Below are 71,362 nucleotides of genomic sequence, written 5' to 3' on the forward strand. Positions count from 1 at the left end.
TCCTCATTAAGTCCAAGATAGATCTTGACAACCCAATCTCCTTAAAATAAGAAATTTGATTGCTTGATCTGATTCAAGCCAATCTTTAATATATGTTTCTCTATATCAATTGATCTTCAAAGATAGACCAACATTTATCCAAAATATCAACAAAGGTCACGGTCCAAATGTTTTGGTCCAAAAGATTACCAACTTCAAATAAGACAAATATATTTGACTTGCATAGTGCGAATTGTAGTTGGCATTTCTCATGACATTGCTCATGAATTGCCTTAAAAATATTATCCTTTTGTTTATGCTCGAAAATTAACTATATGTTTCAAGTTCTAATTAAAAAGTTGCATTAGGGACACTGCAGTAGCTTATGCGCATTCAAGAATATATGGTGAAATGCTCACATTACGTTGAGAGACTGGTTATTGAAAGAATTCTTTGACGTTATCATGACTCTACAACATTTGGATGGACATAATGCCTATTAGACTGATCCACCCATGATCATAAATGTAAGTTTCTTTTAACCAAATTGACTTATGTTTATTGCCAACATGTTGATAATATGTCACACACAATAGGATAAACTTGTTGGATTAAGCTTGGGATTTGATTAAGTCAAAACTTATTTGAATGATAGGTAAAATACAAAGGTAAATATTGAAAACTTTAATTTCGAAAAGGTTAGGATAAGTTTTGCATAAACCCCAATTTGGGTTGAGCAAAAAATTGAGAAATCGAAAATCATTCTAAACTATAGTGTTTGATTGATTTTTGGATCACAAGTTAAAAAATTATAGTTACTCAAATTGAAATGAATTTTATTTTTATTTAATTATAATTATTTTAATTTTTATGATGTAAATATGTTATATTTAAAATAGTTAAAATAATTTTAAAATTATTTATAAAAATATTTTTCAAAAAGACAATATAGTAGTTATTATTTTTATTTTCTAAAAAATAATTTATTTTATAAATATTTATGAAATGTTTTGAAACTTTATTCAACCATGTTCAAAAGTAATAAAATAAAAATTATTTAATCAAAATAAAGCCTATACTCAAAATTAATATAGAAATATCGAGAATTAAATTAGTTATTACAAATAAATTGAAATTTTCAAAAATATGACTCAACCCTAAGTCCAACTATGTCTTACATTGAATAAGTGGTTAGTGATGTAGGATAAGATCATGTTTTAATTAACACATAAATAAGATTCAAACATAATTAAAATAATATCTTGATATTCTCTCTTGAAATCACATTAGTAACTCAACTTTAATTTTGGTCACAATTTTTTCTCACTTTAATAATAATATTAAATTTTAATGATATGATATTTTAAAATTATATTATGTCACACTTGATAAATAAAATTTTATATAAAATTCCAATTTTTCATTTTTTTATTTCTAAAATTAATAAAATTTTACCAAAATGTTACTAAGACCAAAAAAAAAAAAAAAACCTTTCTTTACTTTTTTATGAATGAAAAATATCTTAACTCTCTAAACAACTCTATGGTCGCCACAGCCACCATTGTTTCGGGATTGCTGAAGTGGTGTTATTTCCCTCATTCGGAGCGAATCTTGAAACAGCCCCTAATCCTATATATTTAAACCCCAAAATTTGATTCTAAAGCGTTTCAAACCGACCATCTAACTCTGACAGCGACTACTTCTTGCTAATCTCTTTCAACTCATCCTACGAATCATAAAAAAAAAAAAAAAAAACCCTTCCAAGTCTTCACTTCTCTTTTTGTTCTTTAATGGGCTTAATTTTGTCTTTAGTGGAGGTTAAAATAGTGTTTATTAAAATATCAAAACTTGATTTGGATTATTTAAAGAAACTTTATGGGTTCTTATAAGTCCTTCCATTGTTTTTATCTCAAATATGTGTGTTCGCATTTCTAGGTCCCCAATGTAAATACATTGGATTCTTTCAATTTTTCAAAAACAGTTTTTTAATTAGGTCATTTATCTATTTATTAGACTTTATCATTAATTTTAAATAAATTTAAAAATATTTTTATAAATTTATATTAAATTAAATAAAATTAAGAAAAATAAATTTGAATAATCAAATATTTAAAATAATCTATTTAAATATTAAAACTTGACTTAATTTTACATAAGCATTTTTTAATTTAGAAAATATTAAAACTTTTCCATAATTTGAATAATTTATTTTAAAATAAGTTTGATGAAATTTTAGATCAGCATTTTAAATTTATAAAAATAGGACAAATATCGTAATTATACATGAATTTTGATACAATTTGCAATGTTATATATCAACTTTAATTTAGTACATTTGTTTACATCAAACATTAATTGTGGTTCAATTTTCACATTTCACCAACCCCATTACTTTTGTGGCATAATTTTCCAATAAGTTGTCTGTAAATTGCTGACATGTCATATTATTAGCTTAAAACAAATAAATAAATTGAAATTATTTCAGCTAGATTAAAAAAACAGATTTCTTGGAGGAAATAAGAAATCCTTTTTTCCAAGTGTGTTTATCTTTTTAATCTAGGTGGAAGTAATTTAAATTTATTTATGTTTAACTTATTAAACTGTCATGTCAACACTTTACACATGACTTAACAGAAAATTATGTCACATAAACAATAGTGTTAGTGAAATGTGAAAATCAAACAAAATTAAAGTTTGGTGTATACAAATGCACCAAATTAAAGTTGATGTATAACATTGCAAATTGCATCAAAGTTCATATATAATATTAAAGTTTATAAAATTAAAACTTCCCCATAATTTTAGATTTTCAAATATTAAAATTTCCCTAATTTTAGATTAAAAAGTTCTCATAATTCACATTTTCACCCTAAAAATATTGCAATACATGAGCATAAACACGATGATCTAGGATTTTTTTTTTGTCAATGAAAAAAATAAAAAAAAATTACATCATAGTATTTTAGAAATAATTCTCTCTGTAACCTCCCCAACTCAGCCTGGACATTAAAATGACCTGTAATGATTACATTGACCATTAAAATGACCTAGCAAAAACAGTTGTTTAAAATATTTGCTTTAATTTTGGAAGATGATTGATCTGTAATGATTATTTTGTAAAGGTTGGATTCTAGAATTATATATATGTGTGTGTGTGTGTATTTATGTATTTTTCAAACCTCATTTACATGATCATGCAGCGAAAAAGTGATATCTAACATATTTTTAATGAAAACCAAATTTCATGCATAAATAATTAAAATCTGTATTTCAACATCCTAAAGTCAAATTAAATGTCATGTCTTCTATATAACCCAAAACCTAAGTCTCATGTCATACTTCAAAAATAAAACAATACAATCTCTAAATAATAGAAATTTCATATAATAAATCTAAAATACTTTTAAAAAAAATGATTCCAAGTCGAGACCCTCCAGATGTCGTGTCCACACCCTAATGGCATATTTGTAAAGATGGAAATAAATGGGAGTGAACTTAAGAAACTTAGTGTGAGTCCTATCACAAGTTAATCAATGCAAACATTAGATGACTCATGCAAAATAGCAATTCTCATAACAATCATACTTATATTGCGATTCGGAGTATCAAATCTTTATATTAACACATCAATATCATAATATTTCAAAATTCTCAGTTTATGTATGCACATGCTCATAAATGATGATGCAGTTTCAATTTATAAGAATAGATCCTACCTAACTCTGCTACACACCACAGTAGGAGTTCGCCAGATCTCCTCCACCTTTACATCAAGTTGTGGATGAACCACTAATCGTTGCAAATGAACTGCTAATTATAAAAATATAGGTGGATAACCACCCATCGGTGCAAATAAAAGTTGCTAGTATGTTGTGGATGAACCACTGCTCGTTGCAGATAAATTGTCGACTAAAATTCATTGTGGTTAAACCACTGGTCATTGTAGATCTGCCGACTGAAATATTTATGGATGAATCACTAGTCATTGCAAATAAGCTGCTAACTCTTCCTCCACTCATAACATCTCACCTTATGCAATAGAACATAACATGCTTATAATAAATCAATACAGTAGTAATAACATACTTATAATAAGTCGATATAGTAGTAATTATCATGCTTATAATAGATCAATATGGTAGCAATAAACATGATTTCTAACAGGGTTGATACAGTAGCAATAAACTTGCTTAACATGTATTTGGTTTAATGGTAGCAATAAGCATGTATTGTTCTCATGTCATGCATATAACAATAATAATTCAGTCACTTAAATCATAATTTCCAATGTACATATTATCAGGGATTCAATTGAGAGAAATAAAACTCTAAAAATAGTTTGCGACTGTGCAGGGACTAAACCGAATAATTCATAAATTTCTGGGTAAAACTGTAAAACAGAGATCACATGATCTTGTGGTCAGGCTGTGTGAGATACGAATAGGCCGTGTGGAGGGGCTACATGGTCGTGTAACAAACTGTGGTCATGTGGTAAACGTTAAAATTACTCTATAAGAGAGACACGATCGTGTGGAAGAGTTGTGATTGTGTGATTCACGAACTAGCCTAGGGTTTACAGAATCACATGGCCGTATAGTGGCTGTGTGGTTTACACACCTGTGTGGGAGATTGTGTGTCCCTAACCCTACAAACGATCACTACCGATTCACTTGGGAAAGAACACACACCTTTCATCGAAAGTTTGATTGACATTCCTCATGCCTAATTTTGGTCCATTTCACCTAAATCTGGTCATTCAAACAAAATTTACACGCAAATTAATAGTTGATTTCAAGATTCGATAATATTAACATAAGATTTGGTAAGAACCATAAAAAAATTGTTTAATCGGACGTAAGATTAGCATCAGATAGAAATACTATGAAAATTTAGGATCTAAACTTCAGAATGAGGTGTACTTACCATTTCTTGGCAAAAGATTAGAATGCTATTGATTGCAATTATGAAACCTATAGAAAAATGATTGAATGGAGGATGTTTTAATCTAAGAAAGTAAAATAATCGATAGCAAAAAGAAGAAAATATGATCCAAATAAGAAGAAAAAAAAGAAAAAATATAAGAAATAGAGAGAAAAAGGTAAAATTCTAATAAGAATTGAAAAAAAAATAAGATACCAAGTCTAATTGGGAAAAATTGAACTAAATACTTAGGGTTTGAAAACCCTAGGAGACGACATAGTAATTTACCCATTCCTACCGAAAATAAAATAATTGCTTTGGGGAAGCAATGACTTAAACCTAAGAACACAAGGGGGAAGTTTAGCTCTTAACCATTAGGCCTGAAGCCTATTTCTTGTTTAGTTTTTATTCTTAACGATATATATTTTAGTTTGGCTTTATCCTAGGTTGCTAAAAATTAAAGGAAAAGAAATGGGAGGAATGAAACTCGAACCTAAGACTTCTAGAATAAGGGAGTAACACTTAACCATCAACCCTAAGGCTCATTTCTTATCTATTTATTACAATTAACCTCCTACATTTTGAGGCGTGACAATTCTTCCCTCATTCAAGAAATTTCATCTTCGAAATTTACTTGGTTCAAATAGATGTGGATACTATTAACAGATTGAGTCTTCTAGTTCTCATGTGGCCTCCTCGGTGCCATGGCTCACCATAGAACCTTAACAAATGGGATGTGTTTTCTTCTTAGAACTTTTATTTCATGATCTAAAATTTGTATGGTTTCCTCCTCAAAGGACAAATCCAATCTCACCTCAATCTCTTTGATTGGAATGATAAGGGAAGAGTCGGAGTAGTATCGTCTCAACATGGAGATGTGGAATACATCATGAAGATGGTCTAGTTCTAGAGGAAATTCTAATTAGTATGTCACCAGACCGACTCTCTTAAGAATTTTGTAAGGTTCAATAAACCTAGAACTTAACTTGCCATTTTATCCGAACCTCAACACTTTTGCCATAGAGACACTTTCAAGAAGACTTGATCTCCGATATTGTATTCAATGCCTTTCCTTTTTAGGTCCGCATACGACTTCTTTCTATCCCAAATTGCTTTAAGTCTTTCCTGGATCAATCCAGTTTTCCCCTCGGACTCTTGTACCACTTTGGGACCAAAATTTTTCTTTCTCCCAATTCAGTCAAACAAAATGGTGTTCGACACTTACAATCATACAAGGCCTCATAAGGTGTTATTTGTATGCTTGATTAAAAACTATTATTATAGGCAAATTTAGCTAAAGGTAAATTTTCTTTTCAACTACCTTGGAATTCAATCATACAACCCTTTAGCATATCTTTTAAGATTTGAATGACCCGCTCGGATTGTTCATCATTTTGTGGATGAAAGGTAGTACTAAAATCCAAACGAGTACCCAATGCCTCATGTAACTTTTTCCAAAATGAGATGCAAAACGAAGATCTCAATTTGAAATAATTTACACGTGTAACCTTACAATCTCTTATATTTATAACCTAGCCAGTTTTTGTAAAGAATAATCTATGTGGATAGGTAAGAAATGAGCTAACTTAGTTAATCAATCTACTATCACCCAAATTGAATCTTTCTTAATGGATGTTAAGGATAACTCACTAACAAAGTTCATTCTTATAAGCTCCTAATTCCACTGAGGCATTTTAATCAGTTGTAACAATCCAAAAGGCAACTGGTATTTAACTTTCACTTATTAACACATTAGGCATTTAGCTACGAGATCTGTCACGTCTCGTTTTAGTTTAGGCCACTAGTACAATTCCCTTAAATCCCGATACATCTTATTTCCTCCAAGATACATGGTATAAGAGCTACTATGCACTTCCCGAAGTATGTTCTATTTTAGGTCATTATGGTTTGACACCCAATACCTCCCTCGAAAGCACAAAATACCATCGTCATTAAACCTATAATCCTTAGTTTGTCATATTTCACCTACTTAATCAATGGCAACAAGGATACATCTAATTTTTGTTTAGCCTTAATCTCATTAGCCAATGTGGGTTTCACTTGTAGTTCAACTAGTAAGCTTCCATCATCCATTAGACTTAACCTAACAAACATTGCTCTTATAACGGTCATCTGTTTTCTACTTAGAGCATATGTCATTACATTAGTTTTTTCAAAGCGGTACTCAATCACACAGTCATAGTCTTTTAATAATTTTATTCACCTCCATTGCCTCAAGTTCAACACTTTTTAGGTGATAATATACTTAAAACTCTTATGATCCTTATAAATATAGCACTCCTCACCATATAGGTAATGCCTCTAAATTTTTAGTACGAATACCACTACTGCCAACTCCAAATCATGAGTTGGATAGTTGCACTCATGCTATTTCAACTGCCTCGACGCATAAGCAACTAGTTTTCCTCTTTGCATCAACACACAACCAAGACCAGTGTAGGATGCGTCGCTATACACCACATACTGTTTTCCTAACTTAGGCTGAATTAATACGAGAGCTTGAGTTAACACAACTTTTAGCTTTTCAAAGCTAGCTTGTTGATCATCTGTCCTTTTACACGAAACATTCTTCCTCAACAACTACGTTAGAAGAGCAGTGATTAGATAAAACCCTTCAAAAATTCTTCTATAATATTCGACTAAACCAAGAAAACTACATATCTTAGAAACGTTTTTGGGTTTTTTCCATTCCAGAATAACCTCTATCTTTTTCAAATCTACACGGACACCCTCTACAGATACCACATAACCCAGAAACATGACTTCCTTAAGCCAGACACTTACTCAATTCACATAGAGTTTCTTTTTGCAGAGTATTTGTAAAACTTTCCTAAGGTATTCATCATGTTCAGTTTTGGTTTTTCAATAAACTAAGATGTCGATGAACACAACAACGAACTGATCAAGAAAGGGTTAGATGACCACCCATCGATGTAGATAAAAGTTGCTAGTAAGTTGTGTATGAACCACTGGTAGTTGCAGATAAACTGCTGACTCTTCCTTCATTTATAACGTCTCCCCCCATACAATGCAACATGACATGCTTATAACAGATCAATACGGAAGTAATAACATGCTTATAATAAGTCAATATAATAGGAATTATCATGCCTATAATAGATCAATAGGGAGCAATAAACATGCTTATAACAAGTCGATAAAGTAGCAATTAACATGCATTATAACATATCATTACAGTAGCAATAAACTTGCTTAACATGCATTTGGTTTAACGGTAGCAGTAGGCATGTATTGTTCCCATATTATGTATATAACAGTAATTATTCAATCACTTAGATCATGGATTCCAATACACGTATTATCAGGATTCAATTGAGAGAAATAAAACTATAAAAATAGTTTGGGGACTGTGTAGGCACTAAACAGAACAATTCACAAAATTTTAGATAAAACTATAAAAACAGGAGTTACACAACTGTGTGGTCAAGCCGTATGATATGCTACAGGCCGTATGGAGAGGTTACACAATAGTGTGGCCAAGCCGTGTAAAAGACTATTGCCGTGAGGTAAACATTAAAATTACCCTACAAGAGAGACACGACCGTGTGAAAGAGCTGTGGCCATGTGATTCATGAACTAACTTAGGGTTTATAGAGGTTCATGGTCGTGTGGTGGTCATGTAACCCTAACCCTACACACAATCACTACCAATTCACTTGGGAAGAACACACACATTTCACCGAGAGTCTAACCGACGTTCCTCACACCTTATTTTGATTCGCTTCTCCTAAATGCAGTCCTTCAAGCGACATTAACACCAGAATTAACAATTCATTTCAAGATCTGAAAAGATTAACAAAATATTTGGCAAGAACTGTAAAAGATTGTTTAATCGGACATAAGATTAGCGTCAGATAGAAATACTACAAAAATTCAGGATCTAAACTTCGTAACAAGGTGTACTTACTGTTTCTTGGCAAAGATCAGGATGTTATTGATGACAATTACGAAATCGGTAGAAAAACGATTGAATGGAAGATGCTTTAATCTAGAAAAAACAAAATAATCCAAAGCAAAAAGATGAAAAATATGATGCAAAAAAGAGGAAAGAAAAGAAAAACGTGAAGAAATAGATAGAAGAAGGCAAATTTTTAATAGGAATTGAGAACAAAACAAAATGACAAGTCTAATCGTGAAAAAATGAACTAAATACCTAAGGTTTGAAAATCTTAAGGGGCGGCACAACAATTTACCTATTGCTGTTGAAAATAAAATGACTGCTTTAAGAAAAGAGTGGCTTGAACCTAATAACACAAAGGAAAAGCTTAGCTCTTAACCATTAAGCTTGAAGCCTATTTCTTGTTTAATTTTTATTCCTAACATTATATATTTTAGTGTAGCATTTTAATTTCTTCATTTTAAACATATATTTTTCTTTGTGTCATCAATTCTTTTAAATTATTTAATATTAAATTAAAAATAAATTATATTTTAATTAATATATACAATTAACCTGTGTAATCATAGAAAAAATTTATTAGAAAGCTTTACTTTTAAAGATCTGGCAGCAACTTGTTGGATTCATTTTATAATTATAAACATTTTGTCAACAATACCTTGAGTATAATTGAATCACAAAAAATGCATAGGAATTTGGATGGTAAAATTATTATAAAGGTCCTTATATTAGTTGGATTGCATTTTGTTCTCTTTACTCAAAAAATTATAAGTAATTTAGTTTCTGTATGTTAGATCAAAGAGCAAACATGCTCTTCTATTAAAAATTTCATTCATTTCCACTGTTAAAGACTGATCCTCATACATCATCATGAGATAAACGTGACACGCCACATGTTACTGCCTGGTTATTCCGTCAACTACACTAATTTTTAACAGAACAAATGAATAATTTTTTTAACAAAAAGGATCAATTTGCTCTTTAATCTAACTTACAGGGATTAATTTACCTATGTTTTTAGTAAAGAGAACAAAATGCAATATGACTTCTAGTACAGAGACCTCTATAGTAATTTTACTGAATTTAGACTCTTTTTCGGTGCAAAAGATTTCCATTCGATCAAAGTTTATTTTAGTAAAAATAATTTATATTATATATCATATAAAACCTCGTAGGAGGTAAAGTAACAAGGGATAAGACAACTAATACCCACCTTAAATAAAACAACAACCTCTCAAAATAAACATATTCAACCTTACAATTGAAAACCAACATTGTACTCACAAGCCAAAGAAAATGAATCATGATAACCCACCCACATAACACAAATAAAACTCTATAAATATGATATTGTTGAGAAAGTTTTAGTTGAATACCACCTCCAGTCCGAACATGATTAGACTCAGAATAAAAAACGGATTAGAAGTGAGGATACCTATAATTATACCAAAAAATATTAATTTTTTTGAAAAAAAGAATTTATTTATATATTTTGAATTTTTTAAAAAATTTCAAATTGGTAAAAAATGGGAGAAGAAAAGTTGAAGTAGGGTGTAAGTGAAATAGAGAAACAAAAAGATGGATACGCATTTTTAAAAAAACTGCGCGGAAGGAACAATAAACAATTAAAGAAAGAGAAAGTGAGTAGCGAAAGAAAACAAAAGAAAGAGGCGGTAGTGATGAGGAGTGGTCACGGGTTTCTCTTGACCGAACCATACTCTACCAATTATTACCATTCACTTATTTTCCTTTCACTGCCTGCTCTTCCTTTATTTAATATTCCTCAATCCATTTAAATTTTACATTTTTAAAATCTCTTGTTGATATCATAGTTAAAACCCTCGCATCAATCCTCATTTTATTTCAAATCCTGCTGCTATTTTTAACCACTTGTTCATATAATCTTTTTTTTCTTTTTCTTTCACTTCGAACACAACTTGCGTTGACCTTTTAAGTTATAGTGGTCCAAATTTTTATACAAATGTGACCATTTTTGAAGAATAATTCCATTTTATCGATTTTTCAAACTTTTTCAGTAAAAATAATAGAACATTTCAAAATTTATAAAGTATTTCAGGACAAAATTCTCTTTTCAAATTCTACTTAAAAATATTGGTTTTTTTCAAAATTCCACATTATAAAATAGAATAAAAATTAAAAGATATTTATATTATTTATATTTGAATCATATTGAATTCATCATTTTTGAATTCCGGTAATTGATTTTGTGGATCTATGGTCAAAGGATGTTCACCCATAAAATCTATTCGGATTCGAACTTTCAGGAAACAAATGATAAACTTTTATTTGAGTAACTCATTTTGAACTTAATGGATTTGTGTATAAAAAAATCATATATTTTATATAATTACATAAATTCATTAATGTATACTCAAACTCAATACTCACTTACCAACTAGATGCAAAGATACATTAAAATGGTATTAAGGATGAAAGTGGGAGTATGATTTATCATCTCACAGCATGAACTGAATCAAGCATGTGAGAATGTTTTGATTCAACTTTATTAGTTTGCTGAAATGTAAATTACTAAAAACATTATTCATTGAGGAGAATGGTATATAGTATGTGGATGTTAGGAAGACATGCAAAGTGTACAATAAAATCATTCAATTAGGAAACACTTGAAGGTAACAAAACAGAGAAAAGGAAGAGAGTTAGACAAGACTAAGGTAATTGGAACCTTTGACTCAAAAGGGAAATTTTGTTGAGTTTAATATGTTCAACTCTTACATTGGGTAACTAGGCTAAGCCAAATGGATCTATAAATAGAAACCTTAACATTTGGAATTTGCCTCTATACTTACACAATGTGCACATGATTTCTTTTTTGGATGATGTGTAATAATGTTGGAAGGTTAGGGAATAAAGCTATGTTAAATTTTGCAGTCTTAATTGTTTTCTTCTTCTTCTTTTAATTTATTTCTTCTCGAGTACGCATGGTTAATAATTTTTTTTAAATTTCACCTGCTTCAAGAAACATATTTAAAAATTCCAACAAGTACACATGGTGGAAATACAACTAGTAATTGAATTTAGATGTAATTGCTTGAAATTGTTCATTGTTTGGGTAACCATTATAATTAACTAATGGGTCTCACTGAATTGTAGTCTACAATTCTTAAGAGGGTGAGAATTTGAAGCAATTACAATCAAATTCAATTATCTTATGATTTTCAAACATGCTTGTACATTATGTAAGTTTAAAAGGTTTTTTATACAATAATAATAACATTTTAATTTTAGGTATGTACATATATTATTTTTTCAAATATAATTATATATTATTTTACTAATCTTGTTTAAATAATCTAAATTTTTTATTGAGGAGAGAATTTTTTATACATTTTGACCTACTAATGAACTCTTGGCCTAATAGCAAGAGGACTATGTTGTAGTTATGAGAGCTTGAGTTCGATCTCAAGTAACTCCATTCTCCTCCTCAATTATAAAAAAAAAAACTAAATTATATGGTATTTATTCTAAATTTTTATACTAAATTTATTATTAATTATACTTGGTTAAGGACCGATTGATAATAACAAAGAGTATATGTTTAATGCTTTGCTTTTCGTTTGTAATTTTATTAATAATCATATTGTCGAATACTTTCTTAAGCTAAAGTATTATATATGATGATTTGATTTTAGGTTTTATTATAATTTTTGTTAAGTATTATTTATAATTTTATAATAATTAATATTTTAAAATTATGAAATCACAATTTATTTTAACATTCTATCCATGAATTATGTTTAAAGAATGAAAATTCGAGATTTAATTATTATTATTATTATTCTCAATGAATTACTGAATGGAGTTGAAATGCACATCAAATAATAACCTTAAATCTAATTATTTAATTTTATAACGAGAGAAAAGGGAAAATAGAAACTCTATGGTTGAAAGGAAGAAAGGTCCAAGGGCACCGCTCTCTGCTACTTGGTGTGGCCACCCTGTCGTCTATTTGACATGTCACTTTCCCATCTTAAACACCTTTAGGCGTACCGTTTCCCATGTAGTGTAGGGCCTGAAAGCTATGTAGATCTTTTTAACACGCCCCTCCACATTTTCTCTCTCTCTTTCTTTTCTTTTCTTTTTTAATTTTCTCAGTCTTCTCCTCACCTTCAATATAAAAGAGTGAGGAAATTTAACCTACCACCACTTACCTTACATTACTCGATTTGTTCAAATACAAAGCTCTCAGTGTCTAAACTAAGAGGGTAGGAGCTCGGAGCTGACATAGTTTCTGGTTAGTTAGTTTATGGCAATACCACCGGCAGCCATCATGAGCAACGACCCCAACGATAATACCAACATTAACGTCGTCGACGACCGCAACAACAACAACATGAGCAGCAGCAGCAACAGCAAAGATGAACACGAACACGACATGGTCATGCCTGGTTTTCGATTCCATCCTACGGAGGAAGAACTTGTAGAGTTTTACCTTCGCCGTAAGGTTGAGGGCAAGCGCTTCAACGTGGAGCTCATTACTTTTCTTGATCTATATCGCTATGACCCTTGGGAGCTTCCCGGTAAAACTACAAATCCTTAGTTTCCCTCTTGAGTCTTGATCTCTTTCCTTGTGTTTTTTTTTTCTTCATCAATCTTCAAATGTGTGGGCTTCCATCTTATGGTATAAAACGATTTTCCTAAATCACACACACACACACACACACACACACACACACACATACATACATACATACATACATACATACATACATACATACATATTTGTAATATTAATAGCTGTTTCGGCTAGATAGGACAATCACAGTGATTCATCTTTGGTGTTGTGTGTGTATATATGTGAATTCTCCGGGCGGCCAATCTCAGCCTTGGCAGCAATAGGAGAGAAAGAATGGTTCTTCTATGTGCCTAGAGACCGAAAGTACAGAAACGGGGATCGCCCTAATCGTGTTACGACATCCGGCTACTGGAAGGCAACGGGAGCTGACCGCATGATTCGAGGTGAGAACTCTCGATCAATTGGTCTCAAGAAAACCCTAGTCTTCTACTCCGGAAAAGCTCCCAAAGGTATCCGAACCAGTTGGATTATGAACGAGTATCGCTTGCCTCACCACGAAACTGAACGCTACCAAAAGGTACACGCCTCTCTCTTTACCATCAATATTGCTATATATACAGATGCACTACAGAAAAACCTTTTGGTTTACACAATCCACGTCTTTGTTCTCCTTTCCCTAAACCCTAATTTCTCTTTTAGAAAATTCAAAGTCTAAAAATGGTGCTCAGTGTTCCAGAAGTTTCAGTTTTAGTACTCAGTTGGATCCGTCAGGAAATGAATAATTACAAGGTTGTGCTGCTTTTGGGGCAAGACAAAAAAGATAAGATAGTACTAATATAACTGACAGATGGATTTCCAGTTTTGTTGTTATTAATTGATTTGTTTATTAAAAATTTGTTTCTATCAAAAGAGAGATAGGAAGCTGCATGAACTTTAGATTGAATGACTCCCAAATGACCTTAATTACATGTATTGAATACTACTATTACTGCTTCCGAGTCACAACTGTAACCGATGCTCAATGTCGAATAATATTTAGTTGAGGCTCCTTATCTTCCATGGAAAAAAGTTTCGTCCTTCTCTTCACCAGCACCCTATAATATGATTTTCAGGCTGAAATATCACTTTGCCGTGTGTACAAGAGACCTGGAGTGGAAGATCACCCATCACTCCCCCGTTGCCTACCAACTAGGCGGTCAGCAGAGTCATCGAGAGGACAACAGTCAGAGAAGAAATACCCCCAAGAGGCAGCTCAACAAGCCATGGAAAGATTTCAAGCTTTTGGAGGAGGACAACCACAACAAATGGAGATTGAAAAGTTAACTGAAACTGATGGAAGCAGCAGTACTAGTACTTCTGATGTCACAACAGCTCTCGGACTTTCCAAGCAGAACCTGTACCGTCCAATGCCTCCTATTAGCACAACACTTGGGTTGCCATCTGGAATGGAAGGGGAAGGAATGTTCTTAAATCAGTCAAAGCAAGGCTGCTGCTCTTTACTCCCCAATTCGACTACTCTCTTCCCAGTAGGTTCTTCTTCTGTTCCATCCAATGTTGTCGACGACCTCCACAGACTAGTAAGCTACCAACAAGTTGCATTGAACCAGCAGCAATACTACAATACAAATCATCCCCATCCCCATCAACAACAACATCAACCACAATCGGAGTTTTCTACGTTGCCCCCACAATCACAGGCACAACCGCAACAGCTTTCCCTCAACGTACTACCCAGCGCAATTCCAAGTCCAACGGCCTTCTCGGACCGGCTGTGGGAGTGGAACCCAATCCCAGAACCAAATAGGGAGTATAACAATCCTTTCAAGTAGGCGCCGCAGTATTGCTTATATTATATCTACTATATGTTGCTACTAATTTGTATTTATTTCTCTACTGGGATTTAGGGCATTAATTATGAGGTTGTTTGATTCCTTGAGTGATTAATTCTTGCTGCTGTTTAGCTAGCTAGATAGATAGGGTATGTAGCTGCAATTTAACTGAAGGAAGGATAAGGAATAGATTTTGTTATCACTTTAGCTCTCATATATTGTTAGATTTTGAAGGAAAAAAAATATTATGCTTTCCGGAATCCAGATTGCAACCGAAGCTTGATAGTTTTTTCAAAAAAATGAAAATTCTTTAATCTTCAATTCAGTAGGGTCTGGGGGGATAAAATGGAGTTTTGTGGACGCTGAGTTAATACTGTAGAGAAAAGAATGATGATGGCATGATTGAATATCGAGAAAGATTGTTAGGAGAGTATTGCAGAAGCGCGGTACGCTTGGGTTGGTTGGACCCATCGTCATCCACAAACTGGCATGCGAACCTCCCCAATGAAGATATCGACCACACATTGTCGTACGTACTTCCATGCTGTTGCTGGTGAATGGTCAGTTGTTCTGTCTTTTATTATGAGAGTGCATTTACTAACAAACCACGATAAAAAATAACTTATATCCAAATCTTAAAAATAATATTATTGGTGGGATTATTATGAATTTCAAGAAAATTAATTTTATTTATTCTAAAATAAATATAAATAATTTTTTTATTTTGAAAAATATAAATGCATTTAGATAGTAGATGAGATTATAGTTATTATATGATAAGTAAAAGAAAAAAAATAGGGGTAGAAAGAGAGAGAGAGGGGATGATGTATAGGGCATAGGCGTTTTATAGAGTGAAATGCCGTCAAACATAATTGCTGAATGCAGGAAGAACCGCATATTCACACATTTTTGAGGTGGGCGTGCAATGCATGCTTCATTGCGCTCGCAACTTTGTGGCTGCCGCCTCTTATTTTACAACTGCAAGTAGAGTGGTCTATTTAGATTGGATTTTTTTTATTTCAATTTCAATTAGTAATTAGCCTCTAATTGCTTAGTTATAAAGTTTTTCTTATACTATTAAAGGTAAAAGATGGAGTAATACGATTCGAATTCGTGCTAAATAGGTATCTGATAAAAACTTCTTCATTTAAGATAATTATAAAGTTATTTAGTCTAATTAAAATTGACTTTGATTATTATTACACTCCAAATCTTTTATTATTTTAATTTCATCGATTTAGAAAAAAAGATTGGAAGTAATTCATAGGATATATTGAAATATTTAGCTACAAACTAGTAGCTCATAAGCTATTCATTAAAATCGGGAGTATGAAGTTGCACATCTAATTGCCAACCATCTCTCAATTCTAATAACTCTTGTAGTTAGCAACTATTCTTCAAGTATAATTACTCAATAAGAAACAATACTTTCTCAACTTTGTAAATATTCTAAATCATTTCTTCATTATAATTATTCCATAATTAAACTTAATCATTCAACAAATATGCTTAACGAAATCTCTAATAATCAAAAATATATAAGAAGAGCAAGAAAAAAGAAAGAAAGAGAACAATGTGATTGGTTATCGTCACATATTCTTGCTTGTGATCACATATAAATTTATTATACATCCATACTTATGAATACATATTTATAACAAGTTCAATTTTAGATTTTTTTTTTTTTGAGTTATGCCTAGTTTCACCCTAATGACAAAGTTGATATTCATAAAGCAACCTCATAGAGGTTAAGTAAATGTCAGCATGTTCAACCTATTTTTTCATCCCCAATAATAGGTAGATTAAAGGAGCATTGGACTAGGACCATTTTTACCATTGTGACAAGGTTTATTCATAAAGTAACTACGAAAAGATTTAAATACTTCATTGCATTTATCCACAATGACATGGTATAGAATGTAGCCCTCGGATTCAAAACTAGCCACCATTCGAATCCAATTTACATATAAGATTTACTAATAATTAAGTATATTCTCTAAAAGATTAGCATAAAGATAAAGTTAGCACCTGACCTTTACCCATTTTGTCGGTTCTATTTTTTTTTTTCATCATTTCGGCTCTCAATATTCCAAATTTAATTAAATTACTTTCTTTTGAATGAAAAAATTGACTGAATTGTAAAAAATATAATAGCACTGCGTGGTAACCCATATGGTAGTCTATACATGTACTTTACTACTGACATGGATAGTTTCTCTAAAAACATTTATGAACTTTTTGAATTATTATTTTTTGAACAAGTAAATGTGAAACTGCTATACAAGTTGTCATGTTACTGTCGCTAAAATTTTAATCATCTAGTGTTAACTTTTTCATTTAAGAAAAACATTTTTGATTAAATTTTAAAGGTTGAGAGCTAAAGTAGTCTGATAAAAAATTGAATTAAGGTCAAAGTGACCAAGAGAGTAAATGTTAGGAGTTAATTTATCATTATGCCAAATCTAAATTAATCTCCAAACATTAAAACATTCTAATTGAGCCATTAATGTATCAACCAAGTCTGTGCATTAGCTAACATTTAACATCCAAGCTTACATTAGGATTTACAATAATGACACTCTAAGGTTTCAATTAAAATGTTTGAAGTTTAGGGATTATTGTGTTCGGTAGATCATATTTATCAAAAGAGGGTGAATTGGTACTTAAAAATTATTTTCTACAAGATAAGTGAAGGAAATTATTGACACACTTGATTTATAGAGATTCGGAATCACTTGCTTACTTCATCTACGAAGTTTTGATTTATTAGTTTTTAAGGATAATTTAAGAATTTTTTATGCTCATATCGAATAAGATAGAATCATTCTAACTCTTGTCAAAACCTCATTTACTTACGGACTTCCATGGCCTATGTTTGAGGGATCGGTTACCTCTTGTACAAAAATGTCTAAAATGAGTTTATAATATTTTTCAAATTATTTTAACTAAACTAAACAAAATATTAGATATAAATCAAAACATTTTAAACAAATGTTTTTAGTTTTTTGGACTAAAAATATTTTATGGTATTTTTAATAATATTTCATACTTAAAATGAATATGCAAAATTAATTATATCAATATTTAATAAAATCAAAGCTACCAATCACACACATATACAATATATAAAAGTACGAGTTTGAAAAAACTTTTGAACTTATGAGTATACCCTTATTTCCCATCATATTACTAAATTAACTTTAATTGTGCTAATTTTAAAATAGAGTTCTTACTTGTATAGATATCTCGAGCATAAACTATAGAATAACAATTGTAATAATTATAATTTAATTTAAAATTATTAGCTAAAATATTTTACATATAAAAATTGTGTTAATTTTATTGATGTAAAATAGAGTAATTACTTGAATAAAATTCTAAGCATTTAATTATTATTTAATTAATATTAGTATTATATACCAATTAAATTTTAAGTTAGTTTTATAAATAGCATTTAGTAGTTAAGCGTATTCAATCAAGTAGTATCTAATAAAATTACGGAAAAAATAAAGATTTTAACATTAATAAGTTAAAATTATATAATAATAAAAAGAATGAAAAATTAAAGCAATGATTCTTCAAGAGGCAATATCGAATCAAATTTGAATAACAATGGTGCTAGAGAGTGATCGAAGATTATTTTAATTGATTATGAAATAATATAATATTATGATATTATTTTTTAAAATTTTTCTATAAGATTATACTGTGTGAAGCAAGTACTTTTAAAACCATTTCTTTTTCAATCATTATTATTAAATGTGTTTATTAATTTCATTTAAATATTTTTCCTATCTTGAACTATTATTATAATTGCTGTTGTTTTGCTTATTGTAATACCTCGGAATTTGGAGTTAGAAGTTTTGAGGTTGTGGTTAGGGTCATTGAATAGGTCGAACACTTGAGTGGGTTTTCGCGTTTTAATGTCAGAATGAGCCTGCTGGTTTGGTGGTGGTGAGTGTGTTAGTTTACCTTTGGGTTCCAAGTTTGAGTCCTCATGTGTGTTTTGAGGAATTAATTTATTTTGGTTTTGCTTTTTAATTTTTAAAGATTTACTTTTAAAATTTGAAAGAGGAGGTTTTTCAGTTTCACGTTCTTTTCCATTTCCTTTTCCCTATTTTTTCTGTTCCCTCTGTTATTTTTTGGTTCTTTCCCCAAATTTCAATTCTTTTGATTTCTTGTTTCTTCCGTTTTACACTCACGTTACGTGTTGTCTGTCAAGACTTATCGTCCTCGTGTGTTTCGTTTTATCGGAGGTGAAGTGGGTAGGTTTTGTTCATGAGGGTTTATGATAGAATTGCTTCTGTTTCTATTATTTGTTAATTGAAGTTCTTATAGTTTAAGTTTATGTGTGAAATTGAGGTTTCCGAACAGTTTGGTGAGAGTGAATCGGTTGATCCTTGGTGCTTGATATCGCGTTCTAAGGTGTGTGTTCTGAAACGGTTTAACTTCAGTATCGAATTGAGGTGGAATTCGATAATGTCTTGTGTGTTTCTGAAATTGGTTATTTGAAGTATCGTATTGTTACTGAATTGCATGAAATTCTGTATGTTTTGGCATAATTCTGGGTTACCAAGTGTTGGGGATCGTTTCGACCTCAAAGGCATGATTTTCAAGCTGTTTCGGTGTGGTTTCGTGACCACACGGGTGGCCACACGGGCGTGATACGACCCCGCCCCAGACATGTCCTTGGTTCAGCTCACCTAATTTTAATTCAGCTCACATGAGCTTAATTTAGCTCGTTTGAGCTCAGTTTAATTTCTTTTCAGCTCATTAATTTTATTTGCTGGAATAAATTATTTGAGTTAGTTAAATTAGTTAATTCAGCTCGATAATTGTTAGTGTTTAATTTGTTTAAATCTGGACAAAATTAATTATTTATGTTAAATGTGTCCATGCATGTTTTAATATGTTTTAGTTATTACATAGCATAAATGTGTCTATCTCATTACATCTAATTAATGTGTCTTATTGTTGATTTAATATGTCTGAATTCAGCCGAATTTATGAGCAGGTTTATTGTCTAAGTTGCAGCTGAATTTAATTTGTCTTAACTTGATTAATTGGCTGAATTTAATTGCCGCAGGTACATGCATGAAACAACATTGATGGAGCTGATGATTCCTCTTTTTCATATGACTATTCGTGGAGCTCAATGGACAATGAGCTTAATTAAAACTCCAGCTGCTATGTTGAGCTTCTCCAAATGGCTATTCGAAGAATTCAATGGACAAGGTTGTTCAAATGGAGTCCATTCAGCTGGTGGCTGATCAATTTCGTCCTTTCACACTTAGAGGCTATTGGAGTTCATCCATTCACATTATTTGGGCTGTTCGTGCTCCAAAACTCCCATTAAAATGATGTTGCACGTTCAGCTCCTCAATTAATTTTGGCTGAACATAGACATGGCCAATCAGCTCCCAATGTCTTTCAATTACTTTTGGCACCTCCTAGGCATCTAGAAGCTATCCTTAGACGTCCTCAAGAAAGCCAATCAGTTCCCACGCATCCCAATTAATTCCAGCTTCATTTAGACACTCTAGAAGCTTTCCAAAGACGTTTTCATTGCTGGAGAAGTTTCCTAGAATTTTCTTGAATTTTTCTGGAAATTTCAGCTCATTAAAAGCTGAAATTAGATGACTATTCGACTAGCCCTTGTTTTGGCTATAAATAGTTGTTTATTTTCATTGTAAAAGGACTTTTGAACCTTTGATTAATGTTTATACATTTTGTGAGTTTTTCAACTCTCTTATTTCATTTTAGACTCAAGTAGACTTATCTAGCTTGCTAGTGGCGTCTTCCTTGTTTCTTCGAAATTATCACTCAATCCCGAGTGTGGCGTTCAACCATTTGATATATTTGGTTCCTAACTCTTATAGTTAGTGAGTCAAGGTCCTTTCCACCACCTTTAACTGTTTTTATAAGAATCGGGTTGGTACTCTATTGTAGTACTGGTTCCTTTTTTACCTTAAAGCCATTCGAGCCATCCGCAAATTCATCTTCAAATAACCTTTAGCCTTTTCACTTAACCGAATCCATTACATACCTTACTTAGCCATCTTGATCCTATTTTGGAAACTAAATACCACACTTAGCCGAATTTAACCCTTTTATTTTAAATCAAGTGATACTTCTCATTTTAACGATCAGACACATTAACAACTCGACTCACATCACCGAGCTGGATCGTATCAGGGCGTATGCCGCACACGGGCGATCCACACGGCCTTGTGCAATTGGGAATTTAGGGTTTTCGATGATTTTTGGTACCACACGACCTGGCCACACGGGCATGTGTCCTCGCATGGGCGTGTGAGATCTCCACACGACCGTGTCTCCTCTGCTATTTATTTTTGGTACTTTTGGACAGTAAGTTACATGGGCTACTCACACGGCCGTGTAACTTGGTCACACGGGCATGTGTCTTCACATAGGCGTGTAGGCCTCCACACGGTAGGGGCACACGGCCATGTGGCCTTATTTTGCAGAATTTTTATTTTAAGTCATAAATTGTCTGTTTTATGTTTCTATGTAATCTGACCCTCGTTCAAGCCTCGGTAAGTGTGTTTGGGACTCGATTTAGTTTGGTTCGTGTATATATGTGTGTTTATTGGCATTAATTTTATTGCTCGTTTCTATGATGAATAAGTATGAGTTTATTATTGTTGTTGTAACTGAATATTAGAATACAAGTGTAATCAAATCTGAATCTGTTCAAACTAGAAATGTTAATGTCTGTTTCTGTATGTTGTCGGCGTAATATGCATTGTTGCATAGCATGAAAATGTTGGGATTTGGTTATGAAGAGAAAGAAGACAGACTTAGCAGTTTTAACTGCGATACATTTGTATAACAGTTTACCACACTATCCTATACGTATATCAGCTCAGCTATATACAGTTACGCAAGTGGCATAGTTCCACGTTGTGGTGTGTAGGGTGGATGAACCTATTATGGTTCTATGTAGTGTGCAGGGTGGACAGGCCTACCATAGCCCTTATGTGGTGTGCTGGATGGACGAAGTGGTGTTTAGTTGGTGGGGTGTGATTTTTGACTTATGCATCTGTTCGCATCTGAATATAAGTCTATTTGTCAGAATATTTTGTCAGTTTGTGTGAACATTTGGTATTGACAATATAGTTAATGTCATGTAATATATTCTAATTATTGCGTATGATTGGAACATTATTTCTGTGGTTTGATATTTGTATTTGACATACCGATTGAAATTTTCGTAAGTGATATTTTTATACATATACTTGTCTGAAGTATTTATTGTGTCACATCGTCTTTTGCCATCTATTTATGTTTTAGACACACACTGAGCTCGCGTAGCTCATCTCTATAGTGTTTTTCCTTTCAGGTACATTCTGTGTTTTGGAGTTGGACTCGGCATAGTGGAGGTCTCAGAGTTCTTTGATTGGTTTGATTTCAAATAATGTTATGATAAACTATTCGAATTATGCACCTTTGTTTTTGCACGTAAGTCTATGTGTACTGTGGTACAGGGATTTCTAAGTTACTTTGAAATTGTTCAAAAACACTGATTTGATTTAATCTAACGGTTCTTAAACGTCTGTTATAGGTTGTTTCCAAAAACAACTACGTATCATTTAATATACTAAAATTACGAAGCATAAGGATTTAGCGAAGAATTTTCTATGGTTATAAATGAGTTTTATCTCCACCACTTTGGTTGGCCAATGTAACTCCCAGAATTTAGTCTAACTTCTAGGCCAGGTTTTGGGGTGTTACATTTATTTTTTTTTCAAATTAACATTATAATTTAATTTCTTATAATAGTTTCAAATTTATATTATTTAAAAATTAACAAGAACTAAAAATATGTTATTTAAAAATAATTAAAAATTAAATGCAACGCATGTAATATTAGAAACTAATATATATGTGTATATATATATATATCGCGATAACAAACTGATGTAGAAATGCAGCAGGAGGTTAATTGTTGGTAGATTGCAACAGTAACAAGCCAACAATTCAACTAACTCATCGGTATATTTTTGGGTGTGCGTATTTTAGTAAAAAAAAGTCCATATAGGTTATTATCTACACAAAATGCAAACATTTTACAAAAAAAAAAAAAAACATAATCGCCACCTTACCCAAAACAGCACAGAGTTGGAGAAAGTTTTGTGCAATAAGATTTAGAAAATGATATAAGGAATTGGTGACCGGACACCGTGTAGTTGTTTGTGGAAGATGGAATTACAAGTCATTTGATAAGAATTTTAATATTGTATGTAAGTGAAGATTATTGGTTAGTTTAACAAAATTTTGTTTCGGAAATCCATAAGTTGAGACATATATATGAATATGCATATATTCCACTCACTTCTTTTACTCCAACTACCTCTATTACAACCCAAGTGTCCCCATATCTTTAAGTATTTTAACTTTACCACTACTAGTTGTGCATATGGATATTAATCCTCTTTATATAAGTTTTGGTAGTTAAATTCTAAAGATAATCCTTTTACTGATTTATTTGCTAAAATTTGTTTTAAATTCCTCATTTTCAGTTTCTACTTTTTGAATCATTCATTTTCAGTCATTTCCTTAACTTTTCTATTAACGTAATCATAAATTTAGTCCTCAGTTTTTATAGTTTTGGTTTTATTGATAAATTGAGCCATAACTATACCTAAATAAAATGAAACAAAATTGATAATTAAAGTATCACTTTGGACAAAATAAAAATAAAAAATTAAAAGGGCAAGGCCAATTTACGAATAGAACCTACAACATTTGTCAATTTGGGCTGGTAGTTTGGTCTGGTAGCACTGCGGCCATCCACTCATAAACTTAATGAAAAAAGACTTTGTATATCAACAAATAAGTTAGGCTTCTGTCCTGTGTATTTAAGAATAAGGCTAATCTCGAATATATATATATATATAAACAAGGCAAACATGAGCGAGCATTTTACTCAATAGTGCAGATGATATATATGTGTTGTTCTTGTTGTAGCTGCTTTTCATGGTTCGAAGGACGAGCGGAGATTCTAAATGAAATGAACTACAGTTAAATGACATTCTGCAAACAGGGATAAGAATATGGAGATCGAGAAAACCACCAAATTCGGATAAACATGGCATATATATCTATATATATATATATATCATATGTCTTTCATTAACTTCTGGTTCTGGACTACATAATCCTTATTATCATTGATCATACCCGGGAGGAACCAAGAGCCCTTGTTGAAGATTACCAGCCACCAAACAGATGGACAGGTCAGCAGTAGATATGTACCTCATCCATCCACCATCTTAACGAGTGCCCTATGCTGAAGGAGCATCCGGCTGATTCTCTGGCTTAGCATTTTGGAATTCTGGTAGCTCACTATATGCCTCATTTAACCTAGATAACAGTGGGAATTTAGCCTACAAAATAATAGAAAAAAGGAAGCCATGTTAGTGAGAAAACCTGTTGTACGTCAAGCATAAAAGAGATATCCCCTTCTTGAGGACTTCAAACGTTCAAACCATGGAAAACTTTATCAAAAATTGAATCCTAGCATAAAATGCCAAAGATTTCTAATGGTGATGTATGAAGCAATATTTCTCCCTCTAACTCACAAAAATTTCAGAAGCATAAGAGCAAATAGAAAAGCCAAGAATGCATGCCTGCGTTTGAGTGTGCGGAGAGGAATGGCAACTTCAAATGAGTTAAAAGTGAACAAATATCAATTAGATGCAGAAACTAGTAGTTAATGGAAAAAGCAGATTACCATGTCAACATTGAATCGTTCAATCCCAGCCAGAATCTGTGGTGCTAGAAACAGATCTGCCTGCAAACAAAGTCAACAGGCCATATTTATGTATGTATTCAGAACATTTCAAAATAAATAGTTTCAGATATTTCTTATTCTAAAGTACATTAGGAGTGAACTTCTAAAAGGGTTTCATAACAAGCAACAGAAGATGATATTAGCTAAGTCAAATAGAACTTAGATCTATGGCTAACTCATTTCATCTGAAATCCAAAGGCATATATAGATCAGGGGCAGAATGGCATCTAGATGATGCCTGATTTACATTTTCTTAATCACATATTGCTGCAGGAAGCACCCCCCAAAAAAATAAAAAAAAATAAAATCAAACCACATTAATTCAAAGGCATGTATAAACAGGAGAGAATGAAACTAACCATGGAAACTTCATCTCCAGTCGCATATTTTCCAGCATGATCTTTTAACAGCTTCTCAAGCGCTGAAACAAAGAAGCATTAATCAAATCGATATGCTAGATCTATTAGAGGAAACAATAATCCTGATGGCATTTAATCTTAGGAGGATGGTTATTTGGATGATGCCTTACTCATCACTTACCTTCAAAGCCTTTCTCAATATGAAATTTTGTCCAAGGAATTTTCTCATCTGGACTTACTTTCTCCTCAATGTACTTCTGAAAAGGGAAAAGCAGCAAATCAAACGCAATTCCTATACAGATATCAATAATACCAAAAAAGAATATCTTCGGCTTTCAGAAACGAAATGAATGCATAAAAGAGGGAAATTCAGTCAGAGACAAACCAGTACAGCTAGATTCTGAAGAGGCTGAATGCTAGAGGAAACAATATTTGCAGCCTATAGAATGATGTGAGTACTCATTAGTGTAGCAAAACTTAGTAAAACATGATTAATTAATCATACAAAGCTAAGTCGGACAAGGAAAAAAAGGGTAAAGAAGGAGTGATTCAAATAAGGAAAGCAGAGACCTGGAAATTGAGTGCCTTCTTTGCAAGATCAGATGGCAATAAAGGGTGTTGAGGGTATTTCTCCTCCAGATACTGTTAGATCAAAATTCTGATTTATTAAAAAAAACAATTCAAGCTAAATACTGAATAGAATAAATGAAAAGAAAAGGGTGGAAACAGAAAAACGACCATGAAAATCGCAAAAGAGTCTGAAATGATCATGTCACCGTCCACCAGCACCGGTACATACCCAATAGGGTTCAGCTTTTGGAATTCTACCCATTTTCCAAGTTTCCACAATGTTTTAATTACAATAATTAATGGATTAGAAACAAGTTAGTGAATCCAGCAAAGAGAAGAAAAAAAAATTCTGACCAGGACTGAATTGCTCCCCCTTAAGCAAGTTCACGGGTATGTACTGGTATTCCAGACCTGCAAAACGAAAAGAACCCAGTAACTAAAAGTTGTTAGTAATAGACTAAAATGGAGAAAAAAAGCCCTAAGAAAGAAAAGGGAAGCTACCTTTGAGGTTAAGGGCAATTCTGATACGGAAGGAGCAGGAGCTCCTCCAGTAAGAATAGAGCTTGAGTTTGTTCTCCCCCTCTGCCTGTGTATGTACCAGTTTTACTGTTAAATCATTACTATCATACCAATGTAACAAAGATAATCAGAGAAGATTGTACCATATCTGCAGCGACTACCAATTTCAATAGTCAGCACTCAGTATCTTGTTTTTCTTTCTCTAGGATATAAGGACGGTCAACTGCTAAACTCTACCACGGCTCTATATATAAGGGTGAGCAAAATTCGATTCGACTCGAAAAAATAAAAAAAATCGAATTTCGAGTTAAACGAATCGAGTTATTCGAGTTAATCGAATCAACTCGAATTTTTTTTTTGAATTTCGAGTTCGAATCGAGTTAAATTTTCGAATTCAAATAACTCGAATAATTCGAATATCAAACTATAATATTTTACATTTTTACCTTAAACTCCCAAACCTTTTTACTTTTCCCTCAAAACTTTTACTCCTTTCCACTTTCTCCCCAAAACTTTTACTCCCCTCCCCTCCCCTCCCCTCCCAACCCCCCAATCTACCAAAAATCTATTTCCCACCAAAATTTTACTCTCCTATTTATTTTTTCTCAAAATTTTATTCCCCAAAACCCTCTAAGTCTTTTATTTTCCCCCAAAATTTTTACTCCCTCTCACTTTTCCCCCAAAACTTTTATTCACTTCTCATCCCACCTCCCATCTATCCCAAACCCTCCCCCCTCCAATTTTTTTTTTAATATTTTCCCTCTAAAATTGTACTCCCCCTATTTACTTTCCCTCAAACTTTTATTTCCCAAAACTTTTTATTTTTCCCCTAAACTTTTACTTCTCACCATTTACTCTCAAATAAAAAATCAAAATTATCCAAAAAAAATCACTAAACATAAATAGTAATAATTTTATTTATATCTACTATTTATATTATTAAATTAAATTTCACATTTTATATTATTTATATTATTGTATTGTTTAGTCATATTAAATATTTATATTAAAATTGAATTATTAATTATGCCATAAAATATTCGTGTTAAAATTTTATATTGGTATCAATTTTACATTTTATTTTTAAAATAACTTTTATTAAAAATTATATTTTTACATTTAATATATTTTTAATTCTAAAATACATAGTGACAAGAATCAAGATAATTGAAACAACTAAGCAAGCAAAGAAGCTAACCAAGATATAAAAATTAATAAATAAATTATGAAGTGATGAAAGTTAATAAAATTTTGATTAATGTGGACAAATTTTATTACGATGGGTGACAATGGTTACAAAGACCCAAAATTATTTTTTAAAATTTAACTCGAACAAATATATTCGATTCGATTCGATTCGAATTCCATCTCACTCGACTCGATTCGAGAAAACTTCAAATAAAGTTAGGATGATAAAATGAGATTCGAAAACTCGATTAACTCAAAAATTTTTTATTCGATTCGATTCGATCGAATGCTCACCCCTAGCTCTATATTTGTACCAGATTCTAAGAACTTGTGTGGTAAAATTCGGATGGGACAAATTTAAACGGTAAACTACCCAATTAGATCACCAAACTTTTAGGATTCTTTCATTTTGGTCACTAAAATAATATTATTGCAATTTCCTCACCATTTTTTAGGTTACTTTTATTTTAGTCAACCAAGTGTTAAATTTTTAATGGCGGATAACTGTACACACCAAATCATGTTTGTACTTTTATTTTGGTCACCAAAAAGGATATTTTATGTTTAAGTATTAGTCTAGCTAAAAAGACATTAAGGATTAAACTGGAACAATAGTAGAAATTAAAATAAGGTAAATTATACCAGCAGTCATTCAACTTTGAGGTAGCTGACAAAACAGTCAGGTGCGTTTGGATGGGCGATGCTTTTACCTGCGGTTAGTGTAAAAATAGCGGTGGCGGTGAGATTAGATACTGTAGTGATACTGTTGCGTGAGACAAAAAGTAAGCTAAACGCACTGCACCGCACCCAATCGCTCATCCAAACCCACCCTCAGTCTGGTTTCAATTCAATCACTTAATTTTCAAAAAATAACAAAACAGCCATTTTAACCATTTTTCGTTACAAACGTCACATAAAAGTGACATGGCAATTAACTGACCACCACGCTATTTTCAACCCAAAAAATATATAAGGGTAAATGATAAAATAGTCACTCAACTTTCAAAAAACAACAAATCAGTCCTACTAACTTTCAAAAAAACCAGACACCCAAAACGAGGAACAAATAAAACCCTTGAATGAATTCTTCTTGTTCAAGAACAAAACAGAGAACCATGGCTTCCTCATTGTCATTAACCTCAAATTCCATTTTCGATATCCTTTCTAGATTACCCCTTAGGTCCGTGACTCGAGTCAAATCCCTTTTCAATGATTGGGCTTGCCTCACCTCGACACCAACTTTTGTTATCGACCATCTTCGTCGCTCTTCTTCTAATCTATCTCTCATCCTCTTTTGCTACAATACTCAATTCAATTTTGACTGTGGGATCTTGCTAATCACCGACCCGACCCAGAATTTCAATTGTCGGTATTCGGTTGTCCCTTTGGAGGAATCGTTTCATTTGTTCCTGAAAATCATAAGTTCAATCGATTGTTTGGTTTGTCTAGATATTCCCCTTGTTTTGCTTCTGATTTTGTTTTATGCAACTTGATAATGTTGGCATGAAGTTAGTGTTATTTAGCTTAATCAACGACCCTTTTGTTTATATCATCATATCCCATGAAGATCTCGACAAATCCAAGTCGTTTTGGTTCTTGAATTGCTTGAATGTTGCTTTAGAGGATTTTCTCCTCACCGGTTTGGTTGTGGGCACTGATAGTTTGACCCCAAATTGTCTTCAATCCCATTTCGATCTGGTTTTTTTAGAGTTAATGACTTTAGGCAATAGAAAAAGACAATCGGATCCTAACCATGATGGCTCCTCTATTGGGGGGTTGAAAAAGAAAAAAAAAAGAAGATAAGGTGGTGGTTTGGAGGTCAACGATGGTGACGCCAAAGAAGAAGAAGTATAAATATATTAGGTCAATTACGCAAAAATTAAAAATATTGGACCATTTATTAAAAAAAGGAAAAGGAAAGACGAAAAAAAAACAATCGCTCAACTTTGCCTCGTCTAATGTGGCAAGTTAACTAGCTACATCAGCTAATTTACTGACCACGTCACCTTTCTCATTAGGCTTGTAACGGGAAATGTTAATGAGTGACTGATTTGTCACTTTTCGATAACGTTAGTGGCTAATTTGTTATTTTTTGAAAGTTGAGTGACTGAATTGAAACTTTGCCTCGTCCAACGTGGCAAGTTAACTGGCCACGTCACCTATCCCGTTCGGTGTATAACGGAAAATGTTAATGGGTGACTGATTTGTCACTTTTCGATAATGTTAGTGATTGTTTTGTTATTTTTCGAAAGTTGAGTGACTGAATAGAAACCAAAGTAATTGTTTTGTCAGCTACTTCAAAATTGAGTGACTATTGGTGTAATTTACCCATTAATGCATTAGAAATGGTTAAATTGTACTTGTTTATCCCATTGAAGAAAATTCTAATTTTTTTTCAATATTGAAATTTTAAATTTCAAAACATCTAAACCATTTAAATAAATTGTTAAAAAAATTTATCCCATGATAATATCAACTAATTTGTTACTATAATATTGAAAATAATTAAATTAATCTCCTTCTAAATTTTAAAAGGCATAATGATTTTTTTGGCCCTGAAACTTTACAAAAAAATTTATTTTAGCCCTCAATTTATTTTTTTGCCTCTTTTAGCCCTTCAACTTGCATTTTTTTGTCAAATCACCCCAAAACGGATGAAAAAGCTAACATTTGTTTAACTTTGCTGACGTGGCATACACGTGAAATGCCATGAGGAGGACATGTCAAAATTTAAAACATATTTAAAAATACAATTTTTTAAATTTTTAATGATTTTTTTAATTTTTAAAATTTTTAAAAATTAATTAAATGCTAATGTGTCATCCACGTGGCAATCCATGTGTATGCCACATCAACAAAGTTAAAAAAATGTTTATTTTTCCATTCATTTTAGGGTGATTTGATAAAAAAAATGCAAGTTCAATGGCTAAAAGAGGAGACAAATAAATGGAGGGCTAAAATGATTTTTTGTAAAGTTGGAGGCTAAATAAATCATTATGCCATTTTAAAATTTTATTTTATGTTTCCAGATCTGAATGGAATCAACTCAATTAACTCATATTTAATAATTTGTTATGAAACTTAAATTTCTTTTAATTATATGATATTGAATCTTCCATGCTAAGTTAAAACAAATAAAAATCATTGGAATTAATTTAATTAATTGATTGTTCTTCGTTTGGGTAAAGAAGTAATGAAAAGAATTCTAAGTTTTGTTTGGGATGGAAGATAAATTAATTAGTTTAACTAATTGTAAAGATTTTGCTTTGATTTTAGCTTAACAAGAAAAATTCAAGATCACTTAATAAAACAAATGGGTTGCATAAGCAATTATTAATGTGAGTTATTTGAGTTTAACTATTTATTAATGTATTATTTTAGTTTCTACCACTTTTTCACGATAACCTTTCGTATTCAATACTTAAAAAATGATATATATTTTAGTGATCAAGATTAAAGCGACTTAAAAGTTGGGTGGCCAAAATGAATGAGTGAACATGGTCCTGCGTGAAGCCAAGCGTCTTACTATAATGAAACCTTAAAATTAAGTGATGAAATTGTAAGGGTTTCATTTTGGATAACCAAAATTAAACCGTTGTAGAAATTATGTGACCACTATTGACAAAAAGTAAGAAAGAAAACTCAACCTATTGAACCCCAATTTTATTGAAAATCCAAAATGTGTAAGCCATGATGAAGTCAAATGAACATTACAAACTTATCCGGTATCCATTACTACCATTTATTAAACTCAAAAGCATGGAAAGAAGAAAACAAAAAGTGGAAAAATTTGGAAATGAAGTCACTTTCATTACGATTACACCACGAAGCTTTTGTTATTTATATTCTTAATTTCTATGAATTTTTGGATATGATGTCTTTGGATTTTGTTTAAGTCGGCACAAATCTGAAAAGGTTAGAAATGTGGATCCCTAAAATATATTTTTGGGCAGAAGAGAAATAATGAGATTGTTTTTTTGGTGAATTATAATAATAGGATAAAGTTTGAACAACTAATGTGACTAGTACAACTCGAATATTCTTGATAATCATGTCATCATATGGAGTCTAAATAATGAGACCTTTTACATCTTAATATATTTTATTTTTATTTTCAATAAAAGTAATATATCTAGGAGTGATGTTAGTATTAGATTTTATCTTTTATCTCTATTTTAGATTTAGATTTTATTTATTACGTAAATAAGAATGAGATGCACATATTATGAATACGGTATATGTTAGAAAAGAATAAAAATATGATTTGTTAAATTAAAAAAATTAAAAATTTTAAATTCATTAATGATACATTTTTAAATAATTTACTTAAAATCTTAAAGAAATTGATAAGGTTGAGGATGTTAGAAATTTGCAGCCACTTTTTGGGTTTGGCAACTTTTATTAAAAGTAAATCTAATTATCTTTTCAGTGTTTGGTCCCAGGGTAGTGGAATTCATCACCATCATTTCGCTTCTCTCATCCCTTCCTTATTAAAACTATACTTTATTGCCATCATCGTTTCTATGAGTAACTAAATTTTGATTTTGGTTGAGTCAATAATTAATTTGGGCGAAAATTTTGAGGTTTGATAAATTGACGTAAGTAATCATTTGAATGAGTTGCTAGATTTTTTAATAAACTTAATGATTAAGTTTAAACGACTCGCAAATTTGAGATTGTTGATTTGAGTTGAATTCTTCTAGTATATAAGGTTATTGAGGAAATATATCGTGCAAACTTATTTGAAGGTTGTTCGCTTGATAAAGGTTAATTGTCGGGTTGTTTTCATAGTTAATTTACATACGAATGAGTTGGTGGTCTGAGGTTGTTCCTCGATCACTATAGCTGACTTATGATTATAAGAGAAAATAGATTGTTTGAGGTTAGTTTAAAGTTGAAGCCAAAATCATGCCTAAAGCTAAAGCATCGCCTTATCTATTTATTAAATTTTGAATTCGTTCTGCATATTCTACTACATATTTATTATTATTTGTTATTTAATTATTGTCAGATTTAATCCCCTATTTTTATTTCTCCTACAAGTCAACACAAGTTGTAGGCACGAAAGCTGCCTAACCATAAGTCCTAGTTAAAACAAACATCAAATTTAGATACTTCAGTCCTTTTGAGATCGACTCTACTCCTTATACTACTATTTTACATTTTATTTAGGTGTAGGAATTTATATTTTGTGGATTTTGTACCCATCAAATTTTGGTGTCGTTGCCGAGGGCTGGCACTATCTAAATTTCTTTTCCTTTACGACCAGGTCAGATTCAAAAGATCCACTTGTGTTTGACCTAGAGATCAAAAAAACTACTCATGTAAGATAAAGAAAGGCAATAAAACGAGGCAAATGACTAAAAGAGCCAGATGTCTCACATTCTGACATGACGATGAAACAGGAGAAGGAAGCAGAGTAACTACTGAAAATGACAAAGAATTGCCTCTTGAAAGAGACATTATGGATCCCAATCAAACTATTAGACAACTTGCTACAACATTAGATGATCAACAACCACCATGTATCACCTACCTGACTATGGAGGCACCGTTCGAACTAAAATCGAGCCTAATACATTTATTCCCTACCTTTATGGCCTAAAAAACGAGAACTCTCACAAACATCTCAAGGAATTTCATATGGTTTGCTTAAGCATGAAACCACAAGGAGTCACTGAGGAACAAATAAAACTTCGCGCTTTTTCTTTTTCATTAGTTGACTCAACTAAAGAGTGGTTGTTTTATAAGGAGAGATAGAAGAATCTTGATTGAATAAGTATAACAAAAATAATATTTATTTAATAGAAAAATAGTCTTCTAATCTAGCTAGAAGAGGGGGCCAACACATCATTTCAATTCCTTTAGAGTTGCCACCCCTCGCATGTTTATGTAAGGCAGATTGAGCCTCTCATGTATTGAATCCAATCATAGTTGTTTTCTAAACTTTTTACCCAATGTAATAACCCATTTTGCCCGGCCCAATAAATACCAGAAAATAAACTAAATTAAAATATCCACTATTAACAGCCTAGTTTTTATAAATATTAAAATCAAACCAAAAACCCAAAAACTAAATAAATGTTCATTTACAGATTCAAAGCCCAATTCAGTCTTTAACCCAAATACTAAACCTAAACCCAATAACCCAATTAGCCTAAAGCTAAGCCCAATACCCTGGCCCGACTAACCCAACTAGAAGTCAGAAACCCTAGCAGTTGTTGCGCCGCAACCGAACCAGATCCCCGCGCGTGCTGCGCCTCCACGCCAAGTCCACGCGCGCCTTCTCCAGGCCGTACCTGCACACAACAAACGCCACACCTGCAACAGAAACAAACGAGCAACGCAACAGAAGCAACAAAAAAAAAAGAAGAAATATAAAAATAGAAAAGACAGAGAAAATAGGGGGATTTTTCATCTTCATTTTATTTTCATTTCTTTTTCCGATTCGGCTATATAAAGCCAAATACTACAATGTAAAGGAGGGGGATACTGTATCAAAGAACAAATTCAATACAAAATGTTTTCTTTTCCTTTTTCCCATTCGGTTTTCAATTTCCTTTTTTTCTTTTTTGTTTACCATTAAAAATATATGAGCATATGTATAAAATAAAAGAAAGGAGAGGAGAGGGGGACTAACCTGGTGACGGGATCCTGGCCCTCTCCGTCGTCATTGGAGCATGGGCTAGGTTCAGAAACCATTCAAATGCCCTCCGTACAAAGCGGCGCATAGTCATCCTGTAGCCTTTTAGGTTTTTAGAAAAGAAATGAGTAAGTTTTTTAGGTTTTCGCCTTTAAACGCAGGGATAGAACGCCGTCGTTCAAAGCCAATACAATGGTTTTGAAACGGCGTCGTTTTGAGGACCCGATCCAAGCGGTGACCTGATTCGGGTAGGATCCGCGCATCATGGATCGATTGGTCTATTTATTCAACAGGTCCCTCTTTATTTCAAATAGTTTCAATCTGATTTCCTTTATCTTTTAAAATTTGTATTGCATATTTGATTTTGTTTTCACTTTGACCCAAACCTGAACGGTGCCGTTTTTACTTTATATTTTGATTATTCTAAATTTTTGCGTTAAATTGCTATAATGGTCCCTGTTATTTTCAGTGATTTTTAATGCGGACGTTTGCCCATTTATTTCAAATTAGCCCTTAGAATTTTGTTTGAATTCAAAATAGATCCACTTTCATTAAATTAATTGATTTATTATCATTAATTTCATTTGTTGTTATTATATTTAATAGTATGTTTATATATATATATATATTACTTAACCTAATTTTTATATAAATTCTTTTATTATATATAATATTATTTTATGTATTCATTACTTAATTTTATATTTTTTATATATGCTTTTAGATATTATCTTAATATAATTTATACATACTTTTTGTTTTTGTTCATGTACGTATATATATAATTAACTTCAAGTTTTTTAAAACAATAATACTTTTTATTTATATATATATTCACATATAATATGATTTTTTTCTTTATTATACGTATGTATATATAATAATATATTATTAGTTTCAAATGATATTTTCTTATGCATAAAACCTTATTCCTCTTAAATTTGTTATTTTATTTTATTTAACTTTTATATATTATTACTATGTCTATACTATTATTTTTACTAGGTTTTATTTATATAAATTAGAGTGTAGATATTAATTTTAAGTTATTCACTTTTATTTTACTTCATTTTTATTTTTTAAATCTTTCATTAAAATTTTTCGAACCTTTTATTTTTTTTATTCCCTTACCAAATTGTATCAAATATTTGCATTATTTATTGTTATTACTTTTTTTCTTTTACTCATTGTCTCGATTTTTTATTGATTATGAATTTATGGGTTGCTTAATTTTTAATGTGGATGTTTGTATAATATGATTAAAGGCAATATTGGATATTTAGGAATTTTTATAAAATCGAGCCCTAACTTACTGGGTTTAGATTTTCTCATTTGACCCAAATAATCAAATATCCTTCTCAAAATGCATGAATTTTTTTAAAATTTAAAAAAGGACAAACCTAATTTCTAAGATTGAACTGTCGCACTCTAACTTACTAAGTGTGGCAATTTATCTCCTCGAAATAAGTGAGTCTTATCATCCAATTCATTCTATTCGAATTTTCTTTTTAAAGGATCGTATTTTAAAATCTTTTCAAAATTTCGACATTAAGACATTAAACAATCAATTTGGTACCAATTTTGGGCGTTACGAGGGTGCTAACCCTTCCTCGTGCGTAATCGACTCCCGAACCTATTTTCTCAAAATTCATAGACCTAAAATTATTTTCAAGGTGATCCGACCACACCTCTTTAAAAGGTCGCTGGCGACTCCCAATTTTCATTTTTTTGTCGACAACAAACTTTTTTTGTTTTTTTTTCAAAAAAGTGGTTTCGACAGCTTGGCGACTCCACTAGGGATACCAAGAGAGTCAAGCCATAAAATTTATTGCTTTCTGTCTTATTGTCGAAAATAGAAAATTCGATTTGAAAAATTAGGATCCTCTCTTTGTACTTGTTTGTATGATTACTGTAAATTGAGTTTTATATCTTGGCATCATATTGCATAAAGACTGTTTAGTCTTACCCTTTTAAGTGGAAGTGAGAAACTACTCCTTCGTGAGGTTTTCACCTCCGTGCAGGATAGTGGATCACTTTTGGAATACATCCGTACTTATGTCTTCGTGAGATTTTCATCTCCGTGCAGCCATAGGGAAATGTATTCCCCTGAACCAAACTCGGTCTGTATGAACCTATAATAGGTGAGGATCGAGGAATCTACTGGTTCGGGTACCTTGACTTTAGAACCAAACTGCATATAGAAGACCTTAGGAGCCCATCCTAGGTAGAGCCACTCCAAACCCCTAGTGGTCACCCGACTAGTTACTTTTGTTTTCCTTGTTTGCTTCTATTTTGTACTAACCCCTCTTGCTGTGTTATGACTGCATTGCATTCGCATCTTAGGAAAGAGATATTGATCCAAATCCAATTACTAAATTAGAAAACTTGTCATGGAATACAGATTCCTTGATAAAGTGGAAAATGATACGGTTGCCTAAATATATTCTGAGAAACACAGGAATGGTGATGAAAGAGTTCGTGACTTCATTTCGTGGCCCGAAGATTCAAGATGACTGTCCAAGAGCCATCGATGTTTCAACTCCCTTAAAAAAGCTGACGAGCCTTATGAAGACTGGTAGATGGTGGATCGCGACCAAGATCAAGAAAATGATCTATCAGTGGCATCTATTGGCGAGATTACCTCAAACATGCGGATAAAGAAAAAGATCGATGTTGTCTCTTGGAATATAAGGGCAAAGCTGTACATGCATCTGCTTTATGTAAAGGAATTTGCCTTCTGGTAAAGTTTTCTAAATGTAATTTAATTAGAATCAATGTCTCTTTAGGCATTCATTTCATGCATTTGCATTACATGCATTAAAGTCCATTGAAAGAGTCTAATTGAGTAAATTTATTTCAGCTAATCTGGAAAACCAACCAACCAAACATCCTTACGGTACTCGTCGCAAAACTAAGGAAATATGTCAAAGATTAGAGAAATTGGAGCAAATGCAAAAGGATATGCAAGAACGGTTACAAGTACAAATGCAAGAGCGGCTAGATAAAATTCAAGAAGACACGATGGAAAATTTGATCAAGACTCAAAAAGATGCGAGGGCTGAATTGACCCATCTACTGACTAAAGCTGTAAATAAGGGGAAAAGTCCTATGGTAAATGATGAAGAAGAAGACAAGGATGGACCTCTATATCCTCCAAGCTTTACGCCTCCGCATGTGCAAACTCAAGCTGAGGTGCATCCGTGCAGATCCTCTTTTTCAATTAGGCCTCAGCAGTTTCAAACTGATGTTTCAATGCCGATAAACTTTCAGACTGGATCAAGTTCTAATCCTAGAGATAACCCAGTGAATCTTGTTATTCCTGATTTTGATGAAATGGCTGAAAAAGAGAAGGCAAACGTCGAATTGTCAAAACAATGGGAGGATAGGTGTAAATGGTTGGAGGAAAAATTCAAAGCCCTGGAAAGCTCCGATAGTCACCATGGAATCGATGCAAAAGATCTGAGCTTGGTCCCAGACTTAGTACTCCCTCACAAGTTCAAGATGTCTGAATTTGAGAAATAAAGTGGGACCAGTTGTCCTGAAGCCCATATCACCATGTTTTGTAGGAGAATGACTGGGTATATTAACAATGATCAGCTATTAATACATTGTTTTCAGGATAGCCTCATCGGAGCAGCGTCGAAATGGTACAATCAGTTGAGTCGTACTGAGATTGGTTCATGGAGGGACCTAGCACAGGCATTCATGAAACAATACAGTCATGTGACAAATATGGTTCCCGATAGAATCACATTACAAAACTTGGAAAAGAAATCGAATGAAAGTTTTAGGTAGTATGCACAGAGGTGGAGGGAGGTTAAAGTCCAGGTTCAGCCACTCCTCTTAGAGAAAGAGACGACAATGCTCTTCATCAATACACTGAAGGCCTCGTTCATCACGCATATGTTAGGAAGTGCAACAAAAAGCTTTTCTGACATAGTGATGAATGGTGAAATGATTGAGAATGCTATAAGGACCGAAAAAATTGAGGCGGAAGAGAGTAATAAGAGATCAGTCTCAAGGAGAAAATTTATTGGGAGCAAAGATCTAATTGGAAAGAATAATCAAAATTGTAGACATTGCTAAAACATAAACCGAGTAAAATGAATTTAGGTGCCCTAGATATCGCAGCATGAGCTTCTTCGTATAGATTTTTTAAAGACCATTTTGAGCCTGATATGTGTCTAGGGGATCTAGAGTACTTCGTTGATGCTTCAATATGCAAAGTTTCTCCTCCTTGTTACTTCTAAGGGGACAAGACTACCACATGCCCCATCTTTGATCAAAATTTGGGCCGTCCTTTTTGGGTTTTCAACTCAAAAATCCTTTGGTCTCAAGACACCCTTTACGGGTTTTCGCCTTGGCCTCTCCTTCCCCTTTTTATTTATTTATTTTTTAGGTGAAGTATTTCTTGACTGAATCTGAATTCTTGGGATTGGGCAGGTTTTTGCCATCCATTTCGGTGAGAATCAATGCTTATCCAAAAAAAGCTTTCTTTACTACATAAGGTTCTTCCCAATTTGGCATCCATTTTCCTCTGAAGTCTTTTCGTATGGGCAAGATCTTTTTCAATACCAGGTCTCCCTCATGGAATTCTCTCAGGTGAACATTTTTGTCATAAGCTCACATATTCTATTTTTGGTACATCTAACCATGACGGATAGCTTTGAGCCTCTTCTCTTCGATCAAGTTCAACTGATCATATTGAGATTGGATTCATTCTGCTTCATCTAGTTTCAACTCTGAAAGAACTCAGAGAGAAGGAATCTTGACTTCGATGGGCAAAACCATCTCCATTTCATAAACCAATGAGAAAGCGTTACTCCGGTGGAGATTTTGACAGACGTTCAATAATCATAAAGGGCAAATGGTAACTTCTCATGCCAACCTTTATAAGTCTCTGTCATTTTCCCACGATCTTCTTAATGTTCTTATTGGCTGCCTCCGCTGCACCATTCATTTTTGGGTGATATGGTGATGAGGTTTGTTGTCGTGTTGTTGTTCAAATCCAATGCATTGTCAGATATGATCCTTTCTGGCATTCCATACCGATATATGATCTTTTTTTCAAGAATTTACTGACTGTCGACTTCGTGACATTGGAATAGGAAGTGGCCTCTACCCACTTGATGAAGTAATCGGTGACCACAAAGATGAATCGATACCCATTGGAAGCTTTTGGCGAGATCGGCCTAATGACGTCCATGCCCCACATGGAGAAAGGCCATAGAGAATGAATTTTATCTCCATAAATTTGACATTTATGACACTTCTTGGCATAATTCATACAATCCCCTTCCATGGTAAACCAATAATATCTGAATCTCATGATTTGTCTGGCCATTGTAAAACCATTAGCATGTGTTCCACAAATACCCTCATGGACTTCTTCCAAGATTTTCTTGGCCTCAACGATATCCACACATCTTAGTAGCACTTGATCCTTTCTTCTTTTGTATAGGGTCTCTCTATCTAGGATATACTTGTTGGTTAGCCTTCTTACCGTCCTTTTATCATTCTTCGTTGTCTGCTCAGGGTATTCACAGTTCTTTACATAGTGCAATATGTCATAGTATAAAGGATGATTATCTTTTTCTTTTTCCTTAAAATTGTAACAATGGGTCGGAGCCTCATAATACTCATCTGGATAGGTTTTACATCTTCTTGTTTCTCTACTTTAACCATGGAAGCTAAAGTAGCCAAGGTGTCGACCATCTAATTATCATCTCGCGGGAGGTAGCAGAAGGTGATGTCATCAAACTCCTTAATTAACCCAATGACCAACATTCGATAATCGATCAACTTGGGATCTCTCGTGTCCCATTCACCTTTGATTTGATAGATCACTAGCGCAGAATCCCCATATACCTCTAGTACCTTGATCTTGCATTTTATGGCTGCACGAATACCCATGATGCATGCTTCGTATTCTGCCATGTTATTTATGCAATCAAAATCAAGTTTACTAGTAAAAGGATAATGATCTCCATCGGGGATACCAAGACTACCCTCATTCTATTACCCATAGCATTTGAGACCCCATCAAAATTGAGTTTCCAAGGATGTTCTTCTTGAGCACCTTCTTCAGTGGTCGCAACATACATCAGATCCTCGTTTGGGAAATTAAAGTTTAAAGGCTCGTAATATTTTAGAGCTCTGCTAGCTAGGAATTCTGCTATTGTACTCCTTTTTATTGCCTTTTGGTTCATATAGATTATATCAAATTCAGATAGCAAAATTTTCCATCAATCCATTCTTCCATTTAACGTGGTCAACTCCATCATGTACTTTAAAGGATTCATTTTCGAGATGAGCTAAGTGGTATGGTACATCATGTATTGTCTCAGTCTTTGGGTTGTCCAGATTAAAGTGCAACACAATTTCTCATATTCAGTAAACTTTTTACTAAGGTAATATATCGCTCTTTCTTTCCTCCCCTACTAATCATGTTGGCCAAGCACGCATCCCATAGAATTCTCAAATATTGCCAAGTACAGTATTAGTGGCTTATCTTTGCTAGGTGGCATCAACACTAGGATATTGGACAAGTAATGTTTAACCCTGTCAAAGGTCTTCTGGTATTCCTCATCCCATACACCTGGATTATATTTCTTAAGGAGACAGACTATGGGGTCACATTTCTCGGTTAGTTGTGAAATGAATCGAGTGATGTAATTTAATCTCCTTAAGAAACCCCGGACCTCCTTTTGAGAGCGCGACAGAAGCAACTTCTGTATAGCCTTGACTTTATCTGGGTCGATCTCGATCCCCTTCTCACTGAATATAAATCCTACAATTTTCCCAACGTGGCCCCGAAGGTACATTTTGTTGGATTCAATTTTGGTTAGAATTTTCTCAACCTTAAAACCAACCTCCTCAAGACTTTCACATGCTTTTTTTCTGTTTGGGATTTTTCAATCATATTATCGATATAAACCTCGATTTCTTTTTGCATCATATCATGAAACAAAGTTCCCATGGCTCTTTGATATGTTGCTCCCGCATTTTTAGTCCGAATGGCATCGCTCTATAGCAAAAGGTTCCCTACATTGTTACAAATGTGGTCTTTTCCATGTCTTCAGGATGCATCTTTATCTAGTTGTATTTGGAGAAGCCATCCATGAAAGAGAACAGTGAATAACCTGTCATGTTGTCCACTAAGGTATCGATGTGAGGCAACGGGAAATTTTCCTTCGGGGCCGACTTTGTTTAAATCCTTGTAGTCTTCACACATTCGTACTTCCCCATCTTTCTTAGGGACAGGGACTATATTGGCTACCCACTCTTAGTATTTAACCACCTATAGGAAACCAGCTTCGAATTATTTCTTGACCTCTTCTTTTATTTTCAATAAGACGTCGGGCATCATCTTTCAAAGTTTCTATTCTTCCTTTGTGGGAAGCCGGTGTACCACGATATAAGTACTTAAGCCAGGCATGTCTTGATACGACTATGCAAAGACATCTTTGAATTCTTGGAGTAACTCAATGGGGTCTCGCTTTGTCTCTGCAATGATGCAAGCTCCGATCTTCACATCTTTCTTTTCATGTTTATCTCCTAAGCTCACAATTTCCACTAACTCTTTGTGAGGTAGAATTTGATTCTCATCTTGTTTTACCATCCTTAACAAATTAGGAGATAAGTTACAATCTCGATTATCTTCAAAGTTCTGAAGTTCCTCTAGACACATATCCTACTCAAAAGGAGACTCTGAGTTAGCAGCAGCATCGCTTGTATCATTAATATTCGGAGACCTGTTATAGGAATAAAAGAAGACCCAAAGAACAAATGAATCTAAGAATAATTATTTGTGTGGTATAAGTATAATGAAATGAAAAAATAGAATAATATTTTCCAAATGAGACACAAGGATGCATTATTTTATTGAAATAAAAATAGTGGACATATGTCTTTTTCACAAAAGGATTCCTATTGCTCCCAGGCTTAGAGCAATAAGTGTGTTTTTAACATTACTCTAAATTAGTTCTAAAAATTACAGAATCTCTTCCGCGGTCTAATTGTTTAGAATACTTCCCGAGATATAAAGAAAAATGCCCGATGGGTTTTCTTCTCCAATTCCTTCTTTGGATATGGCATTGATGCTTAAGTTTCTCTGGAATTTTTTTATATTTTTGTTCAAGATAAATGATTTCTCCTAACACGAATATTTTAGATATATGGGGAAATATTATCGGTTCCTATTTGACCTCTCCCCCGCTTAGTTGTGCTCTTCTTCCTTCTTGCTTCTTTTCCAACTCATTCTTCTTTTGTCTCGCATCTGTCTTGTACCCTAAGCCAAAGCAGTCTTGTTTGTCCATCAGCATTGGTGTTTTAACTCTTCTTTAAAGGTATTTTTCGAGTCCTCTTCCAAGCAAGGCTCATTTCCTAGCCATCAATTGCAGACTCATCCTCGTGGTTTTTTATATTTTTGGCGGGATCTTGTTTCCTTTAACAATGAAAGTTGCATTAACAAATTCCAGTGATTGAAAGGAACATTCTATTGCCTCTTCATTCACCCCTATGTATGGTGCGTCACTAGTTACGGATGCAATGATGTCCTCTTCAGCGTTTGTCGTTACCAGTCGACCTTCTGTTACTAATTTCAGTTTTTGCTGCAATGACGACGGCACTGCCCCAGCCGAATGAATCTAAGGCCTACCCAGCAAGCAGTGATAGGAGGATTTGATATCCATTACCAAAATGTCCACCTCATATGTGTTCGGGCCAATTAAGAATGGTATTTCAATCCTCCCCATCACCTTCCTTTCTATACCATTGAATGCTCTCACTATATTATGGCACACCTTCATGTGAAAGTTATCCATTGGCAACTTATTCAGCATGGATAGAGGCAAGACGTTCAGTACGGATCTATTGTCAATTAACTCACCTAGAAATGTATATCCTTTGTAGCGGGTAATGATGTGTAAAGCCTTCGTGGATCCAATGCCCCCTAAAGGTATTTCATCATCATTGAAGAAGATGAAATTGTCGGCACTCAGATTCTTAACCAAACGATCTAGCTTTTTTACAAAGATATTATCAGTGACATAAGTTTCATTTAACACCTTCTTCAATGCATTACGATGTGTTTCTAAGCTCAAGAGCAAGGCTTCTACTGATATGCGAGCTGGTTGTTTGTGTAGCTATTCTACAACACTATACTCGCTATGTTTCAAGAACTTCAAGAATTTCTTAGCCTCGTTCTCAGTTACTGGCTCATTAACAAGTGATTCAAGTCTAGTAGTTTTTTCTTTCTTATGCTCAACTGCCAGGGTTTTTTCCTTAAGAGGTTCGATTCTTGAAGTTGTAGGGTTATAGCGCCTCTCACTGCGCGTGAAGAAACCAATATCCTGGCCCCCTTCTGAAGTGCCAATTGAGTTCTCCTCTCCCAGGATCATTGATTAAATGCTAAAGTTACATATTTTATGCAATTAAATTGGTTCATTTATGAGAGTGCACCATTAATTTTTCCATGTTTATATTGAATTTTGTGCAGGGGTGCAATTTGGGGCTAAATAGAAGAAAAAGAAAACAATTGGGCTAGATTGAAGAAAGGAGAAAAGAAGGCGAGCCAAAGCAAAATTTTTCCAAGATTACTTAGATGATATTTTATGTTGACTTAGTGGGAGATTATGTAGGGATTTTTATATCATGGAATATTTTATTTCCTTGGTTAGTGGCTCTTAATTTAGCAAAGCCACTAATATAAATAAGGGGCTACTTTGTTCATTTGATCATCAAGTCTTGAATCAAGTCATAAATCAAGTTTTCATCTTTGAATGCAATCTCTTCTTCATTCTCACGAAGCTATTTGTTGGTTTTGGTTTCTTTTTCTTTCAATTTATTAATTTCTAGTTTGTCACCAACTTAAATCATTTAAAATTTCTTTTTCAAACTTCATTTTCATTTCCAGTAGCTAAACCATCCCACTCTAATACACTACCAAAATTCCAGCCCCATATTTAATCACGCCACCCATTCTTTTTACCCATTTTAACCTTATTTAATTTATCCAACTCTAATATTCCCCAAACCTTAGTTAACTAAATCCATTTTCAACTTTAGGTCAGAATTAGCCTCGTCAAGACCCGTTAGTTACGAACTCGAGCAATTAAACTCCTAAATTTCAGTACTTATTATTTCTCCGGATTAAGAGTATGATTTTGTCAACTCACAAAGTCAAATCAACACTAAGTCAGAAAAGACGTCATTTGAGTTAGTGTGGTTAGACGTACAGTTGGAATTCTGAAAGGATCGATTGTCTAATCGGTTTTTCGTGAACACATCGGTGTGCCAAGTGGGGATTACTGTTTGGTTCCGTTAAGGGAAGTAGGAACCGGATTTAACTGTCCCACGCAATTAAGGGCATTGGTTCGAGCTAGGCTCTTCTAGAACGCAAAGCCGCCGGAGTTCTAAATCACGAACGTTTCATAGGTTGTTCGATCGGTAAGGGTTAGTTATTGGACGTTCAATAACTAATCTACACAAGGAATAGTTGGTGTCCGAGGCATCCTTGGTAGCTATAACTAGCTTATTAGAAAAGAGGAGTTCATCTAATTTCAAGGATCGGTTAAAAGACGAGGAAAAACCCGTGCCTAAGCTGAGCTTAGTTTAATTAAATTTTCTTCAGATTTTTTTAACTATTTTTATTATTTTATTTCCAGCTTTTACTTTTCACGCATTTTTTCCCTATTTATTTCAGGTTCCAGGTTTTCAATTTTTACCCTCCCCCCAAATTTCTTGGGCACGACAACTGCCCAGACACGAATCTGGTCGAGAAAGAGCAATAATTTTACGTGAGCCCAGTCTCTGAGGGATCGACCTTACTCCCTATACTGCTTAAATTAAGTGTAGGTTTATATTGGTGGACTCGACACCCACCAATCATCATGTTGCAATCATAATTCCATGGAACCCTTTTACTATCCTTGTAGGGAAAAGCCACGGGTTTTTGAATTATGACTCTTGGCGTAGCTTGTGCTCCCACTTCATTACTTCTCGGTCATGAAATAATCACCACTAGGTGGTTGACCTTGTTGACTTTCTCCATTGATCATTCCTCTAAGGCACAAACATCTCCTCCTTCCAAGCGCTTAACATCTTCGAAGAATTCCAATTATTTGTTATCCATCAACATTTGCACTAGAGCTCTGAATCTAGTGCACTCCTGGATCTCATGACCTTATTTAGAATGGAACTCGCAGTAGCTCCTCACTCATTTGGGCATCTCCTCTGAATCTTAAATGATTAATCCCACGTCTATCCTTTTTTACCAAACCCATTTTAGTGGGGATTTCACCTCCGCAACATCAGTTTTGGTCCTCTTGCCTCCACACTCGATTATCGTATTTACCCATTGGTCAGAATGACTGGGTAACAGATTTCCTACCACATTAGGTCCTGAGGGATCATCGAACCTTACAATCCTCATTTTGTAAACCTCTCGATCAACTTCTTGAATGCAGTGCAGTTTTCAATCGAGTGTCCTGTTACTCCTGCGTGGTACTCGCATTGAGCATTCGTATCATACCATTTTGGGAATGAAAGTTACATGGGTTTTAAGTAAAACAAGGATACTACATGTGCGTTGAAAAAATTCTATTATAACTCTCCATATGTCATCGAGATAGGTGTGAATTGGATTTTTTTCGTGTTTTGCCTTGAGTTAGATTTTTACCTCGAAAGGCCTTGATGGCTGGTTGTCATAGTCCTTGCTTGGCCTACAGTGACCGATTTTGAATAGCTCTTATTATACACACTCGCGATGTTTACTTCATTTTCTTTCTTTCTCGAGGCAGACCATTTAGCATTTTCCCCAGTGTCTATTTTCCCACTCCTTACCTCATTCTCAATCATTTCTCTAGACATTACTATGTCTGAGAAGCTCTTGGTAGCACTACCCAGCATATGGTTAATGAACGGGGCTTTCAAAGTGTTTATGAAGCATTGTCGTCTCCTTTTCCAGAAGGGGTGGCTGAACTTGTGTTGCCACCTCTCTCCATCTTTGAGCATATTGCCTAAAGCTTTCACTTTGCTTCTTTTCCATGTTTTGTAGCATAATTCTATCGCATGTCATGTCAGTTACATGACTATATTTTTTCATGAAAGCCTATGCCAAGTCTTTCCATTATTTGATTTTGGCATGACTTAGTTGATTGTACCATTTGGCAGTCGACCCGATCAAACTATCCTAGAAGCAATGGATTACCAATTGGTCGTTATTGATGTATCATGTCATTCTTCGGCAAAACATTGTGATATGGGCTTCAGGAAAACTAGTCCAAATGTATTTTTCAAATTCTAGAGTTCTGAATTTTAGTGGGAGCACTAGATCTGGGACTAAACTCAATTTTTTGGCACTGACCCCACAAAGGTAGTCAGCAGTATCCATAGCTCTGAATTTCTCCTTCAACCACTTGCACCAATCTTCTAACTGTTCTGGCAATTCTACTCTTGCTCTATCTATTTTCGTTATGTCATCTAAATTTGGAACACGAGGTTGGTCGGATTATCTCCGGGATTTGAACCTGAGCCCGTTGGGTAATTTGTAGGTCCTGAGGTGCCGGCCTGGTATTGTTGTGGTCTTATGGTAACGGGTACCCTTCGTGGGTATGTATTCGGTTAGGCTTGGACATTCACTGGGGTAAAGCCCGAGGGGTATGTAGGGTCTTCATTATCATCCCAGAGTTAATCACAATACTCTTCCCTTTTTCAATCCCTCCGGCCAGTAATTGGGTCAACTGACTTATTATGCTTCGTTGGGACTCTTGTATTTGCTCATTCATGTCTTGCTGTACCTTAGTTAATTGGTCCTGCAGCTGCGCTTGCAGCTGATCTTGCATTTCTTTCTGAACTTGTTCTAGTCTTTCTAACCCTTGATCTATGGCTTTGGTTTTACCGTGGGTACTGTACCGATATTCGATTGGCAGATTCTTGTTGGTTTCCAGGGTAATTGTCATAATTTCAATTAATTAGGGTCTTTTTATTAAATTTAATGCATGTGATGAAATGTAATGCTGATGAATGAAAAATGAATGCAAAAAGAGGCATTGATTCTGATTCAATTCTATTAGAAACTTTTTACTAGAAAACAAATTTCTTTACATAAAACGGATGCATTTGACATATATGGTATTGCCCTAATACTCAAAGCCTTGACTTTCCTAAGAAGCCAAGCTAATTCTCAATCCCGATTTGATTCTTATTCGTATCTCAAGCTTAGCATGTTAGCTTGAACCGCTAGGGTTTGCAAATGGTCGGCTACTTCCCGTACTTGAGTCAAAGTTTCACCCATGATGTGATCTCTATCCCTGATCAGACCTTGGGAGTGTTGGAGTTGCTCTTCCCAATGTTCATTGTTCGAATCAAGAAGCTCACTCGAAGTTCACAATTTTGCAGTGCGGCCTTGAGCTCTTCTCTCTTTCCCTTCAACTCTTCAATCTTAGTCAGGTTTGCTTTCAACTCAATCACAAAGTTACGACTACGATGTTGATGTAGTGACCTTTCTAATTCCGCTACCCAGACTCTCAATCCAACCTTTTCATTTTGACTTTCTAACAAATCCCTTTTTAGAGTATTTTCTCGGACTCGAGCATCTTGGAATTTCTTTCCCACTAGTCAGCTCTAATCTTTTCTTCTTGGATTTCTTACCACCATTGTTCTGATGTTTTGTCCAACCCGACAGTCTTTATCGACAAAAGCAATTTCTTATTATCCATTTTTAAGCTGTCCAAGTCTTCCTCAGCCTTGTTCTTTCCTTTTCTCATTTTCTCAGCTTCTAACTTCTAGATGTCAACGTCTGATCCTAGCTGAACATTTTCCTCTTCCAAATTTTCTATCCTTTTCCCCAGCTCCAAACACTTCTTTTTGAAGTCTTGCCTTATGATATATAATTCAGATGGGATCACTTGCAAGTGTTATTCTATCGGTCGGGTACTTTCTTAGCTTGCCGAAGAGACATTGTCATTTATCCTTTTACCCCACCACCAATCATATTTTGGGGTTGTCATGGTTCATGAAAAATCTCTTCATTTTGTGAGTTTAGTTTCACCCGTTTGAAATTTCACAAACTTTCTTTTTGTAATTATCACATTTGTACGCAAACTCACATTAAGCCAACCCTTGCATTACCGGTATAAACTACCTCGACCTATATTGTCTCAACATAAGTAGAAGGGCATATCCAACAGCTCCCTATATCCCGAATAAAGGGACACATTCAAAGTCTCCATATCGGTACAAAATTTCATTAAGGACCATCCAATGGGCCCTCTATTCAACGTCTTTGTCTTGGAGACTCTGGAGAATTGACATCAACTTTTTTTGAGAAATATTGTCTCGTTTTAAGATAGCCACGAATTCTTTCAACGGAGAGTAGTCCTCAAAGAACATTCGATAAGGGACTTTTTCTACCTTCCAAAAGTAGCTATGGAACCTAGCTAGCAAGAGTTGTGCACATCCAATAAATCTTCCTTCACCCACTCTCCAGTATGCACTTAAATATCTGAAAGTTTCAGCCAAAATTGTCGATACAGGCGTGACCCTTTTGTCAAGCGGGTTAAATAGATCTGAAACTGCATCATCAACGTGCCCTGGTGCTTTACGGAAGATGACTAACCCATAAATACTCAAGGCGAAAATGTCGACTCTTTTCCTCGCATCTGGATGTACCAAGATCCAGTCTCGCAGACTTTTCCAAAGGATGCATTACTATCCCTTTTTTGTTTAATCCGAGCCGCAACCGATTGCTCGCTCATCCCAGTTATGTTCATTAGTTTCTTTAAGAAAGTCAAGACGATTGCGGCTCTAGAATAAGCTTTGTTGATTTGAATCATCGAGCAATGGATTAGAGTTGTTTACTCTTCTATGGTGGGCACCAAATCTACCTTCCCAAAAGTGAAGCAGTTATAGGCGGGATTCCAATACCGGGCAAAAGCTCAGATTATGTGCTTATCCACTTTAACATCAAGTAAATAAGGTAAATTACCATATTCACGGTAGAACAACTACTTGATTTCGTCATCCCATTAGTCTCATATTTCTTTCATCTCTTAAAGATTATTCTGAGTCGCACTAATGCGGGTGAAATCCCATAATTCCGATATATACCCCTCTATCAAGCCGTCACCCTTCTCTTGTGATTTCTCAGACCATATTCGTATGGCCATATTGTCTTCCACTTTATCAAGAAATCCATTTTCCATGACAAGCTCCCTATTTAGTAACTAAACACGAATCAACACCCTTTTCTATGATGAAAATGCAATGCAATCGCAACTAAAACAAAACAAAACAAGTCAGTACATTTCATACAAAGCTAGAATACAAAACAAGAAATAGTAAATAGAACATCTATTCCGGTGACTGCTAAGGGTTTGATATGGTTCTACCTAGGGTGGGTCCTTTAGGGCTCGTTTTATGTGGTTCGGTTCTAAAGTAAGGGTACCTGAACCAACAGATTCCTCAATCCTTACCCATTATAAGCTCATATGGATCGAGTTCAGTTCAGGGGAATACATTTCCCTATGGCTGTATGGAGGTGAAGATCTTACGAAGAAATAGGTACGGATGTATCCCGAAAATGATCCACTATCCTATACGGAGGTGAAGACCTCACGAAGGAATAGCTTCCCACTCCCACTTAAAAAGGGTACAATAGAACGAATATGCCATGCAATGTGTGAAAATATACCAAGAGAAACTCGAACCAATAAAGCAGACATACTAAATCATTGTGTAACCCGGGATAACAAAGACATTATTTACCACTAAAATAAAACATGAAGGATGAAAGGCGAGGAAGGGATCGTCAATTTAAAATGAATTATCAATTTTCGACAAAAAGACCAAAAAGTAATCAACTCGCAGCTTGACCCTCTTATTTGTCCCCAGTGGAGTCGCCAAGCTGTCGAATCCTATTTGGAAATCAACTTTTTATTTTTTTTAAAAATGGAGTTGCCACCAATCCTTTTTCTTTTAGATATGATTGGATCACCACAAAACTCGGTCATTTTAATAAAATGTTAGACTTACTAAAACGGTAATATTCGGTCTTACAAATCTGGAAAATGGGTTTGGGAGTCGATTACGTATGAGGAAGGGTTAGCACCCTCATAACGCCCAAAATTGGTACCTAGTTGATTACTTGATGTTTTGATGTTGGAAGTGGAAAATTCGAAGAGAAATTAAAATACAATCCCTCTTTGCATGAGGTTATTTTTAATCAAAATCACTTGACTAAATTAAATTTTACAAAAAGGCCTTATTTCGAGTTTGTCGAGAAGAATAGATCATACCCCGTAAGTTAGGACACGATACTTTGAATCCTCGAAAACAAGAATAATCACCATTTCATCCTTACTTAAATCTAATTTTTTATTTTTCAAATAGAATATTCGATTACTTCGGTTTTAAGAAAAAGCCATACTCCGTAAGTTAGGAGCACGACTCCTAGAATCCCAAAAATAATGAATATTACCTTGGTTTTAAATATTTCCTATCCATTAGGTAGAACGAATGTAACCTTTTAAAACGATATGCTTTTTTAATTTTTCTAAGCCTAATAATAAAATTGATAAATATATTTTAACACGATATACGGCATGGATATTAGCAAAATGAAGTAACATAGTAGCGGGTAAAAATGAAATAATGATATTAAAATGATAGATAAATAAATAAAATGATAAAATAAAAATTTCTATGCTAGTGAGTAACAATAATGCAACTATAATGATAGTAAAAACATCAATTTATAGTAATAATAGCAATAATCATGACATGATTACTATCATAAAATTAATGTGAATAATAAAATAAAAATAATAACAAGGGTAAAAATGCACGATAAAAGGAATTATAAATAACATAAATTTTAAGTATTTAAAAATAGGTAAAGAAATAATAATAAAAATATAAAAATAGTTCATAAAGAGGTAAAATTAAATAAATAAAGGATTGAATGAAATTTAAATGAAATTAAAAGCATAAATTATATATATAAATAAACGAACAAATAAATAAATAAAGGACTAAAATAAAAAATGTGAAAATAAACAGGGAACAAATGGGTAATTATTCCAAACTCCATGACACGCATAATTCCCCAGAAGGTCAGCAAAATAAGGACTAAATTGAAAGCGAGTTAGAATTAAATGGTATAATCTAAAAAAGAAAAAAAAAGGGAATTAGGACCACATTAAAAAGGTATCAAAGGCAGAAGGACTAAGGCAGAAAATAGACCATTCCCACGAAAACACGCGAATCCCAGGGGATCTGGATCGGGTCGATGGGTCAGGCTTGAAACGACGCTGTTTGGTAATGCCTATTTAAGCCTTTTTTTTTTTTGAAAATTTCATTTCAGCTAGACTTTAAAAAAAAATTTAAGCCTTCTTTTTTCTCTCAATCCTCCCTTCAGCCTGGCTATTGAGCCTTCGCAAGTTCACCATGGCCACCGATCATTTGCGACGGCGGCCATAACCTCCAGTGGCCGGAGTTGCAAAAAATATGCCCTTTTTAGCCCTTTTTAACCCCTTGGGACCCTGATTTGAAGTAAAATGACGAAACCCTAAGAGATTTTTAAGAAACCTTTCGGGTTTCTTGATTTCTTAAAAGGTCGCTTTTATTTTCTCATTTGACGAGACTGCTTTTCATCGAAGACAGTGGCTTCAGCCTCGCACGGCGAAGAACGAAGCGGCATAGGTGAGAAATAATAATTTTTTATTTTTATTTTCGCAAAAATAAAATAGATAAAACAAACTACCTTTTTTTAACTTCTTGTTGTTGTTTTTTTTTTTTGTATTTGTATATCCTCCTTTTGAATCTTACAAAAGTTTGGCTTTTATAGCCATTTTAATTACAATATTTCACTTTTCTTTTTCCTTTTTTTGTTTTTGCTTTTCTTTCTGTTTCTGTGTTGTTTATGCTCTTTCGTTCTTTCTTTGCAGGTATCCATGGCAAGGTCAACGGCGTTGGGGAGCTGCGCCTTGCCATTTCGGTGAAAGGGCAGACAAGGCATCAAACCTTGGGCGACGAACTCGTTGACGAGCTGGAGGGTGCGGCGCAAATAGCATTAGGGAACTAGGGTTTCTGTCATTTTCTATTTTGGGCCTTTTAGGGTTTGATATTGGTTTGGGCTTGAGTAGACTTGAGTTAGGTTTGGGCTTGTAATTTGGGTCAGTATATTTTTTGTAAATGGAATTTATTTATTTTTTTGTTTTTGTTTGGGCCGGACAGATTTGGGCCCTTACAATTCATATTTGTTAAAGCTAGTGAAATATACTATAAGATTAGTTTAGGAAAATCTAGACTAGTTCAGTCAAGCTTGCTAGCACGACTCAAATGATGAGTGGCATAGTGGATAAAATAGCTTAATTTTATCGGGATAAATTTGTGAAGGCACAATGGTAGATTTAGCCAATCATTCAAGAAAATGAAATAGTGACATGCCATCATGAAGCACACATGAGACAATCACACAAGTTTTTAAACATGACATCATGTTTAACAAACCACTTGTACTTCATTCCATTCTTATTTTTATAAACTTTTTATTTTTTAAATATTCTTATAATTTTTTAATTATTTATTGACATGACATATAAGATAAAATAGTGACATGCCATCATGGAGTACACATGAGACAATCGCACAAGTTGCCACGCCAACATCATTGAATAATTAATGTTTTAATCAATTTTTTTGTTAAAAAATAATTTGACTCTTTTTTAAAGGTTAATGACTAAATTTAGCTCACAAAAAGAATAGTAATCAAATTGACAAAAAGAAGTAAAATTGAGAGCTAAATTTATCATTATACCATTTATGGGTGTTCCTAGTCTAAGGTGGTTAGAAAATTTTATGCTAATTTGAATTCGGCCTGTAATGAGGTTATTGTACGAGAAAGAAAAGTGGCTTTTGATGCAAGAACTATTAACATAGTTTTTGACACCCTTGGCATTGTATAGATTATTAAGTTGATTATGATTTGAATGAGATAATTAAATCATTGACATAGGGTTGGGATACATGGCAGTTTAGTTAGAGTGAAGGATAACACTTATTTTAAGTCGTGATTTCCACTTGTAAACTTCAAGTTTTTCTTCATGTTCATATGTTCTATACGGCTACCAACTAACAATACAAATAGTTGTATGCGTAATGCTCGATACTTGTACATTACTTTTGGCAGGGAAACCCATCAATGTGAGGAAGATCATCAATTCCATGATTAAACTGTCGGCACGTTCTAATGATAGCTTAATCTCGTTGCAGTGTGAGAAACCATGAGTAGTATGGTCCAAGTAAAAGAGAAATTGGTGGATGCCAACATGTAGCTAAGATTTAACATGGAAGCACAAGACCAAAGGCAATTAGAACACCTACAGATATAATTAACCAAAGGACATCGTGAAAAGCATCAGATTGAGCTGATAGAGAACGGCAAAAGCCATATTTATGATCTTCATGAGAATGAAGAGGAGAGGATGGAAGATTTAGCAAATTTGTCCTCATTTGAGGGGCTTGAACTCAATTCTATTTTTATTTTTGGATTTTGTAATAATTATTTTGTTACTTTAGGATTTTTGTGGCTTTGTAGGCTCACCTTAAAGATTGTTTGATTTGATTGTGGAGAGGCGACTGCCCTTAGTTGTAGATTCAAGCCTAAATAGAGAAAGTTTGTCTTTTCTTTATGCTTTTAAACATGGAGGGCAATGCTTAATTTAAGTGGGGCTTTACAATATTTTCTATTTTTAGTAAATTACGTTAATTTTTTTAAAAAATCGAATCTAGGTTTGCGAGTATTTAGCAAAATTATTCGATGGTTGCAAAGTAAATAGCATACGAATTCTTGTGATGAAATATTATTTGAAAAACATGCTATGGATTGTTTTACATGGTTAGATTATAAGTGAAGTTTGGAGCTTTCATTGGTATATTACCTTGTCTGTCTCATAGGAGGTGCATAGATTTATAATAAATTGTAAACGAATGATGACCTCTCTTGAATATTTTTAAGCATGATGTCTAGAATTCATTATTCTATTTTCTTTCAAAATAAGTAGTTCCAAATGCACATTAAATTATCTGTCTTTCCAATTATGTGAGACTTTCGAACTAGCCTAATATTATTTCTGCAAACAAAGACGTTAATATGGAGATCGAGAAAACCACCAAATTCGGATATATATATATATATATATATATATATATATAGCATGTCTTTAACTTCTAGTTCTGGACTGCATAATCCTTATTATCATTGATAATATTCGGAAGGAACAACAAAGAGCCCTTGTTCAAGATTTCCAGCCACCAAACAAATGGACCATTCAACAGTAGATATGTCCCATCCACCATCATAATGAGTGCCTTATGTTGAACGAGCATCCGGCTGATTCTCAGGCATACCATTTTGGAATTCTGGTAGCTCACTATATGCCTCATTTAATCCAGATAAAAGTGGGAATTTTGCCTACAAAATAATAGAAAAAAGAGAAGTCACGTTAGCAAGAAAATCTATTGGAGCTGAAGCATAAAAGAGATATCGACTTCAAAAGTTCAAACCATGGAAAACTTTTATCAATAATGGAATTCTAGCATAAAATGCCAAAGATTTTAAATGTGAAGCAATATTTCTCCCTCTAACTCACAAAAAATTTTGAAACCTAAGAGCAAATAGAAAAGCCAGAGATGCATACATTTTGTGTGTGAGGAGAAGAGTGGAAACTTCAAATGAGTTAAAAGTGAACAAATATCAATTAGATGGAGAAAATAGTAGTTAATTGAATAAACAAATTACCAGGTCAACATTGAATAGATTAATCCCAATATGAAGCTGTGGTGCTAGAAACAAATCTACCTGCAAATAAAGTAGAGGTGATTATGGGTTGGGCTACCCGGCCCGGTCCGATGGCCCGCCCGAAAAATAGAAGGGCTCGGGTAAAAATATATGCCCGAAATATGGGTTTGGACAAAAAACGAGGCCCGTTTAGAAACGGGCCAGGCCTCAGGTAAAACTTTTTTGGCCCGGGCCCAGCCCGAATTATATATTAAATATTTTTTTATTTTTAATCAAATATATATATTTTATTTTTAATCAAATATATATTTTATATATATTAAATATATATAATATGGGTCGGGCCAGGCCAGGCTCGGGCTTACCAATTTTCTTTTGGGCCAGGCTTGGACAAATTTTTAATCCCATATTATTAGCCGGCCCGGGCCCGGGCCTAGAAAACGGGCTTAAAATTTTGTCTGGGCCCGACCCAGCCTGGCCCATGATCATCTCTAAAATAAAGTCAACTAGCCATATTTATGTATATATTCAGAACATTTCTAAATAAATAGTTCTACATATTTCTTATTCTATGGTACATTACCGAAATGCAAAGGCGTATATAGTTCACAGGTTGAATAGAAATTAGATGTGAAAAATAGAATGTCGATAATAACAATATATCGAAAAGAAAAGAAAAAGGAAAATAAAGAACACACAAATTTTTACATGGAAACCCTTTCGGAAAAAAATCATGGGCAAAGGAGAAGATAATTTACTATGTCGAATTCGAATAATTCAAAAGGAGTATAGACCACGTCTGTTTATAGGTTACAAAGACCTTATTCTAATCAACAGCTAATAGAAGTAATACAGATTTTACTTGTATTAAACTGAGAAATACCTTATTGTTTATAGGTTGAAATACCCTATTCAAAACAATATCAAACTGAGAAAGTATACTTCTATTCAGATTTTACTTGTACAGCCCATACCGTACCACGGGGGCCGCACCCTGATTGCAACCCCCAGTCCAGTATCTTGCTTAATGGGGATCTATGATGGGTTGTGGCCTTCACCCTCACAAATCCCCCTATTTTGCCACTATTTTTTTTCTATAATGAATTTGGATCATATATTAAACACTAGATGATGCCTTACTTACATTTTCCTAATCACATATTGTTGCATGAAAGTATAACAATTTTTGTCAGATCTTCAACTGCAAACTTTGTAAGCAAAAAGACTTTTTTAGTGCTCATATCCTCAACCCCCCCTTTCCTAACACTTGGTTGTCTCAACCTAACAAAACAATCAAACCACATTCATTCAAAGTGATGCCAAAAACCCTTTGATCTACAATATGCAACAAAGATACAAGCATTCCAAAACTTTGAACACATGAACATTTGTGCATTAATTTTTAAGATTTTAGCCCAATTTTATAGGCACAATTGAGTCTAAAATTAAGCGATCCAATTTAAAGAGATTAAATATTATGCTTTAGTAGGAGTTAAACCTTATCCGTTCATTCAGTTGTTTGATAGACATATCGATTAAATGTTTATCATTATAAATTGATCCTCAATTGACTTATTAGAGCTGCACAAAAGAAAATACAAAAAATTTAGACTCCATTATTTAGGGTTAGTGTAATTAAGGGAAAAATTAAGAGAAAGAAATCAAATTATCATGGTATTCTTCATTAAATCCAATGACTGACACCAATTTCACACCAAGCAAATCTTATATTTTATTCAAATAATATTATTCTAAAGGTCCTATAATTATTATTTATGAGATATTAAGTTTTTGGTTCGCATAATATCAAAATCATAAAGTTTTACATGCGGTATCGATCCAGGTTGAAGACTAAATGATTTTTCATTGATTGATATGGTTTTATTGTACTTTTTATTGTTTTAAATGAACTCCTAATCTTCATGTACAACGATTATAGGTTAGAATCTCTAATTTTGATCTATATTGATGTTTTTAGTTTTAAGTATTTATGTTAATGTTTTTTAAGATTTTACGAATATAAGTCAAATATGTATTATAATATTTTGCATTTTGTACTATAAATTCACGGACCATGAGCATGGGTAAATATAGCTTTAAAAGGGTTAATGTGTGAATTGATATTATATAGTATTATGTATCCTTGATTTAAGGTCGAGTGTTTTATGAATAAAATTCTCCCTTAATTCTTTGAAGTTGAGACATTGAAAGTATAAAGTTTTTGTTTTTTATTGAGAGAGAGAATGAGAATGTGCCTTTTGCTTTGATAATTTGATGGATGAGATTTTCAATAAGAGGTTATGGATAAATTTCCATCATGCTGCCATGCTTCTGAAGGAGTAAATGATACTTGGATTTTATTGCTTTAGTATGCAATTGCTATTTATTTATAGCACTAATTATATTTAGATTAATAGTTTGTAAATTTGATTTTAAACTTTACTATAAAATTAAGATAGGTTGAATTATGAGGTTTTAAGTATTTTACACAAATAAGTATTAAAGCTCTTGTCTTCTAAAACTGAAATTGTTTAATTTGATTCTCTGTAATGTATATAATTTATTAGTCATCAAAGTGGCCAAATTAGAAAGTTTTCTAGATGTCAATTAAATTATGCATGTCTAATTATCAATATCCATGAAATTAATGAAATGCTTATAATGGAAAAATGAATAATTAACTTTTACTATTAGAACTTGAATTTACCCAAAATGAATAATTTATTCTAGAAATAGTGAAAACTATAGTGACAAATTAATTTATTTGTTAGATATATACTTTTGTGTCTAAAGACAATGTATATATTTGATGTTATTTATTTGTCTATTAAAGTTACTAGCATTCATTTATGATAGTATATTATAGCATTTACCTAAAGGAGAATTAAGATATACTTTAAATTGTTTGCTTACGTGGATTCATAAAGTAAATTTAATGTTTTGAATTATGTATAGTTTTGCATTTACCTATTATTTTGTAGTCATATCGCTTCATTCACATGCATTATTTATTGTCTTATTTAATAGGTCAAACTTCTTTAAATGAATTGAACAAGTTAAGTTCCATTCACATGTTTTGAATCTTGACTTAGTACTATTAGAAGATAAATTTGCTGCTATTACTAACATAAACAATAAGGAAGAGAAGTTGTACCATAAACAATGTGAACGATCTAACAAATTGAGCTTCTTTTTTTTTTTTTTGAATGACTATTGCAAACAACATTCAGGCCAAAATTAGACAAAGTAAAAGTGCTAAAGAATATTTTATATATGTGGAAAATGTTTTCGTTCTGCGAACAAGTCACTCATTGGTATTTCAATAGAACAACTCATGACCATGAAGTTTGATAGGTCGACATATCATTAAGATAACTAATATTACAACAAGGCTAAAGACTTTGGGATGATGGTTGATGACTATTTTTTAGTGCAGTTTAATTGAACTTACTACTTCCTAATTATGATCCATTTCAAATTAACTATAACAATATTAAAAATAGTTGGGATGCTAATGAATTTTTAGTAAGCTTGTTCAAGAGGAGGTAGGATTAAATATTCAAGGAAGTTATTCCATCAATCTTGTAGTGAATGACCTAACAAAGGACTTAAGGCAAAAGCCAACAAACTTAAGCAAAAGAAAAACACACCTACTAATGTCTTTAATGGTGAGAAAAAGGAACGAATGGTAGATAAATGTCACTTTTGTAAGAAAATAAGACACTATAAAAAAAAATTTGCCCCCTCTTCTCCCCCCCCCAAAAAAAAAAAGCAAAGCTTAGTTTAAAAAGAAAGGTAATTTTTATGCTTTCGTATGTTTCAAATCAAACTTAATTGAATTTCCTAATAATACTTGGTGGTTTGATATTAGTGCTACTACTCATGTATCCAACATGATGCAAGGATTCATTATGATTCAAACCTCTAACTCAAATGAGAATTTTCTATATATGAATAACCATATGAAGGCTTTGATTGAAGGCATAGGAACTTATCATTTGGTCTTGGATACTAGCTGTCACTTAAACTTATTTTAGACTTTTATGTAACTTCAGTTTCTAGGAACCTTATTTATTTTTCAGAGCTTGATGTTTCTAGGTTTAATGTTAAGTTCGGACATGGTTGTTCCACTTTATTTAAGAATAGTATGTTATTGGTTCTAAAAACCTTATTGATGGTTTATATAAATCAAAACTTGATAATTTTTGTACAAATCCTTATTTGCTAATTCTAACAATGTTGGAATTAAACATAATATGCGATATGAAAATTCTTCTTACTTGTGGCATAAACATTCAAGTCAAGTATCCAAAGAAAGATTAGAAAGATTAGTCCAAATGAGATTCTACCAAATCAAGATTATTGATCTTAGTGTATATGTGGATTGTATAAGGGAAAGCAAACCAAACATATTAAAAAAGTTGTCACAAGAAGTACCCAACTTCTTGAAATAATGCACAAATTATATGTCGACCTTTTGATGTTTTACCTTTTAATTCAAAAATATTTTATCACTTTTATTTATGATTTTTCATGATATTATTACATCTATTTACTTAATGAAAAATCTCAAGTAGTAGATGCCTTTCGGTATACATTAATGAGGTTTGAAGGCAATTAGATAAAAAGCGAAAATAGTAAGATGAAGTAGATGTGATGAATATTATGGGAAATACACTAAATTGGGACAAAATGCAAGTGCATTTGCAAGATTCTATAAGAATGATGAAGTTAGTGAAAGTGCTTCAAAATAAGTTGTGGATATACAAGAAATTAAAGTAGATTTCTATACCTATAAGTTTTCCTTTATCCGCCACAATCATAAATGTTGTTTCAGTAATTTATTAGCTTCCTAATAATGATGAACAACATTTAAATGATGAAACACCCATAAAAGAAACTAACTCAAAAAGGTTTGATGAAATAAAGTACAAATGAATCAAAGAAAATTTACTATTCATGATGATTATGTGGTTTATTTGCAAGATTCATATTTTGGTATTGGAATCAGTAAAGTTCTAGTTTCGTTTTCACAAACGATAAATCGTAATGAGTCTGGCAATAAAAAGACTTTCTCAATGATAGTTAAGAATCTTTAAGAATTATTATGACATTGGTGGCTTATTATGATTTAGACTTGCACCAAAGGGATGTGAAATTGTAAATGGAGATCTTTAGGAAAAAATTTCATGTGGACCAACTTGAAGATTTCTCAATTGAAGAAAATTGTCATATGGTGTGTATGTTGGTATTGTATCCTAAGTGTAGTATATTCGTTTGTATACTTGTATTTTTTTCGAACAATTTGGTTTAATAAAATTATCCATGAATTACATTAATACCCTTTTTATATTGTCCTCAATGGTTTTCGCACGTTTTTGCATTCAAAGCAAAATGGAAGTAAATATTAGCTCACTAGTTATCTAATGTTTAACTACTATTAAACGGTATTACATGGTTGGATAATAATATGGAAAGAAAACTTATATTATAGATGACCTAAACATGTCCTTAGTCTAATCGAAAATGAGCAAACTGATTGAAAGACTAATATGTCATCTATCAAGTCTAATTAGAGAGATGTTTTGTATTTAGCATCAGAGCGAATGACTCCCAAAAGATACAGACATAAATGTGATTGACTGGACTAAAAATACATCAGACAGAACCTAAGTAGTGACATTCATAGTGTGACATACTGTAATCCTGAATGGATGGTGGATATGTAGGTATGACTCGTATACTTTGATGTAAGTAAAAGCCTAAGTTCAAAAAGATATGGAATCGAAAGTTGGTATGTTGGGTATACAACTTCTATAGTCTATAGCATTATTCACAATAGTGGAATTCATAACCCAAGAAATCAGTAAATGATATCCTCTCATTGACATTACATGATAGATGAAAAGTAAACGTGGTGACGGGTCATTTGTCCTTATGATGAATGGTTTTATTACTATTCGATAGTAATTGATTTTTCATAAAGAAAGATATAATAGTTACTATGAGATAAAATAGGATCATATTTGGAAAATAGATTTATCTCAAAGATATTAAAGATATCCTATGTGGGTAACACACTTATGGCAAGGTTATTGGACAAGCACTGATCAAATAGTTTGCGTAATGGTGCGTAATGAAGAAGAGCTCAGTCACAATATTATAATGGAATGACTTTGTAACTAAATTAGTTTATAATTAATAGGTGAAAAGTTAAACTTAATTATAAATCATTTGATCCCTAATTGCATATGTCCAATCGTTCCCTCTACTAGCTCATTGAAAATAAAATCAAATGAACAAGAATGGATAGAAATGATAAAATTAGAGAAATTAGTTACATTTGGAAATGAATGTGGTTTCTCACTTGGTAGGAAATGACCTAAGAATTAATTTAAGTTTTTGAATTATTATTTAAGTAAATAACTGAAGTTCAAAATGAAATTAAATTAATTAGTCATTGTGAACCCATTGAATATGAAAATTAAATATATTTTCTCACGATTCTTTTACATAAAGTTGTCATGACTTTAAAGGAATTAGAATTTGGTTGAGAAAATTATCTAATTATCTAACTAATTAATTTAAATTAATTTAATGAATAATATTTATTTTGCGATAGGAAAATATGCCTTGGGTTGGAATAAATTATAAAGTGTTAGATTAAAAATTCAAGAAGCACATGTAATTGGACCCACTAGGGTTAGCCGCCCCTCTCTCCTAGTAGAACTAGGGGACTTGTGTTTCTACTAGATAAGTATTATTTTATTCTACTAATCTAATCAGTATCCTTATGTGTCTCTCTATAAATAGGTGACATTGATAGATCTATTCACACATAAGTTTTCAATATTGTTATTCTGCTAAAAAATAGTCAGAATTTATTTCTAAGTATAAATTCTATTTTCCGGGGATAACAATTCTACCTATTTCTATAAAAAGAGAGAAATTCACTTTCCTATTGAAAGTAAGAAAGTTATTTTTGGTTATATGTTTGATTCGTGATTGTTCGAGACCTCACTTGAAACGATTCATGGTACGAGAATAGCGGAGAAGGTCGTTAGGTTAAGTCGAAAATGACAAGGATCCGTCTCGCACAAAGTACAAGTACTTTTTTAGAAAAGTTTATCGCTATAAATATTACAAACTAGCTCGGTTTTTAAATTTTTAATTTCCCATTGTGATAGATAATCATTTTCAAATTAATTGTTTTCCAACAATGTAAACTTAATACATCAATTTATGGACTTAAACAAGTTTCAAGATAGTGATACATCGAGTTTAATGATGCCATTAAGTCTTTTGTTTTTCATGAAAGCATCATTGGCAAGTGTATATATCAAAAGATCAATGGGAGCAAGTTTATATACTTAATTCTATACATTGACAATATTTTGCTTGCTGCAAATTATTTAGGTTTATTGCATGATACAAAAGTTTTCTCTTAAACATACAAATGTGAAGGAAATAAAACGTACCATGATATATCACATTGATTGTTAGGATTATTTCATGCAAACATATCTAAAAGTTATAGAGAGATTTAATATGCATAATTGTTCAGAGGAATTGTTCCTATACAAAAGGGGATAAATTTAGTCTCATGCAATGTTCAAAGAATGATATAGAATAAAAAAATGAATCAATTTCTTATTCTTATTTCATGAGCAGTTTGAACAAATAATTACATGCTCATTTATAATATATCTAAGTAGTTGAAAGTAAATTTGAATTTACATTTTTTTTAGTGGATGCCTTAGATAGTAAAAATTACACTTTTGGCTATTTTTTTATTTTTTTATTAAAAGAGTAATATCATAGGAAAGTGCTAAATAATATGTTATTGCATCATTTATGATGGAAGCAGAATTTGAGCCATGTTTTGACGCTACAATTCATGAATTATGGTTGTAGAACTTATTTTAGGACTTGGGTAGTCGACTTGACACCATTACCAAGTCGCTAAAAATTTATTGTGATAATTTCACAATAGTATTTTCTCCAATAACAACAAATATTTCAAAAGTGCAAAACATACTAAATTAAAATATCTTGTCGTTAAGAAGGAAGTTCAAAAGTAAAGAGTGTCTATAAAACACATTTGAACCGATCTCATGATTGTAGATATGTAAACTGAAGTCTTACAAAACAATGTAAAGAACATACATAGAATATCTCCGGGTTGTATTAATGAATTATATTTTATGATAATGAGACACTTTGAACGTAGTTATTGTGTTTCTTATATAACATTGACCTATTTTATGCTTAATGTAATTGTGTGCGATAAATTTTGAAATTATTTGAAATAGGAAAATCTTTATAAGATATTATTGTGGTCATGATTTGATATGTATATTACTTAAAGACCTATTATATATTGAATTATAATGTCATAGCATATGGAAGGGGTATGTGATTTAAACTATATACAAACTTCATAACTCACAGTTGCAATTCACTATAATATGATAATAATGGTCAATGTTATATATTTATTCTGCGCATTCAACATTTATTCTATTAATTTTATTTTTTTTACATTGAGGCAGGTGGGAGAATTTAATATTTTAGTCCAAATTTATTGACTCAATTAAGGGTGGGTTTGGATGGGCGATTGGGTGCGGTGCGGTACGTTTAACTTACTTTCTGTCACACGCTACAGTATCGTTACAGTATCTAATCTCACCGCCACCGTTGTTTTTACACTAACCGCAGGTAAACGCACCACCCATCCAAACTCACCCTAAGTCTAAAATAAAATAGCCCATTTTAAAATGTTTAAGCATTATACTTTAACAGAAGTTAAATCTTGTTTGATCATTCGCTTAGTTGATTAATGTATTGGATTAAAGGTTAAATCATTATAAATTGATCTATCTCTATCTACCTATTAGGGTTACATAAACAAATAAAAAAAACAACTACAGAAAAACTATAGACTGCATCACTTAGGATTTGTGTAATCAAGAGAAAAAGTCAAGAAGAAATCAGTTTATCGTGGTGTTCTTCTCTGTCAAATTCAATGGTCAACTCCAATTCCTTATCAGGTAAATCTTTATATTTTGTAAAATTATATTATTCTAAAAACCCTAAAATTATTATTTATGCAATATTAAGTGTTTTGTATGCATAATATCAAAATTATAAAATTTTACAGGTTTACCATGTAAATTGAGCATGAAGTTGTATATATAAACAAGAAAAGATGAAACAACCAATGAACCTTCATCTCCAGTTGCATATCTTCTAGCATGATCTTTTAATAGCTTCTTAAGTGCTGAAACAAAGAAACATTAATCAAATCAAATGCTAAATCCACTAGAGGAAACAATAATCCTTATGGTATTTAATCTTAGGAGGATGCCTTACTAATCACTTACCTTCAAAGCCTTTCTCAATATGAACTTTTGTCCAAGGAATTTTCTCATCTGGACTTACTTTTTCCTCAATGTACTCCTAGAAAGGGGAAAGTGGCAACTCAAATGCAATTCCTATATATTTTAATAATACCAAAAAAGAAGATATGCCTGCTTTAATAAATAAAATGAACGCATAAGAGAGATGAACCAGTACAACTTGATTCTAAAGAGGCTGAATGCTAAAGCAAACAATATTTGCAGCCTATAGAATGATGTGAGTACTCATCAGTGTAGAGAAAATTAGTTAAACATATTTATTTAATCATACAAAGCTAAGTAGGACAAGGAAGAAAAAGGGTAAAGAAAAAGTGAATCAAAGAAGGAAAGTAGAGACCTGGAAATTGAGTGCCTTCTTTACAGGATCAGATGGCAATAAAGGGTGTTGAGGGTATTTCTCCGCTAGATACTGTCGGATCAAAATTATGATTTATCCAAAGCAAACCATTCAAGCCAAGTAATGAAAAGAATAGGGTAGTGGAATAGGAAAATGACCATGAAAATTGCAATTGTCTGAAATGATAATGTCACCATCCACCAGCACCGGCACATACCCAATAGGATTTAGCTTTTGGAATTCTACCCATTTTCCAAGTTTCCACAATGTTTTAATTACAATAATTAATGAATTAGTGCAACCAGAAAAAAAGAAAAAATAGTTCTGACCAGGATTGAATTGCTCCCCCTTAAGTAAGTTAACAAGTATGTATTGGTATTCCAGACCTGCAAAATGAAAAGAAAGCAGAAACTAAAAGTTGCAAGTAATAGACTAAAATGGAGAAAAGAACCCATAGGAAAGCTACCTTGACGTTAAGGGCAATAATGATACGGCAACAACAGGAGCTCCTGTTAATAAAATCTGATTGTTAATAAAATTGGATTGTTTTTCGTATTTCTAGGCAAATAGTTGACGCACATCAAAGTTTTAGTGGTTGAAAATTATGGATTTATTTTGTTTCGATTTTTTCTCTAGTTGTTAGCGCCTATTTTTAGTTTTTTTTGTTATGTAAAAGCCTATATAAATCGGCTCTATGAATCAATGTACTCATATATTAGTTTTCCCTTACCTTATTATCTTTATCTTATTGTTATCTCTTTCAGTAAGTTAACAGTGGTATCAGAGCTAAGTTAAAAGAAGAGTATTTTTGGTGAGAGGAAAAAAGTTCCTACGGCTTCTGAAAATTTTGTGTAACTAGCTATTCCACGTTTTGATTGTCACTATGATCATTGGAGCATGTTGATGGAGAACTTCTTACGGTCTAAGGAATATTGGCATGTCATTGAGCACGGTGTAACAGCACTAACAAATGGAGAAAGGCTTACAGAAGCACAGTAAAAGGACCTGGAACGGCTGAAGCTGAAAGATTTGAAAGCAAAGAATTACTTATTTCAAGATATTGATTGTTTGATCCTGGAAACCATTCTTTTCAAAGAAACTTCTAAAGATATTTGAGACTCCATGAAGACAAAATATCAAGGTTCTTCCAGAGTGAAGCGTGCACAGCTTCAAGCCCTACGGAGGGACTTTGAGGTTCTTCAGATGAAGGATGGTGAGTCTATTACAGACTATTGTGCACAAACCATGGGGATCGCAAATAATATGTAATTTCATTGTGAGAAGATAAATGACACAACCATTGTTGAGAAGATACTGCGGTCTTTATCACCAAAGTATGATTATGTTGTCTGCTCGATTGAAGAATCCAAGGTTATTGATGCACTCACTCTTGATGAACTTCAAAGCTCCTTGTTGGTCCATGAGCAGAAAATGAACAGAAATTCTACCTCAATAGAACAGGCTTTGAAAGCTTCAACTCATTACTCTTGATGAACTTCAGAGCTCCTTGTTGGTCCATAAGCAGAAGATAAACAGAATTTCTACCTCAATAGAGTAGGCTTTGAAAGCTTCAACTCATTCTTTCAGAGGAAGAGGTAGAGGTCGAAGAAGGGGAAGAAATAGAGGAGACAGTTAGAATAAAAATGGTAGCAGGCATGCCAACCAAATGATAAAGGCAAACAATGGATCAACAATTTGACAAATCAAAGGTAGAATGTTTTAAATGTTATAGATTTGTTGGTCATTATCGTTCTGGATGTCGTACAAGAAAAAGGGAGAAAAGTCAAATTTTACAGAAAAAGAAGAAGTTGAAACCTTGTTGATGGCAGTTCATAACAAGCAAGAGAAGTCACAGAACTCATGTTTATAGTATGTTGATACGGGCTGTAGCAACCACATATGCTGTAATAAGTCTTCTTTCTCTTATCTAAATGAAGACTTTCACACTACTATGTCTTTTGGAGATAAATCTATTGTCGATGTAGTGGGAAAGGGTGATATTAGTATAAGAACCAAGAATGGTTTTGTAGAGACAATTTCCAATGTTTTCTTTGTGCCTGCTTTAAAAAGTAACTTTTTAAGTGCTGGTCAATTGCAAGAAAAAGGATATGTGATTACGATATCAAAAGGTGTTTGTGAAATTTATGATCCTTCCAGAGGTGCTACTACAGTGGTCCTATGAGTACCAGTAGGTTGTTTCCATTGGTGATTGATTGTGTTCAACCTTGCTTGATGGTTAAACTGAAGGGCGACGCATGGCTTTGGCATTTTCGCTATAGTCGTCTTAATTTTAGGGGTTTGAAGGCTCTTAGACAGAAAGAGATGGTCAACGGTCTTCCTCAAATTTTCATTCCATCCCAAGTGTGTGAAGATTGTGTTGTTAGTAAACAATATCGTAAACAATTTCCCAAAAGAAAGTCTTGGAGAGCAAAACGCGTGCTGGAATAGGTTCATTCAAATATTTATAGGCCAATAAAACCATCATCTAATGAAGGTAAAAATTATTTCCTTACTTTCATTGATGATTATTCTCGAAAAATATGGGTTTACTTCTTGTAGGAGAAATCAGAAGCATTTAATGCATTTACTAGCTTTAAAGCACTTGTTGAGAATGAAACCGAGAAAACCATTCAAACTCTTCGCACTGATCGTGGTGAAGAATATTGCTCCAAGAAATTTGAAGCATTTTGTAATAGTCATGGCATTCAAAAAGAGCTTACCACTGCATATACCCCCCAACAAAATGGCGTATCAAAGAGGACAAATAGAACCATACTAAATATGGTGAGGAGCATGCTTGCTAGTGGAAGGCTCCCAAAACGGTTTTGGCTAAAGGCGGTAAATTGGAGTATCCACGTCTTAAATAGAAGCCTAACTTTTTCTGTTCAAAACATGACACCTGAAGAAGATTGGAGAGGAGGGAGACCAGCGATAGATCACTACAGAATTTTTGGTTGCATAGCTTATGCACATGTTCCAGATGCAAAGAGAAAAAAGCATGACGACAAAGGAGAGAAGTATGTCTTTCTAAGTGTAAGTGAAACATTTAAAGCATATAAATTGTTTAATCCTTTAACGGAGAAAATTGTGATTAGCAGGGATGTAATTTTTGATGAGAAGAACACTTAGAATTGGAATGACCAACAACCTTCTCAAACCTTTGTTGACACTGAAATTCAATTTGAAATGCAGCAGCCTTTAGATCAGCAAACTCAAGCAACACTTGAGCTTGAAAGTTCACCAAACGATGCTCCAACAACCACCGAAGTAGAAGTAACCAAACCTTGTCCTAATCGTATTCAACAAAGACCAGCTTAGATGGGAGATTTTGAGGTAACTAGCACTGGTCAAATTGAATATCCAATCATCTACTTTGCCTTATTTGCAGATTGTGATCCAACAACATTTGAAAATGCTATAAATAAGTCGAAATGGCGAAAGGCAATGGATGAAGAGATTGCAGCTATAGAAAGGAATGATACATGGGAGTTGACTGAGCTTCGAGAAGGGCACAAGACAATTGATGTCAAATGGGTATACAAGAAAAAGTTGAAAGAGAATGGAGAAGTTGACAAGTACAAGGCGCGTTTAGTGGCCAAAGGTTATAAGCAAGAGTTTAGGGTGGATTACAAAAAATTTTTTACTCCTGTTGCAAGGCATGATACAATCAATTGGTGATTTCACTTGCAGTCCAGTACTCTTGGCCTATCCCCCAGTTAGATGTGAAGTCAGCATTTTTACATGTTGAGCTCCAATAACAGGTATTTATTGAACAACCTACTGGTTATGTTAAACATGAAAGTGAAAATAATGTTTATAAACTAAAAAAAGACTTTATATGGACTGAAACAAGCCCCACGTGCCTAGTATAGTCAAATTGAGGCTTATTTCTTGAAAGTTGGTTTTACCAAGTGTCCTTTTGAATCTACTCTTTTTATTAAAACTAGCGATGAAGAGAAAATGCTTATTGTGAGTTTATATGTTGATGATCTTATTTTCACTGGAAACTATAGTTCCATGTTTAATGAATTCAAGTAGTCTATGATAATTGAGTTTGAAATGTCAAATCTTGGTATGATGTATTATTTTCTAGGCATAGAAGTAGTGCAATCAGCTGATGGAATATTTATTTCTCAAAGGAAATATGTTCAAGATATTCTGAACAGGTTTGATATGAAGGATTGCAATCCAGCAAGCACCCCCATTGAGTTTGGTTTCAAGTTAAGAAAAGAGGGAAAGAAAGTGAACAGCACTCTTTATAAGCAGATCATTGGCAGCTTAATGTACTTGACTGGTACAAGACCTGACATAATGTATTCTGTGAGTTTGATTAGTAGGTTTATGGAGAATCCTACAAAGATGCATTTATTGGATGTCAAGAGAATCCTTCGTTACTTGCAAGGAACCAAGGATTTTGGGTTGTTTTATAGAAAAGGTGAAATTTCAGATTTATTTGGGTTCACTGACAGTGACTTTGAAGGAGATCTGGATGATAGAAAAAGCACTTCAGGTTATATTTTCATGATAGGAACCGGAGTTGTTTCATGGTCATCCAATAAACAATCCATTGTTACTTTGTCAACGACTAAAGCTGAATTTGTTGCTGCAACAGCCTGTGCTTGTCAAGCTATTTGGCTGAGGAAAATCTTGGAGGAGCTAAAGTTTAAGAGAATGGGAGCTACAACAATTTTTCGTGACAACAATTCAGCTATCAAACTCTCAAAAAATACAGTATTACATGGTAAAAGCAAGCATATTGATGTAAAGTACTATTTTTTGAGAGATCTTAACAATGATGGGGTAATTGATCTCAAGTACTACAAGAGCGAAGATCAACTAGCTAACATATTTACCAAACCTCTCAAATTGTTTTCCTTCCAAAATTTGAGGAGGTTAATGGGAGTTTGCACTTTGGAATATCCTGTTTGAAGAATGGCACCAGTAAACTGAAGTTTTAAGGAGTTTTTCAGTTTAAAGGAGGGATTGTTAATAAAATCTGGTTGTTAATAGAATCGGATTGTTTTTCTTATTTCTAGGCAAATAGTTGATGCACATCAAAGTTTTAGTTGTTGAAAATTATGGATTTATTTTGTTTAGATTTTTTTCTCTAGTTGTTAGTGCCTATTTTTAGTTTTTCTATTATGTAAAAGCCTATATAAATAGGCTCTTGGATTATGAATCAATGTACTCATCATCTTAATTTTCCCTTCCCTTACCCTTCCCTTATTATCTTCATCATGTTGTTATCTCTTTCAATAAGTTAACAGCTCCCCCAGTAAGGATACAGCTTGAGTTTGGTCTCCCCCTCTACCTGTATATTTTACTGTTAATTCATTCATTCATAATCATTATCATCATGTTTGAGACGACCAGATTCAAAAGCCAACACTCAATATCTTGTTTTTCTCTAGTGTACAAGGACGGACAACTACTAAACTCTACCACGGCTCTAAGTTTGTACTAGATTCTATGAACTTGTGTGGTAAAAATTGGATAGGATAGATTGGTTGTCTACCAAAAACGGGAAAAGACACATCGGTTGAATTTTAAATTGGTAGACCATCCAGCTAAATAAATTTTGAATCACAAGTTGGTTCCTTAAAATGTAATTCACTAAAAAGTAATAGTATAAGACATGAGTTAAACTCAGTTTATTCACCAATTTGCAATCCCGTCCTTATGCATCAACTAGATTACTTTATTTACTAAGATTTTACTCTCAAAACTTCAGTTACAAACTGAATATGAAGATGCAGATTAAATACATTTTATGTAAATCATGGATGATAAAGATGAAACTTAACCTTAGCGAAAGCATAAAAATTTGAAAATGAATAATTAAAACTTTTATCTTTTTTATTTTTGCTTCAATCAGAAATATTTTTTATTTTTTGGATTTTTAAAATAAAGAAGAAATGACCATGGCTTCTGGGTTTTAACATGAAATTTTGATAAATATTTTAGATTTTCTTACATATATATATTTTGAAATTTTAGAAGTTTTTTGTTTATAATTTTTATTTTTAACATATAATATTTTAACATGATTTTAATAGTTTCAATATATTTTAATAATTTATATTTATTTTTAATATTTTGTTAGATATTTTAAAATTATTGTTAAGAATATTTAAAATAAAATAAAATTGATATTTTAGCTATAGTTCAGAGACCAAATTAATATTTTAATATTCCACATCATCATTTAACATATAAAATTTAATGGATAGGCTAATTTGCACATTTTATGTATAAAGATTAATTTATCCATTTTTTAAATAGAGGGACCAAAATGTAATCCGCCTCTAAATATAGAGGCTTCTGTGGCACTTTTACAGCTTTACAGTATTGTGAATACTATAATAGTATAGGCTATTCTAACGCATGATAAATGTGTACTTTGCATTTGTACTCTGGTATGAGTTGATTTTTACAATTGAAATCAGCTATTTGAAATATTCAATGGATTCTGACTTCTCCAGAC

General features: G+C 33.0%; 2 protein-coding genes and 1 pseudogene across 2 annotated transcripts; 1 reads left to right on the forward strand and 2 right to left on the reverse strand.

The window, feature by feature from the left end:
- Positions 1–12,940: 12,940 nt before the first annotated feature.
- LOC105778153 (NAC domain-containing protein 35) lies at positions 12,941–15,483 on the forward strand. Its single transcript, XM_012601782.2, has 3 exons — positions 12,941–13,398; positions 13,703–13,971; positions 14,507–15,483. The coding sequence occupies exons 1-3, from the start codon at positions 13,125–13,127 to the stop codon at positions 15,221–15,223; spliced, it is 1,260 nt and encodes a 419-aa protein (XP_012457236.1). The 5' UTR covers positions 12,941–13,124; the 3' UTR covers positions 15,224–15,483.
- An 8,841-nt stretch (positions 15,484–24,324) lies between these two features.
- LOC105777807 (glutathione S-transferase zeta class) lies at positions 24,325–26,762 on the reverse strand. Its single transcript, XM_012601288.2, has 10 exons — positions 26,632–26,762; positions 26,471–26,555; positions 26,324–26,380; positions 26,138–26,223; positions 25,970–26,041; positions 25,785–25,838; positions 25,581–25,656; positions 25,400–25,461; positions 24,981–25,040; positions 24,325–24,633 (listed from the first exon to the last, which is right to left on the reverse strand). Exons 1-10 carry the CDS (start codon positions 26,632–26,634, stop codon positions 24,532–24,534), a joined length of 657 nt encoding a protein of 218 aa, XP_012456742.1. The 5' UTR covers positions 26,635–26,762; the 3' UTR covers positions 24,325–24,531.
- A 27,931-nt stretch (positions 26,763–54,693) lies between these two features.
- On the reverse strand, positions 54,694–66,002 carry LOC105775243 (glutathione S-transferase zeta class-like; annotated as a pseudogene).
- Between the last annotated feature and the right edge of the window lie 5,360 nt (positions 66,003–71,362).

This window comes from Gossypium raimondii, chromosome 10 (genome assembly GCF_025698545.1).
Source record: "Gossypium raimondii isolate GPD5lz chromosome 10, ASM2569854v1, whole genome shotgun sequence".
In the NCBI taxonomy this organism is placed as follows: domain Eukaryota; kingdom Viridiplantae; phylum Streptophyta; class Magnoliopsida; order Malvales; family Malvaceae; genus Gossypium; species Gossypium raimondii.

Bases quoted from the DNA above. Each gene is read 5' to 3' on its own strand.
- LOC105778153 (XM_012601782.2), top strand. From the start codon at position 13,125: ATGGCAATACCACCGGCAGCCATCATGAGCAACGACCCCAACGATAAT. The intron at 13,399-13,702 runs GTAAAACTACAA...GGCCAATCTCAG, and splicing joins TGACCCTTGGGAGCTTCCCG to CCTTGGCAGCAATAGGAGAG. The intron at 13,972-14,506 runs GTACACGCCTCT...TATGATTTTCAG, and splicing joins AAACTGAACGCTACCAAAAG to GCTGAAATATCACTTTGCCG.
- LOC105777807 (XM_012601288.2), bottom strand. The intron at 25,041-25,399 runs GTTAGTTTCATT...CTTTGTTTGCAG, and splicing joins CTGGAGATGAAGTTTCCATG to GCAGATCTGTTTCTAGCACC. The intron at 24,634-24,980 runs GTAATCTGCTTT...ATTATTTTGTAG, and splicing joins AACGATTCAATGTTGACATG to GCTAAATTCCCACTGTTATC.